Here is a 72,089-nt window from a genome sequence, read left to right on the forward strand (position 1 = left end):
GAGCTCTTTGAGTTGGGGAAGAGTGTTCTGATGATGCCAAGTATCCCTGTTTTCTGTTGATTTTGTTCTTGCCCTTGCCTCATGCCATCTGGTTATCTCCCATTTTATCTAATCTTCTTGTCTCTGATTATGGCTCATCCCCCCTGTCAACCTAACTGTCAGCACTCCTGAATGACCAGCTCTATCTTGGTGGAATTTGCATAAGAGAGCTGTGGCATGGGGTCAGTTTTGTGTGCAAATGAAAAGTAGGAGGATCCTGTCCTCAGCTGTTATTGGTTCATAGGTCCTGATGGCTCTTGGAGGGTTCCTCTTTGTCCAGGAATTTGAGCAGAAGTGTTGCTCATACTTGTGCTCACGGAAGTGTAGCACTCCTGGAAGACCAGCTCTGTCCTGGCAGTATTTGACTATGGAGAGCTGTGGCTCAGGGTCAGTTCAGGACAGAAATAGAAATGAGAAGGCCCATGTCCCAGCTTGTTCCTTGGTTCCTGTGGCCTGAGGTCTCCAGGTGGGTCCCTTGGAGCAGAAAGTGTGGTCTTACCTGTACTCACATGTGTGCCACACTCCTGGGAGACCAGTTCTCTTCGGAGTATTTCATTATGAATAAAATAAATTATCTTAATTGAAGCACAGTTAAGGGCTACAATATAGCCCTTCACCAGCCATCTTCCCTACTTGCCAAGTCCTCTGCAGCAAGCTGAGATGCCCTGGCTAGCAACTATATCAGAGGGATCTCCATTTTCCATCCACTCATCTGCCCATTTTCATTAGATCTGTGACAGTTCAACAGACCTGCACATCCTGAATCATAAAGACCTGTAGATCCAGAACCATACAAACCTAGGATAACAATCACAAGCCTGCCACAACAGGAGCACTTTTTTTTCCCTGAAGGAATAGAAGTAATAAAGAGAGATAGAAATAGAAGCAATAAAGAAAATATAAACATAGGGAATTCTAGATATGGAAAATCTAGGGAAGAGAAGTGGATACAAGCATCACCAACAGAGTACAGGAGATGGATGAGAGAATCTGAGGTGTAAAAATACAAGAGAAAATATTGAAAAAATCTATTGAAGGAAAAAAAAAACTCTAAAAATTTCCTGGCACAAACCTTCCAGGATATCAAGAATTTCATTGAAAGAACTAAGCTGAGAATAATAGAGATAGAAGAAATGTAAGTGTCCCAGCTCCAAGGCCCACAAAATATATTCAACAAGTCAGAGAAAATAAATCCCCACCTGAATAAAGAGTTATGTATAAAACACACATGTCTACAGAACACCAGATAAATTGGACCAGAAAATGAAATTCTCCTCCCACTTAGTAAACAAAACAGACATCTACAGAACAAAAAAGAATATAAAATGATGAAAGGGGTAAAGGGCAGAACATACAGAATTAATGAACTTCTGAACTAAGACTCTAAATTCTAGAAGGGCATGGACAGATATGTTGCAAACTCTAAAAATCCTGATTTCAACATAGACTATAATATCCAGCAAAACTCTCAATCACCACAGATGGAGAAAATAAAATATTTCAAGACAAATCCAAATTCAAAATTATCTATTCACAAATAAAGCATAAAAAATACTAGACGAAATATTCCAACCCAAGGATAATAACTACATTCAAGAAACACAGGAAATAAGTAACTCCATACACGCAAAAATAAGGGAAAGGATACACACACACACACACACACACACACACACTAAAGCCACCAACAGTAAAATACCAAGAATTAACAACCACTGGTCATTAATATCTCTCAATATCAATGGGCTCATTTCTCAATAAAACAAACAGGCTAACAGAATGGATGCAAAGATACAACCCAGAATTCTGCTACGTACACGAAACACACTTCAGCAATAAAAATAGACATTACCTCAGAGTAAATGGCTGGAAAAGAAGACTTCCAAGCTTTTTTTACCCAAAAAGTAAGCTGCAGTAGACATTCTAATACCTTATATAGTAGACTCTCAGTCAAGATTAATCAAAAGAGACAGGGATTGAAACTTCTTACTCATCAAAGGAAAATTCTACCAAGATGATTATCTCAGTTCTCAGAAACAATGCATGATGTCACCCACATTTTAAATAGAAACAATAGTAAATTTAAATCCCTGATCAAACCCTACATATTAATAGTTGGAGACTTCAACACCTGACTCTCATGATGTGACAGGTCATCCAGACAAAAACTAGGAAGAGAAATAATGAAACTAACAGACGCTATGAATGAAATGGATCTATCAGACATCTATAGAATATTTCACCCAAAGACAAAACAAAGTATGTTCTTCTTAGCACCTCATGGATCCTTCTCCTTAACTGACCCTATAATCAGTCACAAAGCAACCCTCAACAGGTAAAAGAAAATTGAAATAGTGCTTTGTGTCTCATCAGACTACCAAAATAAAGCTGAACTTCAACAGTAAAAACACAAGAAAGCCCACACTAAGTGCTGCCACAAAGAAATTAGAAAGTTCTCTTACAAAAAGTTAAAAGTATACAAGAAAGATCCAGAAAAAAAAAAGAGGAGTAGAAGGTAAAAATAATAAAAATCAGCGCTGAAATCAATTAGTTTGATACAAATAAAATAATACAAAAAAATAAACAAGACCAAGTGTTGGTTCTTTTAGAAAATCAACAAAATAAACAAACCCTTAGCCAACCTAACCAATAGATACAGAGACAGAATCCAAATAAACTAAAACAGAAATAAAAGGGGAGACAAAATAAAAGACATTGAACAAATTCCCTGGAGTTTGCTGGTTTGGGTGACTCTGTGGAGATTGCTTTTGCCTCTGGGTTACTTCAGGTCTCCGGTTTAGCCTGTGGCCCTGGCTGTAGAAGATCTCCTGTCAGGGTTTTCAACTGGCCATCAGGGGGAGGGCATCTTCAGAGGGGCAGAGAAACAGCTGATCTCTGGCCCTAGCTGCAGTAGATATCCTGGGAAGCTTTCAGACTTTTGGATCTTTGGAGGAGCAGCCAACTTGTGGTCAAGCTCTTATGTGGAGGAGACCTGTATGGAATGTGGTTTCTGTTTCCCTGTGTGCACCAAAATGCCAGGAAGGCTTTCAGTCTGTTGGGTCTGTTGACCTACACACAACAGAACCTCTGGGATATCTTCAGACTCTGGTGTTTTTTACCCAATTTCTTTGTGTGCAGAGTAATTACTGGGATGCCTCCAGGCTGTGGTGTCAGTTACTCTCATTGCAGTGGATCAACTGAGATGTCTAAGGCTGTGGTTTCTGTCCAATGCCCTGAGTGCAGCAAATCTCCTGGGATACCTCAGATTGTGGTATATTCAGGGCAGCAGACTAGCTAGCAGTCTGTCCCAGCAGAAGGGGAGTGGTATTCAATGGGCAGGAGTTTTGAGGTGTGATGTTTTCCAAGACCACTGGGCTCCTAGCAGCAACTGTTGGACTTTCAGTGGGTACTTACTAAATGCTGTGAATGCTGTCAATCTTCTGGGATTTTTCAGGATACTATGTCTTCAGGGGAAGGAATAAGAAGGTCTTACTTCAAAAGCAATTACTCCACAAAATTGGAAAATCTTAAGGAAATATGAAGTTTTCTAGAAAGATACTAGAGTTAAATGAAGATCAGAAGAAAATACTGAAAAAGCATTAAAACCTCTCAAGAAATAAAAGCAGTCATTAAAGTTCTCACAACTAATAAAGCAGAGTCAGATGGTTTTAGTTCTTCAAGGTAAGGAAGTTTGGAGATGGCCTCCTAACAGTCAGCCAGTGAACTTCCTTCCTGGGCATTCCTTCACACAGAAGCTACTTAATTCCTGTTTCACCACAAATCAAAGTATTTGCATTCACATACCAAAGACATAAGGCATCTGTTTTGTGTTGTCAACTATAACCTTCTAACTAGTGATTCTGCATAAGGCATTTTGAGACCTGTTGATTTTGTTAACTCATATTCTATTATTTCCTGTCCCTTGTCTTTCATTTCTCATCTCCATTTGATCCTTTAATGCCCAGAATCAGCCTGCTGCTTTCTTAACAAACACTTTCATTCCTCTGGTTTATTGATTGTTTTAGAATAACTGAATACTGATTTTTTCCCCCAAATAATTCTGTATTTGTCTTAAAGTAATATTCATAGTTATTATATTCTGAGTTGTCTTTTATATCTTTTAAAATGTTATTAATTTATATTTTAATATATTTAGTCTTTTATTACAATCAAATTGTTAACCCACTCCAAGTCCTCCCTCTGACAGTCCTCATCTCATTTCTCCACTACTGTTTCCAAGAGGATGTCCCCACACCCACACCCCACACACTCCCACACCCCACAAAGACTCCTGATTATCTGGGGTCTCAAATGTCTCAATCATTACGTGCCTCTTCTCTTACTGAGGCCATATAAAGCAGTCCTCTGCTCTATATGTGTTAGGGGTCTCCTATCAGCTACTGTATGATGCATGGTTGGTGGCTGAGTGTCTCTGAGTTCTTACAGGGTCCAGATTTGCTGCAACTTTTGGTTTTCCTGTGGGGTTATGCTCCTACTTAACATCTCCCAGCCTTTTCCTGATTCAATTACAGGGGTCCACAACTTCAGATCATTGGGTAGGGTTAAGTATCTGCTTCTGTCTGAGTCAGCTTCTTATTGGCCTATAGAGAGCTGCTCTGCTAGGCTCCTATCTTTAAGTACATCACAGCATCAGTAGGAGTGTCAGGCATTGTAGTCTCATCTTAAAATGGGTTCCAAAGGATGCCAGTCAATGGACATCCTTTTATGAAGTCTCCATTTTTGTCTCTGAAGTTCTTTTAGACAGGAATTATTTTGAGTCAGAATTTTTGCTGTGCAACAGCAATCCAGTCCCTTCACTTGATACCCAGACTTTCTACTGAAAGGAGGAGTCGACAAGTTCTCTCTCCCCACTGTTGGTTATTCCTTCTAAAGTCCTTCCCATTAACCTTATGATTCTCTCACTTCCCAGGTCTCTGGTACATTCTAAATGGTTCTCGCATGCCCACATCCCAAGGTTGTATATTTCTTTTCATTTGGCTTGCACTCGAAACTTCAATCCTGGTCGTCTGCCCCAATACCTGAACATTTTCACCTTTTCTCCTGCCCCTCCTCATCACCTCTACCATACACCTTCTTCTGTCCTCAGGTTTCTTGTTCAAGAAATAATTCAAAGAAGATCTCAGAAAATGAAGAGACCTCCCATCCTCATGGATTGGTAGGATTAACATAGTAAAAAAAAAAATGCAATCCTACAAAAAGCAATCTATAGATTCACTGCAATTCCATCAATATTCCAACAGAAAATTTTAAAGATATTGAAAGAGAAATTTCAATTTTCTATGGGAAAACAAAAAACCCAGTATAGCAAAAACAATTTCTAACAATAAAAGAACTTCATGGGGAATCACCATTCCTGATCTCAAGCTATAATACAGAGCAATAGTAATACAAATGGCATGGTATTGGTACAGAGACAGACAAATAGATCAAGAGAATAGAATTCAACACTCAGAAATAAAACAACACACTTATGGACACGATCTTTGACAAAGAATTCCTTTATATCTTTTAAAATACTTTAAACTTTTTGTTGCTGTTGTTTTGAGATCAGAATTTATTTCAGCTAGGTTACCCTGGAACTCCTGATTCTCATATCTCCAAATATTATATACCCGTCTTAACATTTTTTTCTTGATAAGTACCAAGCATACACATTTTAAATATATTATTTTGTAATCCTAATATCTGAAACATTACAGGTTAAATCTACTGTATGTGCTGGCTATTGTTAATGGTTACATTTTCACTGTGTCATTCATTGAAATTATTTTCAATTGTGCAGAACCTATCTGAGGCATGTCATCCACACTGATAACTTTCTCAGTAATCTTTCTTCCATTCAGTGCCTGGGAAGTTGGCAGGCATGACTCCCTTCTATTATAAATGTGGTCCTGGCAGAGTAGACAACTAGATTCCAAATCAGAAGGAAAATAATTTCCTTTTCTCTATAAGAATGCTATCAAGAAGGCTGTCACAGGGGTTGTTAAGAAATAGATTATACCTTAACAGATGTATTAATATGTTCATACCACATAAATTTTTAATAAATTTGTTTTTTTTCTATATAAAAGTAGAAAACCACATAAGGTTTCTGAAAAATGCATAATTTCAAAGATGCTACAACTGTTTATCCTACCAGTAGCTTACAAGTCTACAATTGACAGTGACTGGACACAGAGTTAACAAAATTGTTTATAGTCTATAGCACCATATAGAGTCAAATATGGGCAGCAGATAACACTTAGATTGAGATACCAGAAGCTGATAACATACCTTCATCCAGGTTGAGAGTGTCATAAACCATTACTATGCTACAGAATTTTTCCCTGCTGGTGGTGGTGTTACTAGGGTTGGAAGTTTGGGGGTATGAAGATTCCTGTGACTTCCACATTTCTTTCTCCTGTGAGAAGATGCAATAACCTCTACATTTGTTATAATGTGAGCTGCTAAAGAACCCAATGAGCAGTTGTGATCCTTACTTATGTTTCATGTATAGAGCTGTAGGTGGGCATCACTATCTGAGGTAAAGTCAGATGTTGTGCTTCCTGTGTATCTGTGAATAGTTTGTGTCTGCAAGATCCTTTCTGTCTTTGCTCATGTTCATTACAATGCTTCTTTTTTTTATTGTACTTATCATATCTCATGGCTGTCTAATGTGCACACTCATTCCTATTTTATTTTACATTCTTTTCTATTATTCATGAGCATCTTGGCTATTTATCTTCCTCTTTTGTTCTATGGTAAATCTAAATAGTCTGTTTCCTCAAACTTATATCTAGGACTCAATAGCACTGGCTTCTGTTGAAGATTTTCCCTTTGTCGTCTGAGTTAACTGTTTTACTCTTGCATCATCTTCTTTGATAAACCTTCTCAGTACACAACCTAGGTTCAAAGTCACTTGCCCAAGCCAACATTAAACTCCTGGTCCTCCTACAATTGCCTCCCAAATGCTGAGGCTACACTTGTCCACCTCTGCCTTTGTCCACATTACTTAGGGTTTGAGTGATCATTTTCCATATATTCATTATTCTTATTGCCATGCCTATTAGAAGAAAGGCTGACTGCAACACTCTGCTTTGGAGTCTCACTGCTACTTAACCTTAGTCTATATAGGGATCAACATCATTTCCTTTCATAAATGTATTGAATGGAATTTTAATTATTAGTTAATATTTGACCAGGTTCTTATTCAAAATCCAATTTTTGCATGTTTTGTAATACTAGACATTCACATTCTCAAAGCCTTATCACGTCTGTTTACCCCCAAATACTGAGTCCATAAGTATGTATCACCTTTCCTTTATTTTATTTTCAATTCTACTTTTAAGATTCCTTATTACCAGGAGGTAGGTGTGGCACCTAATATACTAAACAGCAGAGATTGCAGTCGTGTTGTATGCAGGGAAGACATTAAATTACCATGTTTCAGTGTAGACCTGATTGCTCTGATGTACAAAACTCAAAATTAAGAGTCACAACTGTCTTTTGAAATTATCCTACACACTTCTTATTTCTCTTTATAATCAGGCATCTAAGAATTGTCTTGGGATGTCACATACATTTATTTCTTCCATTTCATTTGTCATCATTGCAAAATATATCTCAGAAAATTAACTTCAATATAAATTTATCACTTATTCTTTCAAATGCTGAAGAATAATTTTGCTTACTGGACAAAATTAGTGTTATCGAAAAGATAAGAAAATGAGTTGTTCTCAAGAGACAAATTCTATCTTTTTTAAATATGATTATTATTTGTGTGTGGATGTATGTGCATATATATATACATATATATAATTCTATATTATGTACATCTTTTCAATTCAATTTGTTTCATAACTCATGACCTACAGCAATATAAGCTTCAAATTTTAATAACTGCCTATTTGATTGTTTGTTTATAGTAAATAGATGGTAATGAAATCACTACAGAAAAAGGGAGACTGTGTGCATTTCACTGTGACAGGTCTTTATTATGATGACTGTGGTAAAAGACATCATTGTATCTGTGAAATGAGAATAGACCAAGTCTCTGCATCAATGTGCAGTACGAAGGAAAGGTAAAAATGAAATATCACCTTCGTTTATTTCATGTGATGATTTGTAAATAGTTACAAACTGGAAGTTTTAATAATAGGTCTCAATCTCCTCTGTGAACAGAGACATGAGATATTAAGGGAAAAATATTCTTCTGAAATCTGGGTTAACACAGGGGAAGCCATCTTCCTTCCTGGCATACAGAGCAGCTTGTGTCTGGAGAATGGTCACCCTTTGCTCCAATACCCCGGGGATTCAGGTTTTTTTTTTTCCTGAATGATAGACAGAACAATATAGAGAACCCTATAAATAGGAAACACACAGTAATATCACTAGGATATGTTTATATCCCAGGGCTTGGACTGCACAATTAATAACTAATTTGTAGTTGTGGGACTCTGTTTGTTGGTTAGTTACTATTTGTTGTTTCTTGCTTGTAGATAAATTTATCTTTAGAAAAAGGCTTTTCTTTGATGTCAAATAAAATTTCATACTTCATGACTCGTTGCTAGGCTAGTTAAAAAATTTCATAGTATCTGCCATATTCCAAATAAGTTTTCATTCTTTCTCTGTCTCTCTATGATACATTTGATGATAAATTGAAACTTCATAGTTACAGTAAAATGTATTGTGGCCAGCTGGATATGGTGGCTCAGAATTATAAACCTTCTACAAATGTGAATTTGAGGATGCCTAGACTATATAGTATATTTGAACATCATTTGATAGAGAGTGAGACTGTCTCATGAAGCCTGATAATGATGGTAGTAATAATAAGAATATAGTTTATAAATAGTGTTAAGGGAGAAGCAATTGCTTTGATAGAATTTTAGTAAATTGATTAAACTTAAGGCATTTATTATTGATCTAGTGATATATTACTTTCTCTAATTCACATTCATATTTGTCAGTATTCTGGATAATTTCACTACATCCACATGGTCAATATCATGCTGTATAGTCATGTGTAGTTTCCTGTGACCTTAAGTTTTGAAGTGGTTCTTAACTTGGGATTTCTTTCTGGTTTTGATCCTGATATTGAAACAAAATCAAGTCTTAAAGTTGGAGTGTGTATGTAACAATATGTATCTATAGTAAGTTGTAAGAAATAAGAATTATACCAAATATTCACTCTCTTTCAACCGTTGTGCCCAATAGTTTTATGACCATGTGACACAAGATATAATCTTATCAGAGCAGGGAACCTCAATTCTGAAAGTCCCTTAATGAGATCTGGCTCTAGGTAAACCTGTAGACATTTTCTCAAGTAATGATGTGGATGTAAAAGCCAGTCTCATTGTGGCTGCCCCCTTTGGGCTAGTGGTCTTGGGTAATCTAATAAAGAAGGCTGAGCAAGCCATGGGGTCTAAACCAATGATCAGTACCCCTCCCTGACCTGTGCATCAGCTTCTTCCTCCTGGTTCCTGTCAGGCTTGAATTTCTGTCCTGATTTTCTTCAGTAACAGTTTGTGATGTGGAAATGCAAACAAAATATTCCTTCTCTACGATCTACTTTCATCGTAGTGTTACATCACAACAATATCAAGCCAGAATAAGAGATTTACCAAGCCCTAACATAGAAATGCATTACTTGCTAAAGTTCATTTCTGCCCCATGCTCTTCGTGCCTGAACCAAGCAAGTAGATATTTGTAGTCTTGTAATATAAATTAGTATGACCTACTTCAAAGTGTAGTACATTCTGTAGAGATTAGTATTTAACTGAATTTTCTCTGTATGATATGCTCACATGTCAATGGAGGAATAACATGGTTTTTAGTATAACAGGAAAGTGCTGATTAATAAAAAATGATTTAGTATGAGCTAGCTAATAACATCAATATTAGTAGAGCATATACAGATCCCTGGATATGGCAGTCTCTAAATGGTCCATCCTTTCGTCACAGCTCCAAACTTTGTCTTTGTAACTCCTTCCATGGGAGTTTTGTTCCCAATTCCAAGAAGGGGCACAGTGTCCAAACTTTGGTCTTCATTCTTCTTGAGTTTCATGCGTTTAGCAAATTGTATCTTATATCTTGGGTATCCTAAGTTTTGGGCTAATATCCACTTATCAGTGAGTAAGGAAAACTTTTTTTTAATAATAATTTTTACTAAATACTTTCTTTATTTACATTTCAAATGTTATCTCCTTTCCTAGTTTCCCCTCCAAAAACCCTCTCCCCCTCTTCCCTCTTCCTTGCCCTGCTCAAAAACCCACCCACTCTTGCTTCCTGGTCCTGGCATTCTCCTATACATGGAAATAGAACCTTCATAAGACAAGGTCCTCTCTTCCCATTGATGACCAATTGTACTGGTCTCTGATAAGTATGCAGTTGGAATCGTGAGTCCTAACATGTGCACTTACTGGTTGATGGTTTAGTCCCTCGGAGCTCAGTGAGTACTGTTTAGTACATATTATTATTCCTCCTAGGATGCTAGAAATGCCTTCAACTCCTTTCTCTATCTCCTTCATTTGGAACAGGTGCTCAGTCCAATGGATGGCTGTAAGCATTCACATCTGTATTTTTTGGGAACTGGCAGAGCCTCTCAGGAGTCAGCTATATTTGGCTCCTCTCAGCAAGCACTTGTTGGCATACACAATAGTATCTGGATTTCTTGAGTGTATATGGGATGGATCCCCATGTAAGACAGTCTCTGGATGGTCATTCCTTCAGTCTATGGCCCATACTTTGTCTCTGTAGTTCCTTCCATGGGTATATTTTTCCCTCTTCTAAGGAGGATCAAAGGATCCATGGAATTCTTCCTTCTTGGATGTCATGGGAATTGTATATTGGGATGTTTCTGCTTCAGGACTAATATCCACTTATCACTGAGTGCATATTATATGTATTCTTTTGTGATTGGGTTACTTCAATCAAAATGCTATCCTTCAGATCCATCCTTATGCCTAAGAAATTTATAAATCCTTTGTTTTTAATAGCTAAGTAGTACTGCATTGTTTAAATGTACCACATTTTCTGTATCCATTCCTCAGTTGAGGGACATCTGGGTTCTTTCCAGCTTCTGTATATTAAAAATAAGGCTGCTATGAACACAGTGGAGCATGTGTCCTAGTTATATGTTGGAACATCTTCTGGTTATATGCCAAGGAGTGGTATTGCTGGGTCCTCGGGTAGTACTATGTCCACTTTTATCATGAACCATCAAAGTGATTTCAAGAGTGGTTGTACTATCTTGCAATCCCATCAAAAAGTGGAGGAGTATTCCTGTTTCTCCACATAATTGCCAGCATCTTCTGTCATGTGAGATTTTATCTTAGCCATCATGATTGGTGTGAGGTGGAATTTCAGGGTTGTTTTGCTTTACATTTCCTCATGTCTAAGGATGCTGCACATTTATTTAGTTTTTTTCTGAGACATCTTGTATTCCTCAGTTGAGAATTCTTTGTTTAACTCTGTACCACATTTTAAATAGGGTTATTCTATTCTCTGAAGTCTAACTTCTTCAGTTCATTGCATATATTGGATATTAGTCCTCTAATAGTCTGTTAAATAGCAACAGCGAAATGAAATAAGCCATCTCCTCTGAAGTTTGTTTGGTTCAGTGTCCAGGATGAGACAGACACCTGAAATAAGGGAGACACCCAAGAATCAATGAAGGTAGCTTTAGATGTGGCACACTATATTGGATATATGGAACCTAAACAGGCCTATTTTGGCCATTTGTGTTCAACCTAGTAATTCTAAGGCAACATATATAAGGCTTTATTAGTTCTGTATTGCTATAAGTTTAACAACAGTTGAATCCAAATGGAGAGTGGAGGACTCACTTATTTGCTTGGTTCTCATGGCTGGTGTCTCAACACTTGGAGACGTTTTGCAATCATTGTTCATCACTGGGGGACTGACAATCCAGTGGTTGTTTGGTCCACAAGGGTGTGGCCTCAGTAGTCCTAGTGTGGCATGGAAAAACTTTAGTGTCCCCAGGGATCAGCTGTTTCTTCACCTATGTTGGATGCTTGGAAAAGCTTGCACTAACATCAGCTTCTTCAAATTTGTATTGATTTGAAATGAAAAGCAACCAGAAAAAAAATGTCCTTAGACTAAAAAATCACTTAGATGTTAAATGTGGGAGTGAAAATCAAATCAGGGTACTATTGAAGAGTAGCTACTAGCAATATGTCTCCTCCATACTGTTATCAAGACTATGCATGATAACTGAGTTTATTTGAAGATTGTGCTATTAGTCTCCTATATCTTAGTTAAAATGTGTGAGAGCTGTTTGTTACAAAGATTAAGGTATAAGTTGAACCTCAGGTAGGTTTTCAAATTTAATAGTGGGATTCCTAGGCTTATTGGATGATGAGCTAGCATAAAACTTCTCATCAAATTAAGAACAATAAATACACAATCAAAACTACAAATCATACAAAGGCCGGATAAGGTAAATCACCCTGTCATCCCAGAGTTCACAAGTTAGGGGGAATAATATCATTTGTTTTTGGGCTGTCTCAACTGCATTGCCATCCTGAACAACAGCAGACCATACACCAGGAAAAAGAAATAAATTTAAGAAAATTAGTGCTTTAAGGCAGATGATCTGATCCTGAAGACTCCACAGAGGATGTAGTAGAGCTGGATTAAAGTCTGATCTGAAGTATGACACAGTGAGAGAAAAGGGAATGAAGAGCAAAGGTCTTATGGATTGTTGCCTTACTGTGTTCTCCAAAAGTGAATAATCATATCCCTGGATATTAAAGAGTCCTGATATCCACAAGAAACACTTTTGTGGGCCCCTGTTATCATGTTTATTACATTCCTGATCATTTTCTTCATTTCCTTGCTGTCAGTGCTTGATCCCACCTAGGGTTATGTGTGTTGGCATATAAGGCAGAGTGTTAAAATTGCTGTGAGTATAAACGCACAGGGTGGATACAAGCACAGGAAATCTCAAAATAGAGCTGTTTGTGGTTTTCCTAAGACCTGTGAAGTTTACCATATTTCATGGTGTAAATGTTGCACCTTAAAAGACAGATGCACCAAGAGGTGGGATACTGGCCAGGATAAACAATTCTTCCCAGTCAAGCAAGTGATCATCCCTTTCCTGTGGGCTGGTGACTACAACAGGTTTTCCACAACTCATCCTGGGACAGGAAGAGCAGCTTGCTGCTCTGCAATGATAGCACTACAGACCAAGGGTATGACTGGAAGGTTTGAATGTGGGATTAATATTGTGTCTGTCACAACATAAAGGATTGGGCAATTGTGTTTTCACAACTAAAATCTTTTAAAATCCTAGTTGGCCATCACTGGAAAGAGAGGCCCATTCGACATGCACACTTTATATGCCCCAGTATAGGGGAATGCCAGGGCCAAAAAATGGGAATGGTTGGTTAGGAAAGTGGGGGAGAGGGTATGGGGGGCTTTTGGGATAGCATTGGAAATATAATTGAGGAAAATACCTAATAAAAAAATTAAAAAAAAAATTTTTTTTAGAAGTGTCAGCTTCGTTCTTCTTGTGTTTCATGATTTTAGCCAATTGTATCTTATATCTTGGGTATCCTAAGTTTTTGGGTTAATAGCCACTTATCAGTGAGTACATATTGTTTGAGTTCCTTTGTGATTGTGTTACCTCACACAGGATGATGCCCTCCAGGCCCATCCATTTGCTAGGAATTTCATATATTCATTCTTTTTAATAGCTGAGTAGTACTCCAATGTGTAAATGTACCACATTTTCTGTATCCATACCTCTGTTGAGGGGCATCTGGGTTCTTTCCAGCTTCTGGCTATTATAAATAGGGCTGCTATGAACATAGTGGAGCATGTGTCCTTTTTACCGGTTGGGACATCTTCTGGATATATGCCCAGGAGAGGTATTGCTGGATCCTCAGGTAGTACTATATCCAATTTTCTGAGGAACCGCCAGACTGATTCCAAGAGTGGTTCTAAAAGCTTGCAATCCCACCAACAGTGGAGGAGTGTTCCTCTTTCTCCACATCCTTGCCAGCATCTGTAAGAACGAAAGCCAAAGTGTGGACACTGTGCCCCTTCTTAGAATTGGGAACAAAACACCCATGGAAGGAGTTACAAAGACAAAGTTTGAAGCTGTGAGAAAGGATGGAGCATCTAGAGACTGCCATATCCAGGGATCCATCCCATAAACAGCTTCCAAACGCTGACACCATTGCATACACTAGCAAGATTTTGCTGAAAGGACCCAGATATACCTGTGTCTTGTGAGACTATGCCGGGGCCTAGCAAACACAGAAGTGGATGCTCACAGTCAGCTATTGGATGGATCACAGGGCTCCCAATGGAGGAGCTAGAGAAAGTACCCAAGGAGCTAAAGGGATCTGCAACCCTATAGGTGGAACAACATTATGAACTAACCAGTAACCCGGAGCTCTTGACTCTAGCTGCATATGTATCAAAAGATGGCCTAGTTGGCCATCACTGGAAAGAGAGGAACATTGGACTTGCAAACTTTTTATGCCCGAGTACAGGGGAATGCCCTGGCTAAAAAGTGGGAGTGGGTGGGTGGAAGGGTATGGGGGACTTCTGGGATAGCATTGGAAATGTAAATGGGGAAAATACCTAATAAAAATATTTCAAAATATATAAAAAAAAAATAAGTGTTAGCTTCTCTCTTTTTCTCATGCACTCTCCCTGTCCTGTCCTTTAAAACACCTTCACTCTTTGAAATGAGCAGGTAGAAAATCTACCCCGTTTTTTTGTCTGAGAGTAGCTTCTTGAAACTTGAAGGCTCAACAAAACATTTTTTTTAAATATATGAGCTTCTTTCTATACTCAAGATTACAATAATTCGAAGCCTAGAAAGTACGTGACACACTCTTGACTAGTGAAAAACACAGGCTTGAAAACTCAGTGTTTGCGTAAGTTTTATAGCTAAAAAATGTGGAGTGTTGCACTGCAAATAATAATGTTTAATGTTGAATGCATCTTTTTACCCATTTGCCAGATTATCATTACAAACTTTATTTGAAACTGGATGTGTTGATTCATAACTTAATCCTAGAATTTAGGAAACAGACTCAGGCAAACCATGTTCCTATAGTTAGGTGCAGGCCAGCCAGGGTTAAATAGTGAAACACTGTCTCAGACATAACAAAACACAACAAAAGCTATTTGTGTATCTTATTAAACTTTCAAAGCAACTTTGTAAAGAAATATCTGCTCTAATTTGTGTGGTCAAAGAACTTTTGAATGATGGGACTTAAAAAAAGTCACAAGAGCCTGGGTTGGTGTTTCCACTCATGTCTACTCATTTCACAGACTCATGACTTGTGGGAAGACAAGGCCCAGGCCCTACTAAGTTCTCATTGTATCCATATCCTGTGCAGGTGTTAATGATGTATTTGAAGCATAGGCTCAGTGTTAGATATACAGTGTCCTTAAGTAAGTCGGCTGACTTCTTCAGAGACTTTCATGTGGAAAGCTGAGACAGCGCAAGAATATGCCTGCACAGGGACACTCCAACCACTTTCTTCAACACTGCTGCTATTCCTTTCCCACATTCTCTAAGGGTGTGTGTGTGTGTGTGTGTGTGTGTGTGTGTGTGTGTATGTGTGTGTATAGATATAGAGGGATTATCCATGGGAAAGGGTATAGAGAAAAATAGACTAGCTGAAGGTATTATGGAAGCATCCACACTGTACTCAAGGAACTTTTATTACACTTTTGAGATAAGTTAAAGTCTGTCATCTGTTTCAGGGGACCTTGGATGCAAGATAATGGCAGACTTTAATGGTGACTCAGAGATATTTGGTTTAAAGACCCAAAAAACTGGCCTTTTGAAATATCTCAAAGTGTAAAACCACTGGCCACTCAAAGCCTAATGATATCCCCAAATTTGATACATGGAATACTTGGTAGAAGAAAAGAACTAACTCCCCATAACTCCCCACAGTTTTCCCCTGACCACCATGTGCACTACATGGCAAGTATGCACTCAAACTCTATTTCACAACACACACACACACACACACACACACACACACACACACACACACACACACAGTTTTAAGAGTCAGGCTTTTCAGTACATCTTCAGTCCCTCTTCTAGTCTCAAACCATCTTCCATTTCTCAGTGCTTGGAAAAACCACTGTCACTTGATTTGAAGATCAATTAAAACTCTTTCATCAAAAACAAGCCAACAGGTCAGAAAAAAACTACATTCAAATGAAAGTGCAATTTAGTGAGAGACTTATACATTTTTATCATGGCAACAGACTATTGAAATCAAATAGTCCTTTACTTCCTCTCCTTATTCTCTCATTATTATCATTGTTTTTGCTACTATCATTGTCATTTGTATTATTATTATCATTATCATTGTTATTATCATTATCATATGATATATGGTTAAGGCTTTGTATAATCCAAGCATAGCCCTACGCTGAACTGCATCCTCCATCCCAGTGAAGTGTCTCAAGTATTCGGCATGTGCAGTCTCACTAGTAATGTGCACAGCAAGAACTTTCAATGGAGGGCTATTGATGCAAAAATCAGCTTTCACCTTATTTGGAATACAAGTATATTCTGGAACCATTTTGAGTGATCATGTCTCCATGTTCCATTGTGGAAGCAGTTTCATGAAGTTTTGGAGTTTTAAGGAACCCAGATAGTCATAAATCCAGCCAATTTTAGCATAAATTGGTGGATACATCGGAGAGAAGTTTGCAGCAATATGGGAGAAACTTTTCTATAAGACATCTGAGGACATTCTTAGCCTTCATGTTGGTGGAAGGTAGTGGTCTGGTAGGTTCATAGATTTCATGAAGTTTTTAATCTGCCAGTGACAGGATGTTTGTTCTGACACAGGTTAATTATAGGGCTAAACCTAGCATCTGTAAGAAAATTACTTGTTAGAGCCACAAAACTACAAAGTCCTCCCTTCTCTGGACTTTCAATCTGTCTTTGCTGAAACAGCTTCTTTCCAACAATTTTCTTCACAAACCAATGGGCAAAACTCATAGAAGAAAAATCACCTCATCTACTCTCTAACAAATCTACTGTAAGTATTTTCACTATTTACCAATAGAATGAAAATAAACCAGATGTCATCTGATATCTTATATTAGAGTTCTTTAAATGTATATCTCCTTGAATCAGATAACTTCATGCATAAAATGTCTTGCTTTGTATGTTCTAAGAGTATCCAATATGGTTTTTAAACTAACAACAACAAAACTAGTATCAAAAAACTAGGATATTCAGTAGTAGTGGGTTAGCTAGTTAATTTATGCTGTACATAATAAACTATTAATTAAATATGGCATATATATATATATATATATATATATATATATATATATATATATAATGCTTGTTATTTGTTTGTTAACCTGGAATACATTTGTGTCAGAAATGAGTGAGAACTGAGGAATGTGAGTGTAATGTCAGCCTATGCTACATAGTAAGATAAAACATCTCAATCAAACAACAACAACAACAAACCAAATGAAACAAAACATAAAAAAAAAAAAAACTATACCAAAATAAAACCAAGTCTTGAGTCTGTAGCTCAGGGAAAGAATATTTGCTGAGCATGTTCATTGTCTTAGACTTGATTTCCCATCACCATGACAACATCAGTATTAAAACACTCCATACAGAATGACATCAATGTTCAAAGGAAATATTATCTATGATTGAAGATCTAGAAAATTAAAAAGGAAGACTTCAGCAGTGAAAATGTGAGTGCTTAAAAGCATTCTTAATATATACTTAGCTGCAATTAGCATAATTAAAAATCAAGGAGTAACTAAAAGAATAGAAACATAGGAGTAAATTTCAAACAGTTTATGACAAAATTAGCCTACGAACTTCAGTCCTTCTTTTTCTTATTTGTTTTAGTTAAAACAATGATTTCCCCTCTCTGCAGGAGTGTCCATCTTCTCTATCTTCAAATATAAATTATTCACATTTGTTTTGTCAATCCAATACTATATGTTGTTTCAGATTGCAATAAGCAATTTCCTCTTTTTGCGTTGTTGACAAGGAGGGGCAGAAAACCATGAGGTTGAGTATCACTCGGTGGAAATTTAGTTCCGTCTTTCAATTTTGAAATTCATAGGGGATATAGACCAGAAAACGCCAACTTTTCAGACAAATTTTCCCTCCACCAGAATCACTCCGGTAGAGACACAGGTAAAAGTATCGGCCTTTCTTTTTTCTACCAAATGATCATATATACTCAAGAGAATTTCAGGTGGTGTGATGTGAGAGCTGGATTGATGGAGAAGCACTTTTGGCTGTGTTAGATCAGGTTAAATCTGGCAGCATGTGACAACTGCTATTCTGCACTAATTGTTTTCTTCAGAGTATACTGTGACTTGTGAGCTAAGAAATTAAGGTAGAGGAATCTCTGAAGTTCATTACTCTATAACTGCATCACATTTTTATATATTATCCATCTGAAAGACGTAATAATAGGATCCAGGTAAAATGGGTCAGTGTGTAAATGTACTTGCTACATAAGGCTGACTGACCACCTAATTTGATCCCTGGACTTCACATGAAGGTGGAGTGGGAGGACTCACTTAGTAAAATTGTCTTCGGGACATTTGCACCTCTGTTCACCCAGCAGAAGCACAAAAATAATAATAAATAAGAATTTTAAAAAATAATTCTGTAATGGAAGGATTCTTCGTTTGTCAAAGCAAATTGTGAATAAATTCTGAAAACTTCATAAATTGAAAAACTAGATGAGAATTTGCTCACATGTGCATCTTGTATTTATCTGCTGGCCCTCAGCTCAGATATTAATGTAAGGGTAATGGCAGTTATAAATTCAATTTACAAATAAATTGATGTCTACTATCAGATGTTATCCATGGGCATTAGCTAATGTGTACTGCATAGAGGCAAAATTTATTTTTATATAGCCTCCTTTTGCAACATCATGTGTGTATTTATTATATGTGACATGACATGTACATGGAATGATGTGAGATTAAAAGTTCACATTGTATCTTCTATACCTCTGTCTGTAGCTCTCACACCCTAGCTGGCAATGTCCCTTTATGACTTTTCTGTTTGCTGCAGTTACTAAAATTTACAAAACATTTGTGACAACTTTGAGCCAAGAGTCTCAGATGAGTTAGAATATATCACATTTTTCTTTCTGAGCCTGTTTTATCCCACTCATTAGGAACTTATCTGGTTGAATTCACTTACCAGGTCCAACCATGGATAAGAACGTATAGAATATGGCTGGTTGAAGAGGTTGGACATCTCAGCTGACTGGGGCTTCAAGCCAAAAAATATTTATGTGCCTTGGATCACCTGCAGTATTAATCTTCAATTAATTTTTGGGAAACTCTGAGAGTCATGCACAAATAAAAAAATGAAAAAAATAATATTTATGTATTATCAAAAAATATAAATAATTCTAAAACAACATTTTTATTTTTTCCAAAAATTTCGAGTCTTTATTTGAAATGATTGTTTAAACATATTTCAATGATTTTTTTAGTGTTTTTACGTGCTGAATATTTTGAACAAATAGGCTGTATCAATGGTAGAGTGATTTAATAAAGTTTTAATCTTTTTCATATTTCTTAGCAATAATTGCTATTACCATTAGAAAGATAAACTAACTTAACAGATATCTACAATGAGTTCTTACCTGTGATGGAAATTGGGATCAGTCCATGTCAGTGTTTGGATTATTGAGTGAGTTAGTCAGACTCTACCCTTTTTAATCTTTCTGTATCATCATATCCAGTTATGTTCCCATAGGTGAACATTTTAACATTTTTCTTAGAATTCACTGAAATCCCTATTTTCCAGAGAACACACTACTTGTATTCCCACGATGAGTGAGCCGGAGGTCACTTACTCAACTGTGAGACTTCATAAGTCTTCAGGGTTACAGAGACTAGTACTGCATGAGGAGACTCAAGGGCCCAGAGAAGCTGGCTACAGAAGTAAGTGTTTAAAGTATCTAATATCTCATGTATTTTTAAATGCACTTTAAACTTTTAAAAATTAGAAATATTCTTAGTTTCTAGCTAAAACTATATTGATCCATCTCATCGGGGCTTGGTTATGCACAAGGATGGGAGGGAAGTAAAGAGTATTAGTTGGATGATAATCTTGTACAAAATTGTTCAAATATAAGTTTTATAAAAAAGCAATCAGTTTTAAATTTTTAAAAAGAAAGAATAATATATGGCCCCACTTCTACATTTAGTTGTAGCCAGCTACAAAAGAAATCAAACGGATAGAGAAGAATAATGGAAATATGTAAGAAAAAAAATTCTTGGGAATCAAGAAGAAATGAAAAACCATTAGGAGGTTTTTTTATTAATTATAGTTGTCAAGAAGAATTTTGAAAAATTTAAATCTAACAGAAAAACTAGAGTTTGGAAGTACACCAAATGTTCTATAGAAACAAATTCCTAAGGCAAGAACACATTTGCAATTTTTCCCTCTCAAAGGAACTTGTTAAAATATTCCCAACATCTAATGCAACAGGCAACAACAATTGTCTATCAAAACAAGAAATCTCCTACTAGAAATAGTTTCAGATGTAAAAAGAGGAGATAGAAAGATTGTGGCGATGGAAATCAGTAAATCCCAGTGATAGTTCATGAAAATGTCGAAGAATAATATTTTATCAAGGAAAAGCAAAAATCTCACTTTTTAATCTTTTTTTTTTTTTTTTTTTTTTTTTTTTTTTTTACTCTTTTTACGCTATACCATGTGTGCTCCAAGCTGACATCTTTTTCTTCTTTGATGTAGTGGTAACAAAAGGCAGGAGTTTCAGGTTCCAAATGCCTTACATAAAACTAAATATTACTATTACAGTGAGCAAAAACACACATAAATGGACAAAGAGTTAGTTGACTTATAGGCCCTTTCAAGGATCAGGATGTATCCAGGTCCAGAGTAGCTATGGTTCCCTACCACTTCTCAAGAACATCCAATTATTCTTTCTTCCTCTTCATCCTCAGTTATTGTTCTTTGTGGATTGGATGTTCCAGTTTGGCATCTTGTATTTAAATTGTATCTATGCCTTCCTGCCTTCTATGGAATGTACCTTTCTTTATGTAGAACTGGGTGAGGGTACATGCCTGCTATCCAGCTTATTCTAGGATGAGTAAAGAGGATTCACAATACAAGGTCAAGCCTGAAATAAGTTCAAAATTTTGTGGAAATTCACACACATAGGATTTCTACAATGGGTGCATTTTAGGTAGAAATCTAAAATATTGAGAGCATATTTTCAGTCTGTTTGTATCATTCACTTGTGCAAAATTTCCCCTTGTTTCCATGCTACAAAATATTATAATTAGTACTGAGATGTGCTTTTTTTTTTTTTTTTTTTTTTAAATTTAAGAGTGTTCAGTATCCTGGCAACTCATAGTGAAAGCTCTTGGAATCCTCTGTTTCCTTCTTCTGGTAATCGTTGCAGTGTTGGCAGTAAAAAGTGAGTAATTGAGGGATATGTTTCTTTAATTTCTGCCTAAAGCTTTAGACATGAACTATGCAGCTATAAACACTGTCCATGATTCTACCTATAATCAGGGAATGAGTCAAAATCTCTGGTGTTATTATATTTTTTACCAATAAAGTGGAGTGTTCTGTTCTCTATCATACTTAATCTGTTGGCTCTTGGGCTGCTGAGAGTCCCCCTGTTCTGTCATTTTTGTTCATGTTCCTTCTGAGGACTTGGTGATAGTCTACGTTCTGAGCTCAGGTGATTGTGAATCTAATGTAAACATTTTTTGAGAAACACCTGTGCAAAGAATTGATGACTTCCTTTTTTTCTTTTTTATATTTCGTCAATGTATACTGAGGTCATCTGTACAGAGACATTAAAGTTAAACTTAATTGGATTTCTCTATATTAACACAGGGAATCACTTTCAGGCTGTGCTGAAACATAACTATGCATGTGATATATTATACTCCATATGCTCCAAGAATTGTGAGATTTCTTAACATGTTTTTTAGGTCATATTTTAATACTGTGTTAATTATTCACTGAATATTTTCCTTAGGTATTTATCTGTAAATTTGTGCTGTAAAGTTGAAGTGAATGGAAGTTACTTCCAACATAATTTTATTCAACTTTCTTATTTATTTTATAGTAAACTTAATTTAGGGAAAAATTGAAGTATCTGTTTCTTTAGTGAGTTAATTGAAGTGCTAATTTTATAAATGTTAAAATACCAATGAAAGTAATGATATGTGTCGGCTCTCCACATGAAGCCTTTTCTCTAACTTAAATTCTGATATGTATTTTTTATAAGCATTAAGATTTTATATCTGTGATTAATTTAGTTTTTCAGTATAGTCAACACAAACAAGAAATCAATGAAACTCTTAACCACCACCATAATTGCAGCAACATGCAAAGTGATTTCAACTTAAAGGAAAAAATGTTGAGAAATAAGTCTATAGACTGTTGGCCAAGCAATGAACTTCGGGAATACATCAAAAGAGAACAGGACAGATGGGACAGTGAAACCAAGACTGTTTTAGATTCCTCACGGGACACAGGTATGTAGCAGAGGAATACCATGAGTACAGAATTGCATTATTATCCATTATTTCTTCTCTGAAGCTTTGAAGTACATCCAGCAGCTTAAGATATTTGTAATATTTGGGTTAATCATTGGGGGGGTACCTTACTTCATGTAGAGATATGAAAACTCAGAAATTCATATTTGGATTAGGAGAATCTTATAGTTTCTAGAAGGAAAGTTCTGTTTGGCACTCCTAATGCCCACTAGGGACATAATTACAAATCAGTAGTACCCTTGAGCATTTTGATTGTTTTGGTCTACAGGATAATCTGAGTCTTCAACTTTATGGCTGACAGAACATGGAAGTTTTTAGTAAGAGTGTACTTATGAACATTTTATGCTAATGTGGACTTAGTGCATTTACATGGATGCAGTTATAAAAAGAAATTTTTGTTTGTGTACGTGTGTTTCCTATTTGACATTTTGTGAGAGAGCTGGATTGTTTGTAAAAAGGGACCCTCCCTGTAGCAGACAATGGAGTTTCACCATGGTGTGTAATGTTGCAACTCTGTCAGTGACACAGTGAATGAGACTGGAAAAATGAAAAGATCAAGAGTCACAAGGAAGAGGCAGGCGGATTTCTGAGTTCGAGGCCAGCCTGGTCTACAAAGTGAGTTCCAGGACAGCCAGGGCTATACAGAGAAACCCTGTCTCGAAAAACCAAAAAAAAAAAAAAAAAAAAAAAAGAGTCACAAGGAACCTGTCTTAAACTTGCATGTGATTAGTCATTTTTACTGACACAGTTTATAAATCATCACCAACTATTTTTTCAAGATTTGTAACAAAGAACTCTTATATATAATCCCACCACTCTGTGACAATAAGATGTGATGATTTTCATTATTTCCTGATTAATAGACTTAAAACTGTTACATTATACAAGAAGAAGGAAGACCAAAATGTGGATACTTCGTTCCTTCTTAGAATGGGGAATAAAATACCCATGGAAGGAGTTACAGAGACAAAGGAACATCCATAGACTGCCCTACCTGGGGATCCATTCCATATATAACCACCAAACCCAGACAATATTGCATATGCCAGCAAGATTTTGCTGATAGGACCCTGATATAGCTCTCTCTTCTGACGCTATGACAGTACCTGTCAAATACAGAAGTGGATGCTCACAGTCATCTTTTGGATGGAACACCGTTCCCCTAATGAAGGAGCTAGAGAAAGTAACAAGGAGCTAACCTATAGGAGGGTCAACAATATGAACTAACCAGTACCAAACAAAACTGTGCCTCTAGCTGCCTATGTAGCAGAGGATGGCCTAGTTGGCCATCAATGGAAGGAGAGGCCCTTGGTCTTTTGAAGATTATATGCCCCAATACAGGGGAATGCCAGGGACAGGAAGCAGTGGGTGAGTTGGGAAGCAGGGAGAGGGAAGGGTATAGGGGACTTTGGGGATAACATTTGAAATATAAATGAAGAAAATATCTAATAAAAATATGTAAAAAATGAATAAATTACAATTTGTGACAGGAAACAACAAAAAAAGCTCCAAAACAATCTTTGAAGTATTCCAACCTGTAGAAGAGCTGTTGTGAAATTACTTTAAAATAACTTAATTATCTCTATATTGTAGCATAATGATGTAATCCCTGTGACTATGAGGTTGAGGGAGGAGGATTATAACTTTCAGTAATATAAGGTCATCCCAGAAATTTCAAGTCCAGCCTGAGCTAAACATTGATACCTCTTCACAGAAAAGTAACGGTTGGAAATAAACTTACCTAATAGAGCATGGGCATTCCCAGCAACTCTCTAAACAAAACTTTCATATTGAGAGTATCTTGCAAAACAAACTGCACACATTTTAATGTATTCAACTTTAAACATTTGGGCATGTGGGCACAACACTGATGGAATCAACATAATCAGAAGAACAGACTTTCAACACCAAAACCTCTCTTGTTTCTCTCTCTCTCTCTCTCTCTCTCTCTCTCTCTCTCTCTCTCTCTCTCTCTCTCTCACTCTCTCTCTCTCTTGGGTTTTTGAGACAGGTTTTCTCTGTGTAGCCTTAGCTGTAATGGAACTCACTTTGTTGACTAGGCTGGCCTCAAATTCAGAAATCTGCCTGCCTATGCCTCCCAAGTCCTGGGATTAAGGGCATGTGCTACCACACCCGGAAATTTTTCTCTTATTTCTGTTAAGGTAAGATCATTTATCACAGATCTTGGCACAATGCTAAGTGCATAGAAGTGTATGGACGAGTGTGGGCACAATGCATTACTGCATATCTAGAATTCCGTCAGCAGTTTAACTGCCTCTGAGTAGCAAGTGCTCATTGTCTGCCTCTGGCCCCTGGTATCTCACAAGCCTCTGTTTCATAGAACTAGGCTTTAATAAAAACCTGATCTGCATGGAATCATCTTGTGTGGTCCTATGCCTGGTGTGTTTCACTTTCCAAACCATCCACAAGTTCAGTGATGTTTGTCACATAGGTCAGCATTTTGCTTTTGGGTTTGTTGTGAGACATGTTATTCTCTAGCCCAGGATAACTTGGAACACACAATGTAGAGAAGACTGACATGAAAGTCATTGTTTAGCCTTGGAAGGCTTCAAACTGTTAGTGATCTTCCTGTTTTTCTCTTTGGAGTTCTCATGTCCTAGGCATAAATCATCCTGTCAAGCTGATTCGTTTTCCTTTAAAGGATAATCAATATTTTTTGTGTGTATGTGCTTCATTTTCTCTAATGATTCATCCATGATTGACACAGGAAATATTTCTAGATCTGTAGTTTTATTAACAATGTTGCATAGATCATGGATGTGCACGGGAGATTGGACACTATAAAATTTCACTTTCTGAGATCTATGAGATTTTACCGCCTTAAAAAAAAAAACACAGACTAATAAGACTAATAAATATATTCTGATGATAACACAATACCAGAAAATAGTACGGTTAACCATTTATCTTCTCTGTTGTAGGCAGAGGTGTTAAATACTGGTTCTGCTATGGTACCAAATGTTATTTTTTCATCATGAACAAAACTACATGGAGTGGATGTAAACAGAACTGCCAGCATTACAGCTTTCCCCTTGTGAAGATAGAAGATGAAGATGAACTGGTACTGTAGAGGCTTACTTGCCCCTTATTTTCTTAGACTCTGTCTCTAACCCTGAATAATGAGGTAACGGATCCATTTTTTTCATTTGTATATGATTTTCCTGTAATGTGAACTGTGGGACACAATTCTGTTAAGTGGAGACTCATTACTACAAAGACACTTGTGTCTTTCAGTCTCCTCCCTTTCTCAGTAGTGACCAAGAGAATCCTTCAGAAAGCATGTCTTTCCCAGATGAAGTTTAATATTTTGTTATAGTATATCCAGTTACTGACAGTCATTTATCTCCATATAGTGCCAAGTAAACCCCTGTTTTTAGGATTTGCTCTTTGGAACCTGGAATTGAGGCTGCCTGAAATGAGTAATCAGATGATAACAGGGAAAGCAGTTGTGCTCTAGTCCTGTCTGCAAAATGAAATGATATGAGAAATGTAGAATTAAATGGTTGACCAGTTAACTCCATTGTGCTTTCCACTGAAAGTGTTCACAGTACTTATTGTGTATTATTTTTATGTCCTGTAAAAAAGATATCCATTTTAGAAATGACTATTTAAAAGAAAATAAATTTTCCAAGATTCTTTCATTCCCTCTTTAAATTATTACTTATGAAATCTTTTCAAATATGAAGACTAGATTTTTCTAGAAAAATAATTGCAGGATCACCTTGAAAATTTTGTTATTTATAACATGGTATGATATTTATACATCAATTTAATGATGTTTCAATAACATTCTAAATGGATATTGATGTGAAAAATAGTGTAATTTTCCTTTTGATACAGTAAACATAACCAATTTTTAAAATTTATTATTATTATTATCAGCAGCAGCCTTAGTACTAGTAGTAGTAGTACTAGTTGAGTATTATTATTATTATTATTATTATTAGTAGTAGTAGTAGTAGTAGTAGTAGTAGTAGAGTAGTTTATTTATTCATTTTAAATCCTGATCCATAATCCTTCCCTAACCACCCTTCTCCTCTGATTGGATGGGGCCCCCTAGGTATCCCCACAACCAAGGACTATATATTTCCATGAGGTTAGGTGAATGTGCTCCCACTGAAGCTAGACAAGACAGCCCAGTTACAAGAACTTAACCCATGTACAGGCAACAGTCTTTGGGATAGTTCCTACTCCACTTGTTCAGAACTTACACTGAAGGCCAAGCTGCACACATGCAGGTAGGGTGAGTTCCAACCCCATGTATGTTCTTTATTTGTGATTCCATCTCTGAGAACCCCAAGGGTCTTGGTTAGTTGATTCTCTTGGTCTTACTATGGAGATCCTACTCCCTTCAGAGCCTACAATCCTTCCACTTGTTCTCCCCTAAGAGTCCTCAAGCTCCATTCACTGGCTATGGGTGTTTCTGTATGTATGATTCAGATTGTAAACAAAGCTTCACAGAAGAGAGCAATGCTAGATTCCTGTTTGCAAGCATAACTGTGTATCATTAGTTAGGTCAGGGATTGATGATTCTCCATGGGATGTGACTCAAGTTAAGCTGGCTATTCGTTGTTTATTCCCTTAAACTTTGCTTCAACCCCAATCCCTGTATTTCTTGTAGAAGGGGTAACTTTAGGAACAAAGTTTTGTTGGGGTGTTGTGTCCCTGTCACTCCTCCGGAATTCTTTATTGACCACAGGAGGCAGCCTACCCAGGTTACATAGAGATACAGCTAAGGACACCCACATTGACTCTTGTGTACTTTCCCTACCAATGATATCCATCTCTTCTGGGAGATGTCCCCATCCACCCCTTATAAGTTTCAGATTTCCATTCATTCTCATTCCCATCTGGCCATCCTCTCTCCCTGAAACACAACAGTTTCTCAACCCTAATTGATCCCTTGATCTAATTTTTCACTCAGTTCCCTACCTTCATTTACCTTCTACGATTATTCCATTCCTGATTCCAATTGAGACTCAAGCATTCTTACTTGTGGCATTCTTTTTTCCAGCCACTGGGGTCTGTGGAGGCTATCATGGACTCCTGCATTTTATGTATAATATCAACTGATAAGTGAAGACATACTATGAATTTCATTTTAGGATTTTGTTACCTCATTTAGGGTGATATTCTTTTTTTTTTTTAACCATACTAAAATTTATTATTTCTAGTTAACTAATTTCAAATATGGTCATGAATAAAGGTGTGTAAAATTATTTTGAGAGCAGAGGCCTACAGGTAAGAGGTAAAATTTATAAGCTTCTGTAAGTTTGGGTTAGGAATGTACACTGAAAGAAAAAAGACATTGTCATTTTCCAATATGAAAACTGCTCTAGACCAGAGCAGCGGTGTGTGCTTTCTGGGAAGTGCAGCGCTGAAAATGCTCACACTTTAGGGATTCCCGGCCAGCCTGGGCTAAGACACATAAGGGCAATGTATAAAAATAAAGACTGTGCTACATAGAGTATCAGGAGATTGAAAAGGACAAACAAGTTGAGAAAAAAATGCCAATTAATCTTTAAGATACTTGAGCCAACAGTAAATAAAAAATCTTATAGGAAAATAAAAAGATAACCCAACTGAAAGCCAGACTGCAGACTAGATAAACACTCTGCAAAGGCAGCATAGAGAGCCAATGAACACATGAAAAAATGCTCAGGTTATTAGACACTAGAGAAATGCAACCAAGATCCCAATAGATGCCTCTTCATCACAAGCAGAATGGTTGTCAGCAATACGAGCAGTTGTGATAGTCAGGGGTGCTGGAACCTAGATCCCATGACAGCATGAAATGTAGTAAACTCATTGTAGAAAATATCATTGAGGCCGTCATGATACGACCCTGGAGTTGAAACGTTCATAGCATTAGTCAAAAGCCCCAAAGTAGAAACAGCTCAGAGCTCATCTGCTCGATGGAGAAATACACAGCGTCTGTCTACTGTGGATGCTACTCAGCAGAACTACACTGCAGACTGATGCTACACGCGAATAAACCTGTCGAATTTGGTAACAGGACTCAGAAAAGACAGGACTATATAGTCCACTCATCTAATAGATCTGGAATAGCAGGGAAGGGGGCAGAGTGCTAACCAGTGGTTACATTTCTGGGAAGGATGAGACTGTTCTGGAAGCAGATAGTGGTGACTGCTGCATGCTCCACAAACACTCTAAACTCCATGGGATTGTCTAAATCAAAGTCCAATTATGAGACATGTGACTTTTTCCAAATAAAGCTATATCTACTCAAATGGAGGCATTTCATACAAACACATTTCACTCTCTGTTGAAATTGAAGCACTAGTGGGAGGTGTGGCTTCCCACTAGGTGTGGTCGAGCTTCCTAGCATGCAGAAGGTGCACTCCTCCACACTGCACACAGACACCAAACTTGGGACATAGGTGGCAGGACTGAAGGGTGTAGTACTCCCACTCCCAGTGGGGGCAGTACACTGAGCACAAGGGTGCAGTACCTCCCACTCCCAGTGGGGGCAGTACACTGAGCACAAGGGTGCAGTACCTCCCACTCCCAGTGGGGGCAGTACACAAAGCACAAGGATGCAGTACCTCCCACTCCCAGTGGGGGCAGTACACAAAACACAAGGATGCAGTACCTCCCACTCCCAGTGGGGGAACCACAGAACAATATAGAAGCTATAGCGACTCTGTTCAATGGCAAAAATCACAGTGAAGATTTAGTGCCCTGATGGCTTTCTACTGTGTTAAGTGGTCAAAATAATATGTTAAGGATTCTAAACTTTTCCAACCACTTCATGTCATTGACATTTGCTATCTAGAGTGAACATCTGTTGTGTCCATTTGCTGCATTCCAGTGTTTAGGTTGTGCATGGTGTCAGCACAGTACATGCGACCAGGATCTAGCCAAGATCACCATGGATGGAGCAGGAGCATATGACCCAGGAAGGCCAGCGTCCTTCAGCAGGGTGTGACTTGGTGGGCCAGCCCATGCTTTCCTTTTTTGGAGCCCACCCAGATCTTGAGGATGTGGACCTTGAGGATGTGGACTATGGCTGATTTCACCCCTTTATGAGGAGGGGGTTGGTTTAAAATTGAAATCAAGAAATAGAAAAAAGAGTTGGAGGAGCCACTATCTATGCCGATCTCATCATGGCCTCCTGAATGCACATACTGTGTAATCTGATCGAAGAGTCATCCTTGAACATAATCTCTCCATTAGGCAATTCCCAAAACACATTCTTAGCCCATAGTTGTTTAGTCCCATGGATCTTCTATAAATGACTTCAGCCAACAGACTCATTCAGAAACAGCACTGATCCACTTTCTCTGGTGTCCTTGGGAGGAACACCTGGCCCAGAGGTGGAAGAGATGCGGCAGCTGCTGTGCTTCCCATTTGGTTCTTTTCTGTTAAGGACCACAGAAAATCCTGGGTGACTTTCATCTTGCGTTCAGCATGTTATCAATATCCTTTTCTCCCTCTGAATCTTGATCTGGCATCCAGCATTGATCTTTTACATTCAAAAAAGGAATACTGCAAAGCTCTACAATTGCCTTCCTTCAAACACTGCCGCGGGGATTTTCCTTCCTGGAGCACACAGGCAGACTGCAGCAGACATGCACCCAGATCCTCCTTCACGCCCGCACACGCGCCGCCCTCCGGCTTTTCCTCATAATACCGGGGCATGGCGGGGACCCACCGCCCTCACCACACTGGATCACCGCCCTCGGTCACCCCGCACCCTAGGGTGATATTCTTAAGTTCCATCAATTTGCCTGCAAAATTCATGATGATTTTTTTTTTCATAGCTGAAGAGTACTTCACTGCATAGATGTAGCACATTTCTGGATCCATTTTTCAGTGAAGGGACATCTAAGATGTTTCCAATTTCTGGGTGTTATGAATAAAACTGCTATGAACATATCTGACAATGAGTCTTTTTGGGATGGTGAAGAATCTTTTGCGTATATGACCTGAAGTTTTATAACTGGTTCTTGAGATAGAACTATTGGCAGTTTCCTGAGAAACCAAAAAATTGATTTCTAAAAGTATTCCCCCCATCATCAGTGTAGTAGTGTTCCCCTTTCTCCATATCCTTGTCAGCATGTGCTATCTTGACTTTTTTTACTTAGCCATTCCTATTGGGGTAAGACATGATCTCCGTTTTGTTTTCACTGGCATTTCCCTAGTGGCTAAGAACTTTGAACTTTGTTTTTTTTTTTTTAATTTTTAATTTTTAATATTTTTTATTACATATTTTCCTCAATTACATTTCCAATGTTATCCCAAAAGTCCCCCATACCGCCCCCCACTTCCCTACCCACCCATTCCCATTCTTTTGGCCCTGGCATTCCCCTATATTGGGGCATATAAAGTTTGCAAGTCCAATGGGCCTCTCTTTCCAGTGATGGCCTACTAGGCCATCTTTCGATACATATGCAGCTAGAGACAAGAGCTCCGGGGCACTGGTTAGTTCATCATGTTGTTCCAACTATAGGGTTGCAGATCCCTTTAGCTCCTTGGGTACTTTCTCTAGCTTCTTCATTGGGAGCCCTGTGATACATCCGATAGCTTACTGTGAGCATCCACTCCTGTGTTTGCTAGGCCCCGGCATAGTCTCACAAGCAACAGCTATATTTGGGTCCTTTCAGCAAAATCTTGCTAGTGTATGCAATGGTGTCAGCGTTTAGAAGCTGATTATGGGATGGATCCCTGGATATGGCAGTCTCTAAATGGTCCATCCTTTCATCACAGCTACGAACTTTGTCTCTGTAACTTATTCCCTGGGTGTTTTGTTCCCAATTCTAAGAAGGGGCACAGTGTCCACACTTTGGTCTTCATTCTTCTTGAGTTTCATGCGTTTAGCAAATTGTATCTTATATCTTGGGTATCCTAAGTTTTGGGCTAATATCCACTTATCAGTGAATACATATTGTGTGAGTTCTTTTGTGATTGTGTTACTTCACTCAAGATGATGCCCTCCAGGTCCATCCATTTGGCTAGGAATTTCATAAATTCATTCTTTTTAATAGCTGAGTAGTACTCCATTGTGTAAATGTACCATAATTTCTGTATCCATTCCTCTGTTGAGGGACATCTGGGTTCTTTCCAGCTTCTGGCTATTATAAATAGGGCTGCTATGAACATAGTGGAGCATGTGTCCTTTTTACCGGTTGGGACATCTTCTGGATATATGCCCAGGAGAGGTATTGCTGGATCCTCCGGTAGTACTATTTCCAATTTTCTGAGGAACCACCAGATTGATTTCCAGAGTGGTTGTAGAAGCTTGCAATCCCACCAACAATGGAGGAGTGTTCCTCTTTCTCCACATCCTCACCAGCATCTGCTGTCACCTGAATTTTTGATCTTAGCCATTCTGACTGGTGTGAGGTGGAATCTCAGGGTTGTTTTTATTTGCATTTCCCTGATGATTAACGATGTTGAACATTTTTTCAGGTGCTTCTCTGCCATTCGGTATTCCTCAGGTGAGAATTCTTTGTTCAGTTCTGAGCCCCATTTTTTAATGGGGTTATTTGACTTTCTGGAGTCCACCTTCTTGAGTTCTTTATATATATTGGATATTAGTCCCTTATCTGATTTAGGATAGGTGAAGATCCTTTCCCAATCTGTTGGTGGTTTTTTGGTCCTATTGATGGTGTCTTTAGCCTTGCAGAAGCTTTGCAGTTTCATGAGGTCCCACTTGTCAATTCTCGATCTTACAGCACAAGCCATTACTGTTCTATTCAGGAATTTTTCCCCTGTGCCCATATCTTCAAGGATTTTCCCCACTTTCTCCTCTATAAGTTTCAGTGTCTCTGGTTTTATGTGAAGTTCCTTGATCCACTTAGACTTGACCTTAGTACAAGGAGATAGGAATGGATCGATTCGCATTCTTCTACATGTTAACAACCAGTTGTGCCAGCACCATTTGTTGAAAATGCTGTCTTCCTTCCACTGGATGTTTTTAGCTCCCTTGTCGAAGATCAAGTGACCGTAGGTGTGTGGGTTCATTTCTGGGTCTTCAATTCTATTCCATTGGTCTATTTGTCTGTCACTATACCAGTACCATGCAGTTTTTATCACAATTGCTCTGTAGTAGAGCTTTAGGTCCGGCATGGTGATTCCACCAGAGGTTCTTTTATCCTTGAGAAGAGTTTTTGCTATCCTAGGTTTTTTGTTATTCCAGATGAATTTGCAGATTGCACTTTCTTTTTTTTTTTAATTTTTAATATTTTTATTACATATTTTCCTCAGTTACATTTCCAATGCTATCCCAAAAGTCCCCCATAGCGCCCCCCACTTCCCTACCCACCCATTCCCATTCTTTTGGCCCTGGCATTCCCTATATTGGGGCATATAAAGTTTGCAAGTCCAATGGGCCTCTCTTTCCAATGATGGCCGACTAGGCCATCTTTCTTTTTTTTTTGTTTGTTTTTTTTTGATTTTTAATATTTTTATTACATATTTTCCTCAATTACATTTCCAATGCTATCCCAAAAGTCCCCCATAGCACCCCCACTTTCCTACCCACCCATTCCCATTCTTTTGGCCCTGACATTCCCCTATATTGGGGCATATAAAGTTTGCATGTCCAATGGGCCTCTCTTTCCATTGATGGCCGACTAGGCCATCTTTCGATACATATGCAGCTAGAGACAAGAGCTCCGGGATTCTGGTTAGTACATCATGTTGTTCCAACAATACGGTTGCAGATCCCTTTAGCTCCTTGGGTACTTTCTCTAGCTTCTCCATTGGGAGCCCTGTGATACATCCAATAGCTGACTGTGAACATCCACTCCTGTGTTTGCTTGGCCCCGGCATCGTCTCACAAGAGACAGCTATATTTGGGTCCTTTCAGCAAAATCTTGCTAGTGTATGCAATGGTGTCAGCGTTTAGAAGCTGATTATGGGATGGATCCCTGGATACGGCAGTCTCTAAATGGTCCATCCTTTCATCACAGCTACGAACTTTGTCTCTGTAACTTATTCCCTGGGTGTTTTGTTCCCAATTCTAAGAAGGTGCACAGTGTCCACACTTTGGTCTTCATTCTTCTTGAGTTTCATGCGTTTATCAAATTGTATCTTATATCTTGGGTAGCCTAAGTTTTGGGCTAATATCCACTTATCAATGAATACATATTGTGTGAGTTCTTTTGTGATTGTGTTACTTCACTCAAGATGATGCCCTCCAGGTCCATCCCAGATTGCACTTTCTAATTCGTTGAAGAATTGATTTGGAATTTTGATGGGGATTGCATTGAATCTGTAGATTGCTTACGGCAAGATAGCCATTTTTACAATGTTGATCCTGCCAATCCATGAGCATGGGAGATCTTTCCATCTTCTGAGATCTTCTATAATTTCTTTCTTCAGACACTTGAAGTTTTTACTATACAGATCTTTCACTTCCTTAGTTAGAGTCACGCCAAGATATTTAATATTATTTGTCACTATTGAGAAGGGTGTTGTTTCCCTAATTTCTTTCTCAGCCTTTTTATTCTTTGTGTAGAGAAAGGCCATTGATTTGTTTGAGTTAATTTTATATCCAGCTACTTCACCGAAGCTGTTTATCAGGCTTAGGAGTTCTCTGGTGGAATTTTTAGGGTCACTTATATATACTATCATATCATCTGCAAAGAGTGATATTTTGACTTCATCTTTTCCAATTTGTATCCCTTTGATCTCCTTTTGTTGTCGAATTGCTCTGGCTAGGACTTCAAGTACAATGTTGAATAGGTATGGAGAAAGTGGACAGCCTTGTCTAGTCCCTGATTTTAGAGGGATTGCTTCAAGCTTCTCACCATTTACTTTGATGTTGGCTACTGGTTTGCTGTAGATTGCTTTTATCATGTTTAGGTATGGGCCTTGAATTCCTGATCTTTCCAAGACTTTTATCATGAATGGGTGTTGGATCTTGTCAAATGCTTTTCCCGCATCTAACGAGATGAACATGTGGTTTTTGTCTTTGAGTTTGTTTATATACTGGATTACGTTGATGGATTTCCGTATATTGAACCATCCCTGCATCCCTGGGATGAAACCTACTTGGTCAGGATGGATGATTGTTTTGATGTGTTCTTGGATTCAGTTAGCAAGAACTTTATTGAGGATTTTTGCATCAATATTAATAAGGGATATTGGTCTGAAGTTTTCTATCTTTGTTGGGTCTTTTTGTGGTTTAGGTATCAGAGTAATTGTGGCTTCATAGAATGAGTTGGGTAGAGTACCTTCTGTTTCTATTTTGTGGAATAGTTTGTGAAGAACTGGGATTAGATCTTCTTTGAAGGTCTGATAGAACTCTGCACTAAACCCATCTGGTCCTGGGCTTTTTTTAGTTGGGAGACTATTAATGACTGCTTCTATTTCTTTGGGGGATATAGGGCTGTTTAGATCATTGACCTGATCTTGATTCAACTTTGGTACCTGGTATCTGTCTAGGAACTACTCCATTCCATCCAGGTTCTCCAGTTTTGTTGAGTATAGCCTTTGGTAGAAGGATCTGATGGTGTTTTGGATGTCTTCAGGATCTGTTGTTATGTCTCCTTTTTTATTTCTGATTTTGTTAATTAGGATGCTTTCCCTGTGCCCTCTAGTGAGTCTGGCTAAGGGTTTATCTATCTTGTTGATTTTCTCAAAGAACCAGCTCCTTGATTGGTTGATTCTTTGAATAGTTTTTCTTGTTTCCACTTGGTTGATTTCGCCCCTGAGTTTGATTATTTCCTGCCGTCTACTCCTCTTGGGTGAATTTGCTTCCTTTTGTTCTAGTGCTTTTAGGTATGTTGTCAAGCTGTTAATGTGTGCTCTCTCTAGTTTCCTTTTGGAGGCACTCAGAGCTATGAGTTTTCCTCTTAGAAATGCTTTCATTGTGTCCCATAAGTTTGGGTATGTTGTGGCTACATTTTCATTGAACTCTAAAAAGTCCTTAATTTCATTCTTTATTCCTTCCTTGACCAAGGTATCATTGAGAAGAGTGTTCCAAGTGAAGGTTGGCTTTCTATTATTTATTTTGTTATTGAAGATCAGCCTTAGTCCATGGTAATCTGATAGGATGCATGGGACAATTTCAATATTTTTGTATCTGTTGAGGCCTGTTTTGTGACCAATTATGTGGTCAATTTTGGAGAAGGTACAATGAGGTGCTGAGAAGAAGGTATATCCTTTTGTTTTAGGATAGAATGTTCTGTAGATATCTGCCAGATCCATTTGATTCATAATTTCTCTTAGTTTCTCTGTGTCCCTGTTTAGTTTCTGTTTCCATGATCTGTCCATTGGTGAAAGTGGTGTGTTGAAGTCTCCCACTATTATTGTATGAGGTGCAATGTGTGCTTTGAGATTTACTAAAGTTTCTTTAATGAATGTGGCTGCCTTTGTATTTGGAGCATAGATATTCAGGATTGATAGTTCCTCTTGGAGGATTTTACCTTTGATGAGTATGAAGTGTCCCTCCCTGTCTTTTTTGATGACTTTGGGTTGGAAGTCAATCTTATCAGATATTAGAATGGCTACTCCAGCTTGTTTCTTCATACCATTTGCTTGGAAAATTGTTTTCCAGCCTTTCATTCTGAGGTAGTGTCTATCTTTTTCTCTGAGATGAGTTTCCTGTAAGCAGCAAAATGTTGGGTCTTGTTTGTGTAGCCAGTTTGTTAGTCTATGTATTTTTATCGGGGAGTTGAGTCCATTGATATTAAGAGATATTAAGGAAAAGTAATTGTTGTTTCCTGTTATTTTTGTTGTTAAAGTTGGCATTCTGTTCTTGTGGCTGTCTTCTTTTAGGTTTGTTGAGGGATTACCTTCTTGTTGTTTCTAGGGCGTGGTTCCTGTCCTTGTATTGGTTTTTTTCTGTTATTATCCTTTGAAGGGCTGGATTCGTGGAGAGATAATGTGTGAATTTGGTTTTGTCGTGGAATACTTTGGTTTCTCCATCTATGTTAATTGAGAGTTTGGCTGGGTATAGTAGCCTGGGCTGGAATTTGTGTTCTTTTAGTGTCTGTATAAGATCCGTCCAGGATCTTCTGGCTTTCAAAGTCTCTGGTGAAAAATCTGGTGTAATTCTGATAGGCTTGCCTTTATATGTTACTTGGCCTTTTTCTCTTACTGCTTTTAGTATTCTATCTTTATTTAGAGCGTTTGTTGTTCTGATTATTATGTGTCGGGAGGTATTTCTTTTCTGGTCCAGTCTATTTGGAGTTCTGTAGGCTTCTTGTATGTTCATGGGCATCTCTTTCTTTAGATTTGGGAAGTTTTCTTCTATAATTTTGTTGAAGATGTTTGCTGGTCCTTTGAGTTGAAAATCTTCATTCTCATCCACTCCTATTATTCGTAGGTTTGGTCTTCTCATTGTGTCCTTTATTTCTTGGATGTTTTGAGTTAGGATCTTTTTGCATTTTACATTTTTCTTGATTGTTGTGCCGATGTTCTCTATGGAATCTTCTGCACCTGAGATTCTCTCTTCCATCTCTTGTATTCTGTTGCTGATGCTGGTATCTATGGTTCCAGATTTCTTTCCTAGGGTTTCTATCTCCAGTGTTGCCTCATTTTGGGTTTTCTTTATTGTGTCTACTTCCCTTTTTAGGTCTAGTATGGTTTTGTTCATTTCCATCATCTGTTTGGATGTGTTTTCCTGTTTTTCATTAAGGACTTCTACCTGTTTGATTAGGTTATCCTGTTTTTCTTTAAGGATTTGTAACTCTTTAGCAGTGTTCTCCTGCAATTCTTTAAGGGATTTTTGTGCTTCCTCTTTAATGTCTTCTACCTGTTTAGCAGTGTTCTCCTGTATTTCTTTAAGTGTGTTATTAAAGTCCTTCTTGAAGTCCTCTACCATCATCAGGAGATATGCTTTTAGATCTGTGTCTAGCTTTTCCGGTGTGTTGGGGTGCCCTGGACTGGGCGAAGTGGGAGTGCTGGGTTCTGATGATGGTGAGTGATCTTGGTTTCTGTTAGTAAGATTATTACGTTTACCTTTCACCATCTGGTAATCTCTGGGGTTAGTTGTTGTTGTTGTCACTGTTTAAAGATTGGAGCAGAAGCTGTGTTCCACTCACCAGCAGTCTCAAAATCCTGTGGCGGGGGTCGTGGGTAGCTGGCGGGTGTCAGCCTCCCTGTGCTGATCCGGCCGGATGAGGCCTGTGGCCCTACTCAGGCTGGTTTCTGCTTCCCTAACTAATGCAGTCTCAGGTCCCGCGAGCAATTGGATTGGAGCAGAAGCTGTGTTCCACTCACCAGAAGTCTTAAGATCCTGTGGTGGATGTTGTGGGTAGCTGGCGAGTGTCAGCCGACCCTGCGCCCTAGCTACACTGGTGCTTTTCTGACCGGAAGAGGCTTGTGGCCCTACTGAGGGCGGATTTCTGCCTCCCCAACCAAAGCAGTCTCAGATCCCGCGTGATTGGACTGGAGCAGAAGCTGTGTTCCACTCACCAGCAGTCTCAAAATCCTGTGGCAGGGGTCATGGGTAGCTGGCGGGTGTCAGCCGACCCTGCGCTCTAGCTACCCTGGTGCTGATCCGGCCGGATGAGGCCTGTGGCCCTACTCAGGCCGGTCTGGAGTCCACCTTCTTGAGTTCTTTATATATATTGGATATTAGTCCCTTATCTGATTTAGGATAGGTAAAGATCCTTTCCCAATCTGTTGGTGGTTTTTTTGTTTTATTGATGGTGTCTTTTGCCTTGCAGAAGCTTTGCAGTTTCATGAGGTCCCACTTGTCAATTCTCGATCTTACAGCACAAGCCATTGCTGTTCTATTCAAGAATTTTTCCCCTGTGCCCATATCTTCAAGGCTTTTCCCCACTTTCTCCTCTATAGGTTTCAGTGTCTCTGGTTTTATGTGAAGTTCCTTGATCCACTTAGACTTGACCTTAGTACAAGGAGATAGGAATGGATGGATTCCCATTCTTCTACATGATAACAACCAGTTGTGCCAGCACCATTTGTTGAAAATGCTGTCTTTCTTCCACTGGATGTTTTTAGCTCCCTTGTCGAAGATCAAGTGACCGTAGGTGTGTGGGTTCATTTCTGGGTCTTCAATTCTATTCCATTGGTCTATTTGTCTGTCACTATACCAGTACCACGCAGTTTTTATCACAATTGCTCTGTAGTAAAGCTTTAGGTCCGGCATGGTGATTCCACCAGAGGTTCTTTTATCCTTGAGAAGAGTTTTTGCTATCCTAGGTTTTTTGTTATTCCAGATGAATTTGCAGATTGCACTTTCTAATTCGTTGAAGAACATTTGTTAATGTGCTTCTTGGGCATTTGAGATTTCTCTGTTGAGAATTCTCTGCTTAGCTCAGGCATTGTAGATGCAATAGAAGGGATCCATGTTTCAGTCAAAAAATGAAAAATTTAAAAATTCCAGGCTTAAGTAGGAATATTGTGAGTTCAAGGGCAACCTTGTTTAAATTCTGAGACTTGGTATAAGAAACACTGTCCCAAATCAAGTCATGAACTGAGGACACTTGAAGTTTGTATTTTAAATTGTTTATTGAACTGACCTCAATTTGATATAAATAGGAAGTCAATTTAGAAAATGAATATGGTGAGACTGAGTGGTGGGATAATAAAACAGCAGAGAGTGACATAGGGATGCTGGGAACTCTTTCGGCTTGTTCTCTCATCCAACAAACAGAAATTTCATAATAATCTACATTGTTTCCTATACAGGAATTCCTTCAACGCCAGGTTATTCCAGAGAGTTACTGGATTGGATTGTCATATGATAAGAAAAAAACGGAATGGGCCTGGATTGACAATGGCCCATCTAAACTGTGAGTTTCTGAACCCTTCACACTCTAACCCTCCCTTGGGGATTGAGAGGGTTGTCTGCAAAGGATTTTCTCCATTTTTCATGGTTTTCCTGATTTTCTATGGAGCTCAGGAGTATGGACAAGTTGTATAAGGCAGTTCCTGATCAAGTGTTACAAAAGGAAGCTGTATAGTCAAGGAAATGACCAAAAGTGACTTGGCATTGCACACATCTAAGGATGGTGTGTTCTAACATGGGAAGGGCACTAGAAAGTCAACAACTTAAGATGGTTTAATGTGAGGGAATGGTCATGACAGATACAACGAGTCTGAGTATAACAGATATTCATTTAACATTTTTTATTGATGTTAGCTTATATTATTGTCAGTTATTTATAAATATACGTACATGTTTATATACATACCTATGCATGCTTACCTTCCATTTAAAGATGTGTTGTGTGAATCTCAAGTTTATTGTTTATCTACAATCTGGTAGAAATCTGTTTACTGATTAACTTTTTTAATGATATGACTTTTTATTTAGTACCATATATACATCAAATAATACATGAACATATCTGCCCCTACTCCTACTCAAATCTCTAACTTTGTGCCATGATAACACTTGCCTTACTAATTAACTGTCCACAGGTGCATGGTTGTAAGCCATGCACTGGAAACAGGAAACTCAACAGTAGCCACACACTCAATAAATAATTGAATCTCACTTTTTCAGCAGCTGTCACTTAGTAATGATTTCTAAATGGTCTAATCATTATGAAATTTCATCTTGTCCAGAAGTCAGAATTTCAGAGTCTTTGCTCTTCTCTGGTGCTTACCTTTTTCATTTCCTCTTCCCTGCTGTATCCTGAGACTTCCTGGTGGTAGGGAAAGGAAGAAGTTGATATAGATGTCTCCTTTAGGACTCAGCACATAAACACTTCTCCAAAGTACTGTAGCCAGTTCTGCCACACTGCATGGTCTCTGCCGCTCTGAATGAAGAAGGAGCTTCTCTGATGGAGGTTGAGAGCATGAAAGGTCCAGGCTACAGCTGTAAATGTTAACCACTGACCACTTAGCAGAAGATTATCCCAAGTTATCCCATGGGGCATTTGAACTTCCCAATATTTGATTTCGGATTTAGATGATAACACCAAGCATGCTTGCCTCCCATGGTAAAGGTCTCAGTTCCAAAAAGAAAATATTTATTTATCCTATAACATATCTTGCCTAGCAAGTCACCATTATAGCATACAAGGTCCAGTGCAGGATAGGACTACTCATACCTTTTCTCCCCTAAAACCTTTAGATATCCTACTAACCCTTTGAAAGCCTGCCCAAGAGAGAGAAGGTATTTCCATATTGGTTTGAAATTGACTTCTCGGGTCCTGATGTCAAAATGAGGAGTATCTTCAGCAACAAGGCCTTATCACATAGTTATGGAACCCAAGGGCAGGAGCAATAGCCTGGGCTGTTTGGGAGAACTCTGTCATCTACCTGACCAGGCAGTAATTTCTCTGTATGTATCCTTTGCCTTATATTTTGGTTTCTCTTTAAAAACTAATATCTTCTGTAATTGTAATGCTTTTCTAAATTTTAATTTTTATATTAGTTACATTTTTATAGAATATATTTTTATCTGTTTCCCTTCATACTGAATACTCCTTTTTGCTCCCTACCTTACTACAGACTCAACATCATATTATTTCTATCTCTGCAAAAAAACAACAACAAAAGGAAAATAAAATCAAGCAAGTAAAAACAGAAATCAAAATCACAATAAAACAAAATTTAACCCTCCAAAACAAACAAGCATACACGCAAAAAAATTACACACACACTCACTCACACACACACACACACACACACACACACACACACACACACACACACACAAAACCTCAAAACCACAAAAGAAATATGGAGTCTGTTTTGTCTTGGTCAACTATAAGCTTACTAAATAGTGGTTTTCCTTAAAGACTATTTCCACACTTAGTTTAAGTTTACACATCCTTTATTCTCTCCCATTATCTATTTCCAGTTCACAATCTTCCTATGTATTTGAACACTCAGAATCCAAAATATATATTTTCATTTTTTTTATAATTTATTTTTATTAGGTATTTTCCTCATTTACATTTTCAATGCTATCCCAAAAGTCCCCCATACCCACCCTCCCAATCCCCTACCCACCAACTCCCCCTTTTTGGCCCTGGGGTTCCCCTGTACTGGGGCATATAAAGTTTGCAAGTCCAATGGTCCTCTCTTTGCAGTGATGGCCGACTAGGCCATCTTTTGATACATACGCAGCTAGAGACAAGAGCTCCGGGGTACTGGTTAGTTCATAATGTTGTTCCACCTATAGGGTTGCAGTTCCCTTTAGCTCCTTGGGTAATTTCTCTAGCTCCTCCATTGGGGGCCATGTGATCCATCCAATAGCTGACTGTGATCATCCACTTCTGTGTTTGCTAGGCCCCAGCATAGTCTCACAAGAGACAGCTCTATCTGGGTCCTTTCAGCAAAATCTTGCTAGTGTATGCAATGGTGTCAGCGTTTGGAAGCTGATTATGGGATGGATCCCTGCATATGGCAATCACTAGATGGTCCATCCTTTCGTCACAGTTCCAAATTTTGTCTCTGTAAATACTTCCATGGGTGTTTTGTTCCCATTTCTAAGAAGGGGCAAAGTGTGCACACTGTGATCTTCGTTCTTCTTGAATTTCATGCGTTTAGCAAATTGTATCTTATATGTTGGGTATCCTAAGCTTCTGGGCTAATATCCACTTATCAGTGAGAACATATTGTGTGAGTTCCTTTGTGATTGTGTTACCTCACTCAGGATGATGCCCTCCAGGTCCATCCATTTGCCTAGGAATTTCATACATTCATTTTTTTAAATAGCTGAGTTGTACTCCATTGTGTAAATGTACCACATTTTCTGTATCCATTCCTCTGTTGAGGGGCATCTGGGTTCTTTCCAGCTTCTGGCTATTATAAATAAGGCTGCTATGAACATAGTGGAGCATGTGTCTTTCTTACCGGTTGGGACATCTTCAGGATATATGCCCAGGATAGGTATTGCAGGATCCTCTGGTAGTACTATGTCCAATTTTCTGAGGAACCACCAGACTGATTTCCAGAGTGGTTGTACAAGCTTGCAATCCCACCAAAAATGGAGGAGTGTTCCTCTTTCTCCACATCCTCGCCAGCATCTGCTCACCTGAATTTTTGATCTTAGCCATTCTGACTGGAGTGAAGTGGAATCTCAGGGTTGTATTGATTTGCATTTCCCTGATGATTAAGGATGTTGAACATTTTTTCAGGTGCTTCTCAGCCATTCGGTATTCCTCAGGTGAGAATTCTTTGTTCAGCTCTGAGCCCCGCTTTTTAATGGGGTTATTTGATTTTCTGGAGTCCACTTCCTTGATTTCTTTATATATATTGGATATTAGTCCCCTATCCGATTTGGGATAGGTAAAGATCCTTTCCCAATCATTTGGTGGCCTTTTTTTCTTATTGACGGTGTCTTTTGCCTTGCAGAAGCTTTGCAATTTTATGAGGTCCCATTTATCGATTCTCGATCTTACCACACAAGCCATTGCTGTTCTATTCAGGAATTTTTTCCCTGTACCCATATCTTTGAGGCTTTTCCCTACTTTCTCCTCTATAAGTTTCAGTGTCTCTGGTTTTATGTGGAGTTCCTTAATCCACTTAGATTTGACCTTAGTACAATGAGATAGAAATGGATCAATTCGCATTTTTCTACATGATAACCGCCAGTTGTGCCAGCACCATTTGTGGAAAATGCTTTTTTCCATTGGATGGTTTTAGCTCCCTTGTCAACGATCAAGTGACCATAGGTGTGTGGGTTCATCTCTGGGTCTTCAATTCTGTTCCATTGGTCTACTTGTCTGTCACTATACCAATACCATGCAGTTTTTTATCACAATTGCTCTGTATTACAGCTTTAGGTCAGGCATGGTGATTCCAACAGAGGTTCTTTTATCCTTGAGAAGAGTTTTTGCTATCCTAGTTTTTTTGTTATTACAGATGAATCTGCTGATTGCCCGTTCTAATTCGTTGAAGAATTGAGTTGGAATTTTGATGGGGATTGCATTGAATCTGTAGATTGCTTTTGGCAAGATAGTCATTTTTACAATGTTGATCCTGCCAATCCATGAGCAAGGGAGATCTTTCCAACTTCTGAGATCTTCTTTAATTTCTTTTTTCAGAGACTTGAAGTTCTTATCATATAGATCTTTCACTTCCTTAGTTAGAGTCACGCCAAGGTATTTTATATTATTTGTGACTATTGAGAAGGGTGTTGTTTCCCTGATTTCTTTCTCAGCCTGTTTATCTTTGTATAGAGAAAGGCCTTTGACTTGTTTGAGTTAATTTTATATCCAGCTACTTCACTGAAGCTGTTTATCAGGCTTAGGAGTTTTCTGGTGGAATTTTTAGGGTCACGTATATATACTATCATATCATCTGCAAAAAGTCATATTTTGACTTCTTCCTTTCCAATTTGTATCCCCTTGATCTCCTTTTGTTGTCTAATTGCTCTGGCTAGGACTTCAAGTACAATGTTGAATAGGTATGGAGAAAGTGGACAGCCTTGTCTAGTCCCTGATTTTAGTGGGATTGCTTCCAGCTTCTCACCATTTACTTTGATGTTGGCTACTGGTTTGCTGTACATTGCTTTTATCATGTTTAGGTATGGGCCTTGAATTCCTGATCTTTCCAAGACTTTTATCATGAATCGGTGTTGGATTTTGTCAAATGCTTTCTCAGCATCTAACGAGATGATCATGTGGTTTTTTTCTTTGAGTTTGTTTATATACTATATTACGTTGATTGATTTCCGTATATTGAACCATCCTTGAATCCCTGGGATAAATCCTACTTGGTCAGGATGGATGATTGTTTTGATGTGTTCTTAGATTCTGTTAGCAAGAACTTTATTGAAGATTTTTACATCGATATTCATAAGGGAAATTGGTCTGAAGTTCTCTATCTTTTTTAGGTCTTTTTGTGGTTTAGGTATCAGAGTAATTGTGGCTTCATAGAATGAGTTGGGTAGAGTACCTTCCATTTCTATTTTGTGGAATAGTTTGTTAAGAACTGGAATTAGGTCTTCTTTGAAGGTCTGATAGAACTCTGCACTAAACCCATCTGGTCCTGGGCTTTTTTTGGTTGGGAGACTATTAATGACTGCTTCTATTTCTTTAGGGGATATAGTACTGTTTAGATCCTTAACCTGATCTTGATTTAACTTTGGTTAAAACATATATTTTTCATTTTTATCTGATTTGTTCATTTTTTTCACCATTCCTAAATTTGATTAATTTGAATATTCAGTTTCTCTACATACTAAATCCAAAATTCCAAAATGTTTTATTTTGCTAAAGACTCATCCTTTGGCAGTTCCATGTGGTTTCAGTGGATTTCACACTCTTTCTCTCATGTGAGAGTCTCAGTAACGCAAGATAGCCTCAAACTTCCTCTGTAATGAAGGTTAACCTTGAATTTGATCCATCTACCTTCATCTCTTCACAACTGGGATCATGGATTGTGTCCCTCAATGCCTGGCTGTATTTATTATTGAGGATCTCCGTATTGAGTACATTCCTTAGTCAGTTCTGCCTTGGGGGGAAAATCTAGCAACAATGCTTCCCTGACCATCTGAAATTTGTCAAACTCCTCCTAACACCTCGAACTGAGGAGAAATCTCATTTCAGTTGATTTATACAAGATAATCTTAATTATCAATTATTAAATAATTACCTATTTACTTCATTTTGATATGTAGCCCATGTGTCCCAGAATTCACAGTGCTCCTGTTTTTGTGGTAATTTGTCTGTGTTCTAATTTACTTTTTTATTTAGCTGACTTTTTTTTTAAAACAGAAAGATAAATATGACCCCGGAAATATAATTCTGCAGAAATCAGAGTTCTGTTGCAGACAGGGAATTCAGTAGATTACTATGTGTCTGTGAAGATCCTTTAGCTATCGGGTGGTTAAGAACAAAGGGAAACAATGCAAAAACACTAGTCACAAGCACTCATCTGTCACTATATTTCAAATATGCCCTTTCTCCTTAAAATAGAAACCTACAAAACCTTGTTTTGTGTGCCAAACACATCTGCTTTACTATTGTCCTAGCATTCTTATTGACAAAATATAAATGGGAAAGAAATACTGGTAAAATAAATCTTTGGAAATATTGAAAATCAGATTTAACCACTGATCAAACACTTGTGAGTGTGAAATGTGATGTAGAGTTTTGGTGTGATAAGAGACCATTTCTTTTTAATGAACTTAGATGAAAATATTTTCATGATGAACTTAGGCTAAACTTAGGCTACATATTCTGTATAATTTGGCCAATAGAATTTTTAAAATCATGATTTTTTTTCAGTGAATGTTCAAAATTTACTCATTGCCCACTCTTCTCTTTTCTCTTCAGTGACATGAAAATAAGGAAAATGAACTTTAAGCCTGGAGGATGTGTATTTTTATCTAAAACAAGACTAGAAGATACTAACTGTAATAATTCCTACTACTGTATTTGTGGGAAGAAACTGGATCAATTCCCTAATTAACTTTCCAACCAGAGTTAAAGGTAAAAGTGAAATGTGTTGATCCTTCTTTGTTTCTTGTAATAATTCATGACTCCAACAAACAAGTATTTTGATTACAGAACATAGTCTGCTGTGAAGAGAAACAAAGCTGCAAGAGCATTGGGACTGTTCTCTCGTATCTATCTTGACAGAAAAGAGGTCATTTTCCATCCTGTTGGAGAGAGGACACATCTACTCTGGTGAATGGGCACCCTTTGCACTAAAGCCTTCAGAATTGTGTACTTTCTGATTTCTTAAACTCCTATAAAACTGAATAAAGAACTTTCCCCATCCCCCAAATAACAGCCTGAGTTTCCATTAATGACATGACAAATTGTCTTTTTGTTTGTTTGCTTGCTTGTTTGTCTGAGACCGGGTTGATATGTGTAGCCCTGACTGTCCTAGAAATCACTTTGAAGACCAGGCTGGCCTCAAACTCTGAAATCTGCCTGTCTCTGCCTCCCAAGTGCTGGGATCGAAGGCATATGCCACCATTGCCAGGCAAGACAAACTCTCTTAATTGAAAGTACAATTAAGAGAAGAAATGTCTTTGATTTCTCATGTTGGTTGATTACCACTTTGTTTTGATTTTTGTTTCATGTGGAACTTTTTCTCAATGTCGTAAATGTTTCCTTTGTCCATAAAATATAATATCAAATTTGGTGAAGAGTTGCAAGGGTAGGTCAAAGATAAGTGGATTATTTTTACCCAAGTCGTATGTTGTCCCATCTACTCAATTTAAATCATATGTAATTTTAGGTCTTATAAAAAAAGGTGGTAATACTTGAAATTTGCTAAATGTTGTAGATTTTATTCGAGGGACAATACTTCATATTATACAAGTGTACCCAAATGATCAAACTCGGGACTGTTAGTATTGATACAGTAATTTGTTTTAATCTGGGAGCTGTGTACCTCTCCACAGACTGGATACTGCCACTCTGGGAGTTTCCTCCATGTTCAGGTTCAGGTGCACTCAGTGATGGTGTCATTTTAAGGTCTTTTTGTCCAGAATTTTTTTTTTATGTTTTCTGGGGTGGTGGTTATTGTTTGTTTGGGATGTTTTTGTTTTTGTTTTTGTTTTTGTTTTTTTTTTTTGTTCTGAGACAGCTTTTCTATGTGCTACCCTATCTGTTCTGGAATTTGTTCTATAGGACTGATAGGAACTCAGATTCCTTTGCTTCTGCCTCCTGAGTGATGAGATGAAAGGTATGCTTGTTGATATTTTTTAAACCTTAATATTTTGTAAATGAACTTTAGGAGTGAGACAATGAAGTACAAAAAAATAGACCCACTTGCACAGGGGCCATGCTAATCTTTACTGTATCATTCCAATTTTATATATGTGCTGCAGAAATTGATAAAACAACTTTGGAAAACAATCTGGAAGTTTCTCAGGTAACTGGAAAGAGTTCTACCTGAAGACTCAGCTTTACCACTACTGGGCATATGCCCAAAACATACTCCAACACATAACAAGTGCACATGCTGCACCATCTTTATAGCAGACATTTTATTATAGACAGAAACTGGAAACAACCCAGATGTCCCTCAACAGAGAAATGGATACAGAAAGTATGGTACATTTACACAATTGAATACTATAAAGCTATCAATGAGTTCATGAAAAGCACAGACAAATGGATGGAACTAGAAAATACCATCCTGAGTGAGGTAACCCAGACAAAAAAGAACACATATGGTCCCTACTTACTGATAAGTGTATATTAGTCCTAAGGCTCAGAATAGCCATAATACAACCCACAAACCATATGGAGCTGAAGAAGATGGAAGACCAAAGCATATTTACTTCAATTCTACAGAGATGGGGGAACAAAACAATCACAGAAGATAGAGGGAGGGATGGATGGAGTGAGGGAGGGAGGAGGAAGGGAGGGAGGGAGGAGGGAGGGAGGGAGAGAGGAAAGAAGGGGCGACCTGGGAGGGAGATAGGAGGTGGTGGGAAAAAAGGGGACAGGATCAGGTAAAGAATGGGATAGGAAAGAAGTATATATGGTCAGAAAATCAAATAAAAATACATAGCATTTACTAAAATATGCTCCAATATATCACAAGGCAACCTTCCCAAATATTTTTATGGAGGCTTTATTTGTACTAGCAAAACATGTGAAACAAATTAGATGTCCCTCACCTGAAGAATGAATGAAGAAAATGTCATAAATCTAAACAATAGAAAACAATATAGCCATTCAAAACAATAACATCAGGAAATTTGCAGGAAAATGAATGGAACTATAAAATATAATCTCACATGAGGTAATCCTGACCAAAAATGACACAATCATATTACTCACTTGTAAGTGGACATTAGCCTTAAAGTAGAGGATAACCATGCTACAATCCACAGATTCAAAGAATCTAAGTCACAAGGAGGACTCAAGTCAAGAAGGTTATATCTCATTCAGATGGAGAAATAAAATATGCATGATAGATGGATAAATGGAGTGAACTAAGTAAGAGAGTGGGTGAAGAGAGGAATGGGGATAGGGATCCAGTGTGGTGGGTGTGAGGGTGCAGGAAAAGGCTGAGACACAGAAATGAATCCAATAGGAGGGCATCTCTTGGAATAGCCTGAGACCTGGGGTCAGGGAAGCTCCTAGTGTTTATGTGGTTCATCCTTTTTGAACCTCCTGGTATCTGGAGATGTGGAGACTGAAGTGGAGACCTTCCGTAGCCAAGTGGGACTTCCATTGGAGGGAAGTGGACACAATTCATTGAGTCAAATTGTGTCCAGCCTACAAGATTCACTTGAATTAACATGTAGCAGAAATGGAAGGAATGGACAACCAATGACTGCTCCAACTTGAAACACATTTCTTGGGAAAGACTCAAACTATAACAAGATTAATGATAATCTCCTGTGCAAGTAGACTGAGACCTATCACAACTGTCTCCTGAATGAATTGAAGAAGTCTTCATCCATTCATTCATCTGATGGAAACAGATGTAGAGTCCCCACTGTCAAATATTAGGCAAGGCTTAGGGAATCTTGTGGAACAGTGGGGGATAGGGTTTAGGGAACCTGAGAGGTCAAGGACACCACAGGAAGTCCTACAGAGGCAACTGACCTGGACATATGGGTAACAGAAACTGGACCACCAACCAAAGAGTATGCAAGGGCTAAATCCATGATCCCTACACATTTTTAACAGATGTACAGCTTGGTTTTCATATGGGTTCCCTAAGAATCAGAGAAGAGGCTTGTGGGACTGTGTTAGGCAGACTATTTTTGTTGAATGGCACTTCCTCCAGTGACCCAATAGAGAAATCTACAAGGGACTGAAAGGTGATCCACATTCCCAGAATCAAGTGCCTGTCCATGATTCTATGACTATCAATCATGCAATGCCCCAAGCTTCTGGCATTCTGGCTAGACTCCACCCCCACAGTTACCTGACTATACCCAGATATACTTCTCCCCACAGTTACCTGGCTGCTTGGCACCACCTCGCTCTCTTTAGCTCTCACCTTTCTTACTCTCTAACCCTTCTCTCTTCCCCTTCCCTCTTCTCTCCACATGGCCAGTCTCTCTCTTTCCACTTTCTCTCCTTTCTCCCTGCCTTTCTACAATAAATCTCTAAAATCATAGACTTGTCTCTGCTCATCAAGGCCAGCCAAGCTTGAAGGATGGGATAGGCTTTCCCCTAATGAGCAGCCAGTCTAACCTCCTGCTAGGAAGCCACCCTGTGATCCAGCCACAGACCTGTCAAAAGACTCTCACCCGGGTAGGAACTATCCAGTGCTCCCTCTCCCCCTGCCCTCCCCTCCCTTCATCCCTGGGGCCAAGTGACACTCCAAATCCCCTATTCTGTTCTCAGTTCCTCTGCTGTATCTAGGGTGGGATGTCAGAGGATGAGAACCTGGTACCTAGGGCTGCCCCTTTTCCACCACCCACATAGATGGGATCAGTGACTTAAAACATCCAGATACCCACGCACGGCTATGTGTACCGTGTGCAGCTCTCTGCCTACCCAGAGCACCTGAACTCTGGCAGGATACAGGTTCTCTCCCACTCCCATCTTTCCCCCATACCTACGGCCCTGCAAGGCTGTTATTGCTCTCTTGCTTACCTTGGATCCCCTTCCTCAAGCTGGACTGCCTTGTCTGGCTTTAGTTTTAGAGGATGTGTGTGCTGTAATTAGAAGTGCCAGTTCAGGTTCTTTTTTTATGAATTACCATGTTTTTATGTTAATTGTTATTTTTATTTGATACTCTATTTACTTTTCAAACTTTATTCACTTTCCAGTTTCCCCTTAGCAAACCCCTTATCCTATCCCCCAATTTCCCTGCTTGTACATACTAGGAGGGTGCTCCCCCACCCATATGCCCACTTCTGCCTCACCACTGGAGCATTCACCTATGCTAGAGCATCACAGGATACAGGGTTTCTTCACCCATAGATGCCAGATAAGGCCATCCTCTGTTACATATGTAGGTGGAGCCAATGGTCCCTATGTGTACTTTTTGGTTTGAGAACTCTGGGGGGTTATGGTTGGTGATATTGTTGTTCTTCCTATGGGGATGCAAATCCCTTCAGTTCCCTCAGTCCTTCCCCTAACTCCTCCATTTGGCTCCCCATGATGAGTAGTCTGTGGGTTTGCTGCAAGAATCAGCATCTGTATTATTCAGGCCAAGGTAGAGCCTCTCAGGAGGCAGCTATAGCAGGATGCTGTCAGCAAGCTCTTCTTGGCATCAGCAATAGTATCTGGGGTTGATGACTGCATATGTTATGGATCCACATCTAGAAGGAGCAGTTTCTGAATGGACTTTCCTTCAGTCTCTGGTCCATTCTTTTTTCCTGTATTTCCTTTAGACAGAACCAATTCTGGGTTAAAATTTTGTTGATGAATGAGTGGCCTCATCCCTCAACTGGGGGCCACATCTAACCACTAGATATGGTTTCTAAAGTTTCTCTCTCCCCTTTGTTGGGTATTTCAGCTAATATTCTTTTTCAGTCCTGGGAACCTCTTGCTTTTCTGGGATCTGGGACTTTCTGGTGGCTTCCCTCCAGTTCCCATTCTACCACTGCTACACAACTCTGTTAAATTTCCTGATCTGTTGTACATCTCTCCAGTCTCATCCCACACCTGATCCTGTCACACTTTTTTCCCCATTGCCCTACTCCCTCACTCCCAAGCCCCTCCCTCCTATGAGTATTTTGTTCTTACTCATGGAAGGTTTCCCCTTCTCTGAGGAAATGGCAAAGAGTTAATGGGGTAGTGGCATGTGAGACTGGGGATGGTAGGAGAAGAGAGAGTGCCGAATATATAAATAAATTGTTTTTAAAAGGAAAGAAATGAAAAATAGCTAAACCTGAGCCATGTATCACGTCAGAAAAATAGTTCCTCTTTGGATTAAGCTTTGAGCCTTAACCAAAATTCTTATTCCATATTCCTTTAACATTCAGTAGTAACATGTGAAATGAAATAATACTTTTCTTCCTAAGTTTGTTTGGTATAGTGTCCAGAGTGCTACAGAGACCTGAGATAAGGGAGACACCCAAGACTCAATGATGGCATCTGTAAATGTGACTAACTATATTTCGTTATGGAACTTGAAGACGTGTATGAATACTATTTGTTTTCAAACTAATAACTCTAAGACAACATATATAAAGATTTATTATTTCTGTACATGCTACACAGTTAACAATTGTATATTGTGCTTCTTAACAGTTTACAGTGCTATTTGTATCCCTTTAATCTCCTTTTGTTGTCTAATTGCTCTGGATAGGAATTCAAGTACTACATTAAATAGGTAGGAAAAGAGTGGGCAGCATTGTCTAGTTCCTGATTTTACTTGGATTGCTTCATGTTTCTTTCCATTTGGTTTGATGTTGACGACTGGTTTTGTGTATATTGTTTTTACTATTTTTAGGTATGGGCCTTGAAGTCCTAATCTTTCAATGACTTTTATCAAGAAGTGGTGTTGAAAATAGTAGAATAGATTTTGAGTTAAAGCCTCCAATACAGGAGCACAGGGAGAAATTTCCTTAACAGGACACCAATGGTGTATGCTCTAAGAATTGTTAAATAGGATCTCATAAAATTGCAAAGCTTCTGTAAGGCAAAGAACACCGTCAGTAAGACAAAAAGGCAATCGACATGTAGGGAAAAGATCAAATACTATGACTAGGCATATACCCAGAAGATGCTCCAACATGTAATAAGGACACAGGCTCCACTATATTCATAGAAGCTTTCTTTATAATAGTCAGAAACTTGAAAGAACCCAGATGACCCTAAACAGAGAAATGGATACTGAAAATGTGGTACATTTATACAATGGAATACTACTCAACTATTAAAAGCAATGATTTTATGAAATTCTTGGACAATAGGATGGATCTCAAGTATATCATCCTGAGTGAGGTAACACAATAACAAAAGAGCATACATGATATGCGCTCACTGATAATAGGATATTAGCCCAATAGCTAGGAATACCCAAAATACAGTTCCCAAAACACATGAAATTCAAGATGAAGGAACACCAAAGTAAGCACACAATCAAAAGTAAAAAAATGATATGATAGCTGCATATGGCAGATCACCCTGAAATTTTGGAACTCAAAAGTTAGAAGGAATAAGATCAAGTGTTTAGGGCAGTTTCAGATAAATATTAATTCTGGGCCATCCTGAAATATATGAAACCACATATTATAAAAAATAAAGAAATAAAAAAGAAAAAGAAATAAACTTAAAAGAGTGCTAAAGGAGGATGAGCCAAGCCCACAGACTCCACAAAGAATTCAGTGGAGCTGGATTAGAGCCTGCTCTGAAGAAGCAAAAGTCTTACAGACTGGTGCCTAACTTCTCCAAGAGTAATTTGTATCCCTAGGTATTCAGGAGCACAGATATCCACAGGAAACCCTATATGATCCCTTATAATCATTCTTGCTACGTTCCTGAATCATCTTACTCATTTTCTTGCTCTAGGTGCTTGATTTTATCAAGGACTATGTATGTAGGCAGATTAGGCAGAGTGTTAAAACAGCTATGAGTACAAATGCCCAGGGTGAATACAAACAGAGGAAATCTCAAAATAGAACTGTTTTATATTTTCTTAAGACCTGTGAATTTATGATAATCTATGGTAGTAAAAGTTCTACCAGAAAAGACATCATCAAGAGGTGAGATACTGGCCAGGATAAACCAGTCCTCCCAGTGAAGCAAGATATCAGACCATTCTTTGCTGTGAGCTGGTTACTACTCCAGGTATCCCTCACCTCAGCCTGAGACAGGAAGAGCAGCTTGCAGCTGTGCAATGATAGCACTGACTTCTGAGGGTCAAATGGAAGGATTGAATGTGGAATTGTGATTGTGTCTATCTCAACATATAGGAATGGGCAATTGTGTTTTCACAAATAAAGGCTTTTACAGCAAATAGCCAGGAACGTGTGTGTGTGTGTGTGTGTGTGTGCTTATGGATTTTTTTTTTACAATAAATTTAAAGAAAAAACTCCAGAAAACAAATATTTCTTCTACTTTTTCACTTCAAAGATTTATTACCTGGTCATGTGAGATGTGAGTTTTTCATCATGGTTTATGCTGCACTTTGGTTCAATAAACAAAACTGAACTGTCAATCAAGTCCATTCCATTGGTAGTCACAATGCAATGCTAATTGTGCTCCCTAACAGTTTACATTCTTCTATAAATTTAGAGCTCAAGTGTACAAACTTAGAGAAAGCTGAGGATCTCTGGCTTTACAGTTACAGGCACTCTCCTATCTGTACAAACAAACAAAAAAGAAACACCCACTGTGTGTTCAGTCTCTCTTAATAACATTCCTCCTTCCTCAAGCACACTGGTAAGCCACTCATCTCTCACTAATGCTATGCCCACATTAATGAACAAACAGCTCTAAAGTTCTTCTTTTTTTATATTTTTGATTATTTTTTCATTTTATTTTAAGACATTTTTATTAAATATTTTATTCATTTACATTTCAAATGCTATCCCCAAAGTCCCCTATACACACCCCCCTGCCCTGCTCTCCAACCTGCTCACTCCCCCTTCTTGGCCCTGGCATTCCCCTGTACTGGGGCATATGATCTTTGCAATACCAAGGGCCTCTCCTGAAGCTGTTTCTTTTTTTTTTTTTTTCTTTTCTTTCTGTCTTTTTTTAAGATATTTTCTTTATTTACATTTCAAATGCTATCATGAATGTTCCCTATACCCTCCCCTGCCCTGCTCCTCTACCCACAGACTTAAATTTCTTGGGCCTGTATATATGGCAAATAAAGTTTGGAAGACCAAGAGGCCTCTCTTCCCAATGATGGCCGACTAGGCCATCATCTCCTACATATGAAGGTAGAGACAGGAGCTCTAGGGGTACTGGTTAGTTCATATTTTTGTTCCATCTATAGGGTTGAAGACCCCTTCAGGTCTTTATGTACTTTCTCTAGCTCCTCCATTAGGGGCCCTGTGTTCCATCCTATAGATTACTGTGAGCATCCATTTCTGTATTTGCCAGGCACTGACATAGCCTCACTTGAGACAGCTATATCAGGGTCCTTTCAGCAAAATCTTGCTGGTATATGCAATAGTTTCTGGGTTTTGTGGCTGATTATGGGATTGATCCCCGGTTTGGATAGTCTCTGAATAGTCCACCCTTTTGCCTTAGCTCCAAACTTTCTCTCTATAACTCCTTTCATGTGTATTTTGTTCCCTATTCTAAGGAGGAGTGAAGTATCCACACTTTGGTCTTCCCTCTTCTTGATTTTCTTGTGTTTTGGAAATTGTATCTTAGGTATTCTAAGTTTCTAGGCTAATATCCACTTTTCAGTGTGTGCATATATAATGACTTCTTTTGTGGTTGGGTTACCTCACTAAAGATGATATCCTCCAGATACCTCCATTTCCCAAGAATTTCATAAATCATTGTTTTTAATAGCTTAGAAGTACTCCATTGTGTAAATGTACCACATTTGTAGATCAATGGAATAGAATCGAAGACCCAGAAATGAATCCAAACACCTATGTTCACTTGATCTTTGACAAGGGAGCTAAAACCTTCACGTGGAAAAAAGATAGCATTTTCAACAAATGGTGCTGGCACAACTGGCTGTTTTCATGTATAAGATCAATTTTTATCTCCTTGTACAAAGCTCAAGTCTAAGTGGATCAAAGAACTTCACATAACACCAGAGACACTGAAATTTATAGAGGAGAAAGTGGGGAAAAGCCTTGAAGATATTGGCACTGGGGAAAAATTCCTAAACACAACAGCAATGGTTTGTGCTGTAAGATCAAGAATCGACAAATGGGACCTCATGAAATTGCAAAGATTCTGTAAGACAAAAGACACTGTCAATAAGACAAAAAGTCCACCAACAGATGGGGAAAGGATTTTAACCAATCCTATATCTGGTAGGGGACTAATATCCAGTATATTCAAAGAGCTCAAGAAGCTGGACTCCAGAAATTCAAATAACTCCATTAAAAAATGTGGTACAGAGCTAAACAAAGAACTTTCAAGTGAGGAATATCGAAGGGCTAAGAAGCACCTGAAATTTTTTTCTAATCATCAAGGAAATGCAAATCAAAATAACCTTGAGAATCTATCTCACACCAGTCAGAATGGCTAGGATTAAAAATTAATGTGACAACAGATGCTGGTGAGGATGTGGGGAAAGAGGAACAATCCTCCATTTCTGGTAGGATTACAAGCTTTTACAACCACTCTGGAAATCAGTCTGGCGGTTCCTCAGAAAATTGGACATAATACTACTGAGGATGCAAAAATAACTCTCATAGGCCTATACCCAGAAGAAGTTCCAACTGGTAATAAGGGCACACGCTTCACTATGTTCATAGCAACCTTATTTATAATAGCCAGAAGCTGGAAAGAACCCAGATGTCCTTCATCTTCATGTCATATGCTATCCACAAAGCCGCCTATGCCCTCCCATGACCCTGCTACCAAACCCACCCCCTCCTGCTCCCTTCCTGGCCCTGACATATTCTATAGTGGGGCACATGATCTTCTCAATACCAAGGGCCTCTTCTCCCATTGATGGCTGTCTAGGCCATCCTCTGCTACATATGCAACTAGAGACACACTTGGTCACAGACTTTGCATGATGTTAGAGGAGGCAAATAATATGCAGAATTCACAAAGAAGTGTTCCCTGAGCATGTGGTTAGCCTCTGTGGTAAAGATGACACCCTCTTAGCAGAGATAAGGATACAAGAAGGTCTGAGCACCATTAATATTTCTGTGTGCAAGGTGACATAAACCTCTCAGATGAGGGAGGAATGTTGGTTTTCAAGAGCAGCAATAGCTCAAGGCTGTAGATGTGTCAGTTTCTCACTTTTGCTCATGTAACCGCCCTATCCTTTCCTTCCAAACACCTGCACTCTTAGAAAATCCAGTCTATTTGTGTCTTAGAGAAGCTTCTGGAAGCTAAAATGCTCAAAAAAAAAAAAAAGCTCAACAGAAAAATCAACTTTGTCTTGAAATCTACCAGGTTTTTTCAGTATTGCAGATTACAGTTACTCTAAACCTAAGAAGGAGGTGACACAATCTTGATAACCACATGAAAACATAAGCTTAAAGTATCAGTCTTTTGATCATATCAATATGGTAAACAAAGACTGGAGTGTTGCCACCCCAAATAATGTTTGATATTGAATGCAATTTCCTATTCATTCTCCAAGTTATGATTAAAAACATTATTTGAAGTTTCAAATAGTGATTCGTACATATAATCCAGGCACCTGCGAGAAAGAATCATTCAATCTCTGTGGTTTTGAGGACCACCTGCTATATATGGTAAACTCCAGCCCAGATAGGGCTAAATAGTGAGGCCCTATCTCACACACAAGAAAACAAAATGCTTTTTGTGTATCTTATTAAACCTTCACAGCAACCCTATAAAGAAACAGGACTTCTGATGTACTGTGGTGAAAGAATCTGTGAATGATAGGACATGAAATCACAAGTGCCTGGTTTGGTGTTTCCACTCATGACACCTCAGCTGGCAGACTCATGCTTCATGGGAATCTAAATCCCAGGCCCCTTTAAGCTGATTTTATCCATATTTCATGCATGAATTAATGATGTATTTGGAATATAGGCCCATAGTGTCCTTTAGTCAGTCAGCTGACTTCTTCAGAGTCTTTTCTGAGGAAAGCTGATACAGCACAAGCATCTGCCTGCACAGGGACACTGCTACCATTTTGTTCAACACTGCTGCTTCTCCACTCCACTTCCCATGTACTCTGTGTGTATGTGTGTATGTGTATGTGCGTGTGCCTGTGTGTATGTGTGTGTGTGTGTGTGTGTGTGTGTGTGTGTGTGTGTGTGTAATTTGTAAATAGAATGATTCTCCCAGGATGAGGGTTTACAGACAATAGTGACTATCTGGAGGTATTATGGAATCATCCGCACTGCATCCACAGAACTTTCATGACACTGTTGAGATGATGTAAAGTCTGTCATCTGTTTCAGTGAAGGTCAGGTGCATGATAATGGCAGACTTGAGTGGTAACTCATACATATTTGGGTTAAAGTATCAAAAACTGGAATTTGAATTGTCTTAGTGGGTAAAAGCACTACAGCATAGCCTGATGACAGGCAAAAAAAATTGTTTCATTGAATTCTCTGTGAAAGAAAAAAAGCTAACCCCCAAAGTTTTCCTCTGTATACCACATGCCTTGTATGCACTCAAACATTTGTAAACATACACACATGAAACAATAATAATCAATATAAAAGTTCTTCTCGTGCATCTATAAATATAAACAATTTAAGGAAACAGACCTTGGTCATGTAAGAAACACGCAACACTGTCTATTGATAAGCACATGAATAGTTTATAAACTGGGAGGAAAAAAATGGAGGTGGAGTGAAAGAAAGAACTAAAGAAGCCACTGAGTATTTATAATTCAAGGCTGGCTGAAAGTTAGTTTAGTAATGGAAGAGTAAAGCAAGTGGTCCCTTCCTACCTACTCTATTACTCAGCAGGCTTGACAGTGTATCTTCAGTTCCTCTTCTAGTCTTGAGCCATCCACAATTTCCCAGTGTGTGGTTAATCACTGTCTCTTGAGTTAAAGAACAATTTAAATTGTTTTCATGAAAAACAAGCCAGCCAGTTGGAAAACCACAATCAAATGAAAATAAAGTTTTTTGAAGTTGTGAACATATTTTAATATTGGTGAACTTATAGCAATAGACTATTGAAATCAAATAGTCTTTTAATTCCTCTCTTTATTCCGTTATTATTATCATTGTTTTTGTTACTATCATTGTCATTTTTACTATTATTGTTGTTATTATGATTACTCTGTTGTATGAGGTCAAGACTTTGTACATGCCCTACCCTGAACCATACCCTCAATCCCAATGAAGTGTCTAAAGTATCCAGCATGTGAATCATCACTAGAATGTGCAACCTCACTAGCAATGTTTGCACTGCAAGGGCTTTCAAAGAATGTCTTCTAATGCAAAATACAGCTTTCACATTAAAAGGAATAAATGATAGTGTGTTCTGGAAAAATTTTGAGAGATCATGGTTCCATGCTCAAATGTAGAAACAGTTTCATAAAGTTTTGAGGTTTTTCAAGAATGTAGAAAATCATAAATCAGGATAATTGTATTATAAATTTGTTTGTACATCAGAGAGGTGATTACAGAAAGATAGGAGAAGATTTTCCACAGGTCATCAGAAGACATTCTAAGCCTTCAGGTAAATGGATGTTAGTGGTCAGATATGTTCATAGATTTCATGAAGTTTTTATCTACTAATCACAGGCTGTTAATTCTGACACAGGTTAGTTAAAGGGCTAGAATTAGCCTCTGGTAAGATAAATAGTCCCAAGACACATAGCATGATTTCAATCTCACCTTTCTGTACTTTAAATCACCTGACTGAAACACCTTCTTAGTAGGAATTCTCATCACAAACCCAATAACAAAATTCACAGAAGTAAAATCATTTCATCTCATCTCTAAAATTCAGTTTTGAATATTTTCATCCTAACTGATAGATTGTAAAGGAACTAGATATCATGTGACAATCTATATCAGGGATCTTAAAATATGTATCTCCTTGAATCCCATGACTTCATGCATAAAATATCTTTCTTAGTATTTTCTAAAGACAGGAAAGAGTGAGGCAAGAGGACTGTGAGTTTGAGAGCAGCTTATGATCCATATCATGGTACAACTATCTCAGAACAACAAACACCACCACAACAAAAACAAACCAAAAACAAAACCTCAGAAGAAACCAAACCGAGGCATGAGTCTATAGCCCAGGGAAAAAGTATTTGCTGAGCATGCTCATTGTCTTAGATTTGATACCCCAGTAGCATGAAAATATCAGCAGTCAACCACTCCATGTGGAATGACATCAATATTCACAGTCTATATTACCTATGATTAAAAATCTAGAAGCATGTACAGGCAGACTTTACCAGTGGAAATGTGCTTAAAGGCATCTCTAATAAACACTAAGATGCAATTAGCATGATTCAAAATCAAAAAATAAAAATAACAACATAATAGAAGATTTCCAATAGTCAATTAAAAAATTGTGAAGAGACAAGTCTAAGTGCATCTTTTTCCCAATGGTTTTGTTAAAGACACAGGTTTTGCTCTCTGTGCAGTAATGCTCATCTTTTCTGCCTTCAAATATCATGTATAGGCATTTCTTTTGCAGCATCTGGCAAAATATTTTGCTTCCTTCCCTTGCTCTCAGACTCAGCTTTCAAAAGCAATTTCCTCTTTTTGATTTGGTCAAGAGGAGGGGCAGAAAACCATGAGATTGAATGTTACTCAGAGGAAATTTAGTTCTGCCTTTCTTCTTGGAGCCTCTGAGAGGATACAGAGCAGGAAAGGCCCACATAATCCCGATTGGGGCATCCATTCCTTCTACCCACATCACTTCATGTAGAGACACAGGTAACAATAGTTGCTTTTATTGTTTTTTCTATAAAATTTTCAAATAAACTCTAGAGAATTTCATATGGTGTGACATGAGAGCAGGATTAATGGGAGCCCTTTTAGCTGTGTTATACTAGATTAAATCTGGCAGCACGTGGAAACTGTTATTCTGCACAAGTAATTTTCTTTCAGAGTATGCAGGAACTTCTGCGCTAAGATAGCAAGGTAGAGGAATTTATTGAGTTCACTCTTTAACTGGATTACATGTTTATATATTACCTACTTGAAAGATGTGATAATAGTATCCAGGTAAAGTGTGTCAGTGTGTAAATGTACTGCCTACTGAATACCTGAGTTTGATCCCTGTAAATCAAAGAAAAGTGGAGTGGGAGAACTCACTTTGAAAATGTGTATTCTGGACACATGCACATTGGCTTGTGCACACCCAACCTAAGAGCAATATTAATAAATAACAATTTGGAAAAGTATTCTGTAATTGAAGGATGTCTTTTTTCAAGAAATAAGGCAAATGGTGAATCACTTCAGAAAACTTCATAAATTAAAAAAAAAAAATAGAAAAAAATGCTATCACTCGAGCAGCTTGTCTTTACTATCTGCTGGCTCTTAGCTCAGTTATTAATGTAAGGGTAATGACAGTTACAAATGTTTACTCTTTACTAATACATTGATACCTATTATCAGATTGTATCTTTTATGGGCATTAGAACAAGTAAGCTGCATAGTGAATTTTTTTTCATATCACTTCCTCTTGCAATATTATGTATGAGTTTGTTATATGTGACATGACTGTGTAGATTTAAGATTGAAATGTTGTATTGTATCCTCTATGCCTTTTTCTGTTTCTCATGGGACCCCATTGGCAAAGTCCCCTTTCTACTTTCCTGGTTGCTTCAGTTATAGATAACAAATCATTTCTGAAGACTTTGAGCCAGAAGCCTCAGATGAGAGAGAATATACAGTATTGCCTTTTTGGACTGAAATATCCCACTCAGTAGGATCTTTTTGAATCCACTTACCTAGTCCCAGCATGGAGATGAATGTGTAGACTGTGGCTGGGTGGAGAGGTTGGACGTCTCAGCTGACTAGGGCTTCAAACCAAGAGATATTTATGTGTCTTGAGTTACCTGCAGTATTGTCTGGAAAACTATGAGAGTCATATATTTTAAAAGGCTGAAATATCATTTAGTATTCATTTGTTTATCAAGATGTGTAAATAATTTTAAAGCAACATTTTTATTTATTACTAAATCTTTGACTCTGTTATCTGAAGAGATTGTCTTTTTTTTTTCAGTGATTTTCAGTGGTAGCATTTTTACCTAACATTTTTATGTGCTGAATATTTTGAACAAACAGGCTGTGTCCATAAGTATATTGCCTTAGAAATAAATTTTAATCCTTCCGTATTTCCTAGAAATTGCTGTTACCATTAGAAATATAATCGGTCATCAGTGGAAAGAGAGGCCCATTGGTCGTGCAAACTTTATATGCCAGAGTACAGGGGAACACCAGGGTAAAGAAGTGGGAGTGGGTGCATAGCAGAGTGTAGGGGGGAGGGTATAGGGGACTTTTGGGATAGCACTGGAAATGTAAATGATGAAAATACCTAATAAAAAGGGAAAAAAAGAAAAGAAATATAAACAATTTTAACCCAAATCTGCAAATGTTTCTCATATGTAATGGAAAGCAAAGTCAGTCCATGTTGCTGTGTTTGGGTGATTACAGAGTTAGTCAAACCCCACTCTTTCCTAACCTTCTTTATCATCAGATCCAGGTGCATTCCAATAAGTTGGCATTTTAACGTTTTATTTAGAAATCACTCAAGAACATATTTTAAAAGAGAACATACTCTACATACTCCCGAGATGAGTGAGCCGGAGGTCACTTTCTCAGCTGTGAGATTCCATAAGTCTTCAGGGATGCAGAACCAGGTGAGGATTGAGGAGACACGGAAGCCTCGAAAAGCTGGCCTCAGAGGTAAGTGCCTTAAGTGTCTAAAATCACTTTTTAAAAAAATGCCCTTTAAATTTTTAGTAATTTAAAAATATCCCACTACCTTCTTTTGAAATGTATAGTGTTCCATTTCATCTGGGCTTAGTTATGCATGAGGTTGAGAGAGAAGTAAAGAGTATTAGTTGGAGGGTAATTAGGTACGAAATTGGTCAAAATGAAGTTTTAAAAATAAAGCAATCATGTTTTAAAATTAAAAAAAAAAAAACAGAAGGAAAAAATATAACCTTTCTGCTTTTTAGGTGCTTGTTGGTAAGGGAATAAATCAGATATACTGAGTAGAATAATGGGAATCTGCAAAATAATAATAATATAATAATAATAATAAAATTATTTGAGAATCAAGGATAGATTAAACCATTAGGACATTATTATTATTCTTAGTAGTAGTAGTAGTACTAGTTGTAGTAGTATTTAGTCTACTCAAGAAGAATTCTGAAATCTTTAAAACTAATATTAAATCTAGTGTCTAAAAAATTGTGAAATGTTCTAGAGAAATTAACTCCTAAGGACATGAAGCTTATGCATTAGAAACAACATTTTAATCTGAAAGTGGTGGTGCATGCCTTCAATCCTAACAATTGGGAGACAGAGGGAAGTGGATTTCTGAGTTTGACAGAGTGAGTTCCTGGATAGCCAGGGCTACACAGAGAAGTACTATCTTGAAAGCTTCCCCCACCCCCACCAAAATAAGAAAAAAGAAAAAGAAAAGAAACAATACTTTCATACAAGAAGAAAGTGGGGATTTTTGTTTTGTTTGTTTGTCTCGAGAGGGTTTTCCTGTATCTGGCTTTCCTGGAACTCACTCTGTAGAGCAGGCTGGACTCAAACTCAGAAATCTACAAGCCTCTATCCCCCAATTGCTGGGAATAAAAGGTGTGTGCCACCATGCCTGGCTAAGATGAAAGTGTTTTAACTGTCATAAACATCCAAACTTTCAACCTAAATTGCAACGTTCTAAAGAAACAAAATCCTCAGGAAATGAAGCGTATGCATTAGAAACAATGCTTTCACTCTTGAGAAAAGTATTTTAATAGTCATAAATATCCAAATATTTAATGTAACTAAGCAAAAGCAGTTGTGCATCAGAAGAGGAAGTTTCTTCCTGAGAATAAAGTTGCAGATGAAGGGAGAGGGGATAAGACGATTAGTCTATGTGGGAATGAGCAAACCCCAGTTTGAGTTCCCCAAAATATCAAGTATAATTTTGTTTATTATTGAAACTAAGGTAATGTCAAATTTTGTCCATTTTACTTGCTCTATACACATTGCCAGAGCTGTGCTCCAAGAAGAGATCTTTTTCTTTTTTGATATAATGGTGAACAAAGGCATGAGTTTCAGATTCCAAATGCCTTAGATACATCAAAATATTGAGTATTATATAGAGCAATTTTGAACTTACAGGAAAAAAGTGATTCTTAACTTGTAGGCACTTTCAAAATGGGAGTGTATATAGGTAAGAACCAGAACAACTGTGGTTCCATAACATTTCTCAAAAACACCCATCCCACTATCTTTCCTCTCCATCCTCGGTTATTTTCCTTGTTGGACTGCATTCCCTTGCTTGGTACTTTGTATTTGGATAGTATCCATATGTCAAGTGCCTTCTGTAGAATGCCCTTTTATTCCTATAGAATTGGGTGAGGGCACCTGCCTGTCATCTAGCTCCTTCTAAGCTGAGCCAGGAGGATTCATTGTACAAGCCAAGGCCTTGTTCAAAATGTTTTGAGACTTTATATTTGTAGGATTTCTAGAGTCTGTACATTTTAGGTTCAAAGATAAAATTTTTAGTGTATACTTTTAGTCAATTCATATGATAGACTTGTACAAATTTTTCCCTTGTTTCCATGCTACACAAATTGTAATTAGTATTGAGAACTGGCCTATTAATAGAGATTTTCTTACTTTGTTTTGCTGATTTAAGTGTGTTCAGTTCCCTGGCAGTTCATTGTGATAGCTCTCGGAATCCTCATTTCCCTTCGACTGGTAATTGTTGCAGTGCTTGTGACAAACAGTGAGTAACTGAGATACACCTTCTTTGACCTTCTGCCTAAAGAATAGCTTTACACATGAACTATGCAGTTATACATGCTGTACTTTCTTCTTCCTATAATCAGGGGACGAGTCAGAATCTCTGGAGTTATAATATTTTTTCCCAACAAAATGCAGTGTTCTGCTCTCTATTTTACTTAATCTGTTAGCTCTTGGGGATGTTAAGAGTTCCCTTGTTCGGTCTCATTTTTGGTCATGTTCCTTCTGAGGACTTGGTGATATTCTACTTTGTGATCTCAGGTGATTTTGAATCTAATGTAAAAAAATTTTTGAGAAAGAGCTGTGCAAATAATTGAATGCCTTCTTTTTATAATTTTTCAATGTATACTGAGGTCATGCTTAAGTAAGAAGACTTCATCTGTACAGAGAAATTAAAGGTTGAACCTAATTGAATTTCTCTACATTAGCAGAGGAAATCACTTTCAGGTTATGCTAAAACATAACTATGTATGTGGATATATTGCATTACATATACTCCAATAACAATCGTGCCATTTCTTAATGTGTTTTATTAGTTCACATTTTCATTCTTTGCTAAGTATTCACTGAATATTTATTTAGGTAATTAAATGTAAATTTGTGCTGCAAAAATGAAGTGAATGGAAGTTACTTCCACCATAATTTTATTCAGCTATGTGATTTGTTTTACAGTAAATCTAACTTATTGAAAAATTGAAGTATCCATTTCTATAGTGACTTAATTGAAATGCTAATTTATAAATGTTAAAGTACCAATGAAAGAAATAATATGCATTGGTTGTCAACATGAAGCTTTTTCTCTACCTTAAATTTTAAAATATATTTCTTATAACCATTTTTATTATTATAACTGTGACTAACTTAGTTTTTCAGTATAGTCAACAAAAACATGAAGTGCAGGAAACTCTAAACCACCATGATAACTGCAGAATCATGCAAAGTGACATCAACTTGAAGGATGAACTGCTGAAAAATAAGTCTATAGAGTGTGATCTTCTGAAATCCCCCAACAGGGACCAGAACAGATTGTATAATAAAACCAAGGCTGTTTTAGATTCCTTACAGCACACAGGTATGTTGCAGGGGAAGACCATAAATACAGAATTGCATTATTATCTTTTATTCGTTCTCTGGAAAATGTGAAGATCAACCAGCAGCTCAAGACACTGGTGATCTTTGGGATCATTTGGGGGTTCCTTATTTCATTAGGGATCTGGAAACTCAGAAGCTCATCTTTCGATTAGGAGATTCTTATAGTTTCTGAAATCCAGTTTCAGTTTGGCACTCCTACAGCCATCTGGGGAGGGAATTACAAATCAGTACCCCTGAAAATTTATAATTGTTTTGGTCCATGGGAAAATATGAATCTCCAACTTTTTTGTTGACAGAATATGGAAGTTTTTAGTAAGTGGGTATTTATGAACTATTAACACTAAAGTAGACTTAGAGCATGTATTGGATTAACTTTTAAAATGAATGTGTGTGTGTGTGTGTGTGTGTGTGTGTGTGTGTGTGTGTGATGGTGAGTGTGTGTGTGAGAGAAAGAGAGAGAAAGAGAGAGAGAGAGAGAGAGAGAGAGAGAGAGTCTGTGTTTTTGATCTGACATGTCTTGAGAACATTGGACTGTTGGTAAATAAGGGACTCTCCCTGCAGAAGACAAGTAAATTTCACCATAGTGTGTGCATGCTGCAACTCTGTCAATGATATGGTAATTGAGGCTGGAAAGATGATAAGATTAATTGGCACAGGAACCTTTCTTAAACTTCAGTGTGACTGGTTATTTTAACTGACACAGTTTATCAACAATCATTAGTTATTTTTATAAGATTTGGAGATAACAAAGAGCTCTTTTATATATTCTCACCACTCTGTGATAGGATATGATGATTCTCATTATGTCAGTATTAATATATTTAAATTGACTACTACATTATAAAATTTGTTGCAGGAAAAATCCCTCCAAAACAACCTTTGAAATATTCTAGACCCATGAAAAAGTTCTCATCACTAAAAAACCCACCACTTAATTATCTGTAAAGGGAAGCATGATGAAATAATTCCTATAATTATGAGGTTGAAGGAGGATGATCTTAATGTTTAGGAATATCAGGACACCCCAGCAAATTCCATGACAGCCTGAGAGAAAAATGAAGGTTGGAATTAAAGTTACTTAATAGAGTATGTAGTTGGCAGTGGTGGCACATGCCTTTAATCCCAGCACTTGGGAGGAAGAGGCAGGGGGATTTTTGAGTTCAAGTCCAGGCTGGCCCACAGAGTGAGTTCTATGGCAGGCAGGACTGCACAGAGAAACCCTGTTATGAAAAAAAAAAATATATATATATATATATACACATATATACGCACACACACTTATGTATATATACAGCATGAGAGCATGGACATTCCCAGCTCCCCTCTAAACAAAATATTCTTATTGAGGTGATCTTTCAACTCAAGCTTCATGCATTTCAATATATTCAACTTTTAACATTTGGACATGTGGGCACAACACTGAAGACATCAACATAATCAGAACAGTCTACCAACACGAAAACCTCTGTCATATATCTCTTATATCTCTTAAGATAAGATCATTAATTACAGATCTTGGCATAATGCTAAGTGCACAGATGTGTATAGACCAGTGTGAGCACAATGCCTTACTACAGGTCAAGAATTCTGTCATCAGTTTAACTGCCTCTGAGTAGCAAGTGCTCATTGCCTGCTTCTGGCCCGTGATATCTCACAAAATTCTGCTTCATAGAACTTGGATTTTTTAGAAACCTGATCTGCATGGAATCCTATTGTGTGTTCCTACATCCAGTGTGTTTCACTTTGCAAACTATCCTCAAGTTCAGTGATGTTTGTTACTTAAGTCAGTGTCTTGCTTTTGGGTTTGTTGTGAGACATGATGCCATTCTGTAGCACAGGATAACTTGGAACTCACTGTAGAGCCAAGGCTAGTATGAAAACGACCACTTACACTAGGCTGCCTTCCTCCTGCCTCTCTCTTTGGAGTGCACTGATTATAGGTATAACTCATTATGCCAGACTGATTCATTTCCCTTTAAAGGATAAACACTTTTCTTTTGTGTGTATATCCTATGTTTTCTCTACTGATTCATCCATGATTGACATAGGAACTATTTCTATATCTCTATGTTATTAACAATGATTCATAGAACATGGAGATGCAGGGGTCCCGCGGTATCAAAAAATCTCAATTTTGAGACTCGTGAGATTTTCCTTTAAAAAAACTACAGGCTTAAGAAATCTTAATAAATATATTGTTCTGATAACAGAATACCAAAGAACAATAAGTTTAACAGTTTATTTTCTCTGTTGCAGGCAGAGGTGTTAAAGTATACTGGTTCTGTTATGGTATGAAATGTTATTATTTCGTCATGGACAGAAAACCATGGAGTAGATGTAAACAGACCTGCCAGAATGCCAGCTTATCTCTTCTGAAGATAGATGATGAGGATGAACTGGTACTGCAGACACTTACTTGGTCTTTTATTCTCTTAGGCCCAGTCTCTAACCCTGAATAATGAGATACTGAATTCAGTTTTTTTCTTTTTTCACATTTGTATATTGTTTTCCTGTAATGTGAACAAAACTGTAAAGTAGAGACTGGTTTGTATAGAAACACTTCTATCTTTCAGTCTCCTCCCTTTCTCAGGAGTCTAGAAGAGAGTTCTTCAGAAAGCATGTCTTTCCCAGATGAAGTTTAATCCTTTGGTACAGCATATTCTATTACTGACAGTCATTTATCTCCTTAGAGTGCCAAGAAAACTCCCTCTGTCTAGGGTTTGATCTTTGGAACATGAAAGTGAGGCAGCCTGAGATGAGAAATCAGATGACAATAGGGAAAGTAGCTGAGCCCTGGGCCTGTTTGTAAAATGGGATTATATGAGAAATGTGGGATTACATAGTTTGACCAGTGAGTCCCAGGGTTATTATCACTGAAACTATCCATAATCATTACTATATAGTATCCTTTCGTTCTGTAATATAAGATAGCCATCGCTAGAAATGCCAATTTAAAAGAAAACAAAGTTTCCAAGATTCTGACATTTCCTGTTTAATTTTGGTATATGCCCAGGATAAACTGGGTCTTGTGTAGAAGTATTGCTAGTTTTATCAGAAACCATCAAATGCACTTCCAAACTATTTGTGTAATTTTTCTCTCCCATCAGAAATGGAGGAGTGTTTCCCTTGCCCCACATCCTTGCCAGCAAGAGCTATCACTTGTTTTTTATCATAGTCATTCTGATTGGTGTAAGATAGCATCTCAGAGTTATTCTGATTTGCATTTCCCAGATGGCTAAAGACTTTGTGCATTTATTTATGTGCTTCTCATCCATTTGAGACTTCTCTGTTGAGAATTCTCTGTTTAGCTGAGGCATAGAAGAATCAAAAGAAGAAATTGATTCATTAGTCAAAGAAAATGCTAAATATAAAAAAAAATCATGATACAAAACACCCAGGAAATCTGAGATACCTTGAAAGTACACAACCTAAAATTATTAGGAATAGAAGCACTTAAAGAGCCCAATTCTAAATTCACAAATATTTTCAACAAAATCACAGAATAAAATATTCCCAACCGAAAGAAATAGGTGCCAATAAACCTAAAGGAAGCATTTAGAACACCAATTAGACTGGGCCAGAAAAGAAAATACACCTATCATATAATTATCAAAATACAAAATCTACAGAGGAAAGAAAGAATATTAAAAGCAACATGGGAAAAATGGCAGGTAACATACAAAGGCAGAATGACCAGAATTGTATCCAACTTCTCAGTAGAGAATTAAAAGGTAAACGGGATCTGGGCAGATATCTTCCAACTTATGACAAACCATAACTGACAACGTAGACTATTGTTCCCAGTAAAACTCTCAATCACTATAGATGTAGAAAAGAAGATATTTTAAGACAAATCCAAATTCAAAAAATATCTATCCACAAATCCAGATATATAGAAAATATAAGAAGGAAAAATCCAACCTAAAAGGATAAGTAATTATATACAGGAAAACACAGGAGATAAGTAAATTCATACCAGCAAAAATGAGGAAATCACATAGAAACACACACACACACACACACACACATACACACACAGAGAGAGAGAGAGAGAGAAAGAGAGACAGAGAGAGAGAACACACATAATTAAATTTAAACACATTCGTATTTTAAAATATAATACTATTAATTAGGCATCATGCCACTCAGGTGTCACATGTAAAATTAACTAAACACTAGCAAATATCTCCCAATCTACTCAGTTCTATCACTTATGTATCCTCTCTGGAGCATGGATCTAAAAAGCACAGTGTTTTACAGAGCAATTTTCATCTTTATCAATTTTCTTTGAAGAAAGGGCATTAATTCCCAAATGAACACTTCCCAAATTGTTATGAAGTATTCCACAATCTACATTTGAATAATTTCATAGAGCATCAGAAGTTCTTTAATGATCTATACATTTTTCTGGGCCTTGAGCCAGAAGATTGTGTGTAAGTAGGGAGTCTAGGTCTATGTCTAAGAAACATAGGCACAAATCAAGCCATGAACCCAGTATCTCAGGACAACTGGATGTTTTATTATAAATAACTTATTGAACTGACATAGTTTTGATTTAAATGTGCTACTAGTAGGAATCCACTTTAGAAAATGAGCACAGTGGAACTGAGCAGTGGGAAGATAGGCCAGCAGAGAATGACACAGGAATGTTGGGGAATTACCCTTATTGTTCTTCTCTAATCAGAGAGAAATTTTATTGTAAGGTCTGTTGTTTCCTTTGCAGAAGTTCCTTCAGCTCATGGTTCCTTCAGATAATTGCTGGATTGGATTGTCATATGATAATAAGAAAAAAGTTTGGGCATGGATTGACAATGGCCCGTCTAAACTGTGAGTTTCTGAGAGCCCTTCAGACTCTAACACTGGTGTAGAAATTGGGAGGATTGTGTGCAAAGACTTTTATCTCATATCACATGGCTTTCCTCATTTTCTGTGGAGCTCAGGGGAAGGACAAGTTGCATAAGAAAGGTGTGAACAAGTGTTACATAGGAAAGATGCATAGTCTAGGAGATAAACAAAAGAGGCTTAATACTGCATCCATCTCAGGTCTTTGTCTTCTAAGTTGAAAAGGCCCCTAGAAAGTAATCAAGTTGAGATGATGTGAAGTGATTGAATGATTATGAGAGATAAATTGAGTCTCACAGACATTCATGCGACATTTTTTTTATTTTTGTTCACTTACATAATTATTGATTTTTAAAAATATAAGGTATGTTTATGTATAAATACATATGTATGCCTGCCTTCCATTTCCAGGTGAGATCTTTAACTTGTCCTACTCATTCTATTTTTTAAAATCCCATAATGAATAGCAATTTACAATATTGGGTATTAGAAGCTTTATGTTATGGATGGCCCATGAAAACATGTAAAGGGTGTGAAGCCTGAGAAAGCCTCTCATGGTGTGATGTGGAAGCATTTGCCAGGCATTTGAGCAGGCTCTTCCTAAGGCCCAGTGTTTACACCAGCCCTTCATAGTGCCCGGGCATCACTTCCCCAGGCCAAACTGTGTTATTCCCTCTCCCTGTTCCTCCTGTGCAAATCTGACTGAGAGTTGTGCATGATGTTTGCCAAGATGGGGATAAAAACCCAAAGACAGGAAAATGACACTCATCAGCACATGAAATGGCAGGGAGCAGAGGAGAGCTGGCCCATCAATATTTCATTAAAGCCTGATCTGCCTAGCAACTAGATAAATGAAAGTTTGTTCTAACATGCCTTAAAAATATGGCTTGACCCCAAAGACCCACTATTTCTTTAGCTACTACTTAGGTTTTTTTGCTTTGTTTTTTACTTTTCAAACAGTCTTTTTTTGTTTTGTTTTAGGTTTCTCTCTTTTATGGTGTAACTTTCCGGTTCTTTTAAGCTGTATCAGCAACAGCAACCAATGCCTTTCTGCTCCTCAGCTTTCACAAGGCAAGCCAGCGTCACCTGGGAAGCCTTCTAGGTGTTTCTGTACACCGTGAGAGGTGCTTTGAAGCTCCCACTCTATGCTTTGTAGAATTAGGACCTGCCTGTGCACTCCAGTTGCCACTCTCTGGGTAAAACTACTGATGCTTGCTTTTTGTGTTGCTCATGGACGGCTGCTGTGCGCCATCCAGTGTGAGTGTTGCTGATGGTGAATGTGAAGGTGCTGTGTGTTCCACTGCTGTTGGGTTGCTTAGTCCCTTAGTTTCTCTATCAGTAACCCCCCCTCTCCCGTTAGCACTGGCTCAGCTTTAACTGTCTTCTCAGCCAATCAGATGTTAAAGACCATGAGGGTCCTCTTGTTTAATTTTCCTTATGTATCTATTAAACCTTGATCAGGGTTTCTAGAATGGCTGCAGTAGGTTTTGAAAACAGACTTACCTTTATAGATTTCGGGTTCCACAGAGATCCAGTTAACAGGTAATTGTTGGACTCTAATACAACTGACCATTGAAAAGTAAACAAAGGGTTTTTGTTTTGTAACAGTGTCCAGTGAGCCCTGACATTTCAATTGAAACATAAATTGTCATTACGACTCAATGTAAATTCAAAAGTTGTATTTGGAGTTAAATTATTTTAAGAGTACATATATTTAATGGAAAAAAGAGAATGCAATTTAACCCCTAACTACTTAGCAGAGTAATTGTAGCAAATTCCAACCTAGGGCCTATGACCTTCACAATCTCAGACTGTTGATTTGAATTACAACACCAAATATGTTTTCCCTGTGGTAAATTCCACAACTCCAATAAGAAAGTATCTATTTATCCTATAACAATAGTAATACTGGGCACATCTGCCTGTTCTGAAGCAAGTCAGCATTGCAGGATGCAGTGTCCAGTGCACAATAGGATTATTTGTAAATTTTCTTTCCTGCAAGATGCAAAGCACCTAATAATACTTAGAAAACCATCCCTGGTGCAGACATTTCCTTATTGGCTTGAGGTTAATTTATCTATGTTTTGATGTTAATGTGTGGAAAATATTCAGCAATAGGGCCTTACCATGTAGTTATGCAAAGTAACCAAAGACAGTAACAATAGCCTTTGCTAGGTGGGAGACCCCTATTGTCTCCCTGACTAGTAAGTCATAACTC

At 37.9% G+C, this 72,089-nt stretch overlaps 2 protein-coding genes and 2 pseudogenes across 4 annotated transcripts in view; 2 read left to right on the plus strand and 2 right to left on the minus strand.

Moving 5' to 3' along the window:
• The first annotated feature begins 19,898 nt into the window (after positions 1 to 19,898).
• LOC110287658 (killer cell lectin-like receptor 3) lies at positions 19,899 to 45,948 on the plus strand. Of its 2 annotated transcripts, none has more exons than XM_085839851.1 (6): positions 19,899 to 20,010; positions 21,426 to 21,515; positions 22,372 to 22,590; positions 25,554 to 25,693; positions 39,262 to 39,365; positions 45,813 to 45,948. In XM_085839851.1, the coding sequence occupies exons 1-6, from the start codon at positions 19,899 to 19,901 to the stop codon at positions 45,946 to 45,948; spliced, it is 801 nt and encodes a 266-aa protein (XP_085695977.1). The 2 variants fall into 2 exon arrangements, with proteins under 2 accessions (XP_085695977.1, XP_085695978.1); XM_085839852.1 differs by having other exon boundaries at positions 21,435 to 21,515.
• Positions 29,646 to 30,344, minus strand: LOC110287660 (cytochrome c oxidase assembly factor 5 pseudogene; annotated as a pseudogene).
• Positions 45,949 to 47,232: 1,284 nt separating the features above from the next.
• LOC147003787 (U6 spliceosomal RNA) lies at positions 47,233 to 47,333 on the minus strand (annotated as a pseudogene).
• Positions 47,334 to 61,761: 14,428 nt separating this feature from the next.
• The window catches only part of LOC110288863 (killer cell lectin-like receptor 4), a 15,748-nt gene continuing 5,420 nt past the window's right edge, over positions 61,762 to 72,089 (plus strand). Inside the window, exons 1-5 of one of the 2 annotated variants that reach the window (XM_021155102.2) lie at positions 61,762 to 61,873; positions 63,831 to 63,920; positions 64,803 to 65,009; positions 67,286 to 67,428; positions 69,753 to 69,856. In XM_021155102.2, the coding sequence (XP_021010761.1) occupies positions 61,762 to 61,873; positions 63,831 to 63,920; positions 64,803 to 65,009; positions 67,286 to 67,428; positions 69,753 to 69,856 (656 nt within the window). The remainder of the gene's footprint in view (positions 61,874 to 63,830; positions 63,921 to 64,802; positions 65,010 to 67,285; positions 67,429 to 69,752; positions 69,857 to 72,089) is intronic. The other variant, XM_021155104.2, reaches the window with a different exon arrangement.

Source organism: Mus caroli, unplaced genomic scaffold (genome assembly GCF_978045245.1).
Source record: "Mus caroli unplaced genomic scaffold, Mus_caroli_1 scaffold_7, whole genome shotgun sequence".
Lineage (NCBI taxonomy): Eukaryota > Metazoa > Chordata > Mammalia > Rodentia > Muridae > Mus > Mus caroli.

Excerpts from the sequence above, each read along its gene's own strand:
- LOC110287658 (XM_085839851.1), top strand. The coding sequence starts at position 19,899 with ATGAGTGAGCCGGAGGTCACTTACTCAACTGTGAGACTTCATAAGTCT. Across the intron at positions 20,011-21,425 it reads CAGAGAAGCTGGCTACAGAA|AGTGTTCAGTATCCTGGCAA; the intron begins GTAAGTGTTTAA and ends TTTAAATTTAAG. Across the intron at positions 22,591-25,553 it reads AGATTCCTCACGGGACACAG|GCAGAGGTGTTAAATACTGG; the intron begins GTATGTAGCAGA and ends TCTCTGTTGTAG.